The sequence below is a fragment of the Salvia hispanica genome, chromosome 3 (assembly GCF_023119035.1).
Source record: "Salvia hispanica cultivar TCC Black 2014 chromosome 3, UniMelb_Shisp_WGS_1.0, whole genome shotgun sequence".
In the NCBI taxonomy this organism is placed as follows: domain Eukaryota; kingdom Viridiplantae; phylum Streptophyta; class Magnoliopsida; order Lamiales; family Lamiaceae; genus Salvia; species Salvia hispanica.
The window spans coordinates 42,843,137-42,915,225 of record NC_062967.1 but is presented as its reverse complement, the minus strand read 5'-3'; the positions used below and the strand labels follow the sequence as shown (position 1 = coordinate 42,915,225).

Below are 72,089 nucleotides of genomic sequence, written 5' to 3'. Positions count from 1 at the left end.
AAATGGGCTTTAGGTAAAAAAAAATACTTAAATATTAAGGTTAAAAATAAACATTTTAACTTTTGATTATACAGCAATTAAAAATGAAACGCGTTTAAATGGAAGCAATGCATATCTCTCTTTTTATCTATAACATTTTACTTTCTCTTGTTCTAACTACAGCAATGCCTAGTCTGTGGGTTAAGTATTCTCTTTGGGATGTCCCAACTAAATTGAGTCATTTTTTTAATAAAAAACAAAACATTCAATCACTTTTACTTTACTCCGCGTCACTATAACATGCTGGAAATGCTTTATTAAATACCTCTCTTTTGACACAATTCTTGTCACAAATGCTTGAAAAGATTTATACGGCTTAGTTGGGATGGAGGGAGTATTTATATAAGCAGTACCCGATTACCAGAATGTTCATATTTAATGGGACGGATGGAGTAGGTGGCATTTAGAACTCGTCCTCAGTGGCCAGCTGACTTTAAGGGTGCGACCTAGCTAGCGATCCGCTGGGACTTCTAGTCAGGGTTGTCTTCGAGAATTGGCCCTTCTCAATATTTTTCATATATACTAAGTTGTTAATCAATTTTAAAAGAAAAATTAATTTTCTTTATAAATGCCCCACCTCCAAACTTCTAATTTCTTCATATAAATATTTTTGCCCCTGCTGAATTGAATTTCTAACTCCCTGAATGGATTAAGCTCTACTCATTGGTCTACCGACGCAAAGTGTTAACTCGCTTGGCCTGAGAATTTATTTTTCTCTAGGCGATTAATTCCATTTTTCTTTTTGAATCCACGTTTTATCTTTTTGCTCATTTTCTTTGAATTTAGTTTTTGATTTGGAAATAATATTTAAAATTAGTCTAAATTTATAAATTTTTTGGAAGATTAGGATAACAATCACTTAGGAGAGGACACCAAGAGCTACAACACTCTTGTGTCGTACACATAAAAAAAATGTTGAAATCCGCTAATGGTTACAAGTTTAAATATAGTTTAACATCAATTTTTTTTTTAATGATACTAGCGTTAATATAGTTTATACAAGGCACATCAGCCCTCTGCATCTTAATCCTTAATTTAAAAATGTTCTTTTGTGTAATTATAGAATTTTCAGCTTTAAAGCTTCATATAAAATTGCTTCTTAAGGGCACTAGCAATGGGCCTATCTACGGAGTTATTTTGGGCATCTTTTTTCTCCCCCATGTTAGCAAACTCTTTCAAACATCTCCCTAAAATGAAGCCCATTCCCCAAACCCTATTTTATTTCCCAATCAACACTATTTTTTTTTATTTTTAATGTCAATTTTAAAATAATTTAAATTAAAATCATAATAAATTAATTCTCTACTAAATTTTTCTCCACAAATTAAAGATAAAGTATTTATGGGGAAAAGAAATTTAATAAATTAAATTTTTTAAAAAAAAAATATTGAAAATCAGCCCCCCCCCGAAGGGGGTATCTCGGGCCCCTGGGGCCGATGGGGGTTTTTTGGGGGAAACACTCGGCCTTGGGGTGGAGCCTTTGGTGGTGGAGATAGGCCCCCTCCACAATGGGGGCCTTAAATTTGGGGGGTGAGCCCCCCTTGTGATCGGCCCCATTGCTAATCTTTAACTAAATCCAAAAGTGGGAAAATGATGCTTAATTTTGACAAAGTTAAAGTACTCATTTTAAAGTAGATGTCATTTTTTTAATTTTCTTTTTAAAAAGAAAATTTTTAAAAAAAATACCCTTTTCCCATGGCAAAAAAATAAAATTTTTTCCCTCAACTTAAAACAAACATATCAAAATAATAGTATTTTCTAAAAAAATTGATTTAGGACCAACCAAAAATATCCAGTTCAATTTTTTTTTAGTAGGTTATTACTAATAGTATTTTTATTTTATTTTTCTATGTTCCCTAGCTCCGATCAACAATTTAATAGGAGAATAATTTCTTTTTCCGCCTTTAGAGACTTGGTCTTATCTAATATTGACATAATGGTGCCGTTATAACATGGTTTACATAGTTAAGGTGGTTTTCGGGTTTAAGATAAAATAATATAAAATCAACAGGATTGAGTTGTGAGATTATTTTATAAGGGAAGCTATGACTAATTATCCATGATTATCCATCTAAGATTGAATTGTGAGTTTTAATTTATGAACCAAACACACTACAAATTTAACGGGTACAATCTTTAAACCAACACCCCTTTTTCGCCAAGTTTGAAATGCATCATTATATTAAATTATTAGTAAAATATATCATCTATATGGATTATGGACCATTGATTTATATGATCCGCAATATTCTGAAAAAATTTGTAATATATAAAAATCATTACAAATAAGCATAATTATATATCGTGATAAAATTTTGATTGATCTTTTAAATAACAAAAAAAATTATTATATACCTCTTTAGTCTTTAGTACCATGTAACTTCAAGTTTGAATTTGAGTCTTCTAATTCAGAGATTTGAAATTAAATTTGAATTTAAAATCTCTTAATTTTAGATTTTGAATTGATCTAAAGAAGAAGTATACTTTAAATTTTAAATAATTATAAAAAGAAGAAGTATACTTTAAATTTTAAAGGTTATAAATTGAGTAGTTCCCAACCCACTTTGCATAGGCAACTACACACAATGCAACACCCACAATACAAATCCTCACACATACAATTAAAAAAACATACTCTTTCTGGCTATAATTTTTTTTTTTTTAACATTTAGGTTTGTGAATTAGTCAATTTCTATTTTTACAAGTTTTTCCCCGTTTGAGATGAGTATCATTCTTAACTAACGATACTCAATCACTTTTTCTTTATTTTTCTCATTTTTTATAAATTTCCCGTATTGTGATTTTCTTAAATCCCTATTTTTATAAGACGAAGATAGTAAAAACACTCCCTCCGTCCCCATTAAAGATGACCCACTTTCATTTTTTTTTTTCCCACTAAGTTTTAACATTACTAAAAAGAAAACACATTTCTCTACTTTATTCCATCTCTGCTTTACTCTCTTCATTTCGCAACAAAATAAAATTAATAAATTCTGCTACTCAAAAAAGGTCATCTTCCTGGACGGGGGAAATCTATAGAATTATAGTACTCTCCTGTCCCTGAAAAGTATGAGCATTTAGTTTGACATGGATTTTAAATGTAAATTTGGAAAGAGAGTAGTATATTTCTTCTCCTTTATTTATCCTTTTGCATTTTGAAAAAAAGATAAAAAAAAGTTTAAAAGGAAAAATGGTAAAGCAGACAATAATTTAGATAAGACTTTCTCTATATTATTATCTCTTTTAATTTACCATTTCTCCTCTTATATTTTTTTTCATTTTTACAAAAAAATGATTTTAAAAAATGATCCAAATGACAGAGAGAAAAGGGAAGGTAAACAAAAGGTTATTGGGTGGTGAGCTCCACCCTTAGTGGTATAGTATAATGGTATAAGAGCATCTTCAAATATCACACTAAATTTTGATTTTACTCAAACATTTATACAAAACTCAAACTTAAAGGAATATTCTTCACTCACTTCTTTTAACCCTTTTTTTTTAATCAAACCTATATTTTATCTAAATTACACTAACCCCATAAATACGTCAATAACTTAAATTAAATAAAATAATAAGATTTATTAATTAATATAAATAAATATGAAATCTTTTACTAAATAAAAAATTACATAATTTAGAAAATTAAATTAATCAATATTATATATTTGTTATTTAAAAATGTGTAGTAGTATTAATCAATATTATATAAGTTAGACATAATATTAATTTAACTAATCAATAAAAAATTATGTGTTAATGTGGACCATTTTACCAATTAATAACTAACCAAGTATAATTAAAATTAAATTGGATTATTATTTCATGTCTTCTTGTTCTCCGGTAAGTTTTTTTTTTTATTTGTATTTTGATTTTTATCCTTCCCTTTTTCCTATTTTGATAAATATAAAATGATTTGGTCTTGAATACAATAAATCAAAATTTGAAAAGGAGTTTTAGTTTTAACCTAAAGATAAGTATATTTCTTCAAAAAAATATTGTGATTGTTTTCAAGACACTAGAGATGGTCATTTATAAATAAAATTAGTGAGGGGAATGTGTTGTTTAACTATTCTAAAATTATAAAATTCATACTTTTTTGGGACAGACTAACAAGGATTAGTTCATACTTTTCAAAGACGAGGGAGTACTAGTAGATAAAGATTAAAGAAAAAATCAATCAATACCAAATTCTGATTAATATTTTCTTATCAAATAAGAATTTCAAATCATTTAATTTTAAATTCTATTCATACAAGAATATCCGAGGCCGAGTCGGGAAACCAGGCCCAAATTATAAAAACATCACTCATTCAAAAAAATGAAATTACCCCGAAAACATAAATCACAAATCTCCCACCTTTGCATCGAGAAAAAAGGGAGACCTGTTACAGAACTCCATATTTTTCAGATCAACACATTTGCTACGCCGATATCCTTCCTCCTTCTGAGGTGCTTTGCTTTTAATTTCTGTATTCATTCAATTTATATTGTGATTCTTCATTTTATTTTTCGCATTGTTTGGTACAAATTCAGGTTCGACCCCAGGATCGAAGTTGCAATCCTTAGTTTCCTAAAAATCTCAGTTCCTCAACTCCATCAGTATCAGATCTACCTCTGGTTCGTAATTTGTTTCTCAATTCCGCTAAATTCAATGTTTTTTGGAGTTATAATGTTAGTAGGTTTTGGGGGAGAAAATAGAACACAGTGAAATCAATTAAGTACGCAGTTAACAATTCTAGTTGTAAATCTGCAAGCAGATTAGCAGGAGGATGAGCAATAGCAGAGTTAGTCGAGGATTACTGACCGAAAACACGAGGATTTTTCTTTCTGATTCGTTTCTTACAAAGTCGTTGATGAATGAGAACAGTGCTAATTCATTGATCAGAGGTATCGTAAAATTGCTCAGTCGTATTCAACAATAGTTAGTCTTGTTGTTTGATTCTAATATTTTTGGCTGGAAGTGTGGAAGGTGATGGAAATGTGTTATCAGATTCTGGGTCAAGAAGAAAGTAACTCAGAGGAGTTGTTTTACAAATTGCTAAGCGATTCGCGCAATATTTCACCTCTCAGTTACAGGCTAACCGTAGCATCCAAGGTCAGCATTAGTAATATTTCAATTGTTTGCTAATCATGGTTGAACGAATCATATTGGAGTAAAATCGTGCGAAATTAGTAGCTGGATCAATATTCTAGTACACTAAGTTTCAGTTTGCTCAGTTCTATTGTTCACTGCTGCAAAGATTAATGAAATTTCGATCTCATTTTCATGCGATAAAAAGATTTGGTGGCATTGCTGAGATGCAGCCGTTATAGCCTCAGGCATCATGGCTACGAGCAGAGGAGTAGTTGCTGGGCGCCTTATGCTGCAGGCATGTAGTAACATTTTATTGAGTACACACAAATAATATGCACCACCTTGATGCTGCTGCTACTTTCCACAAAATCTAAATATTGTTTTATTTAATCGCGAAGGAGCCAAATCGAGATGTTATTGACTGTTCTGTTTGTGGATCATCTGGCTATGCCATCTCCGGAGACCTCAATTTCCTAGAAAATTTGGTTATGAAGAGTGATGCTAGATATATCATTGTGGTGGAGAAGGTGTGTAAATTCCATTTTTCTGGACTTTGTGATCCTTCTCTTGCAACAAGTTATTGAAATATGGATACGGACAGCATGCTGTATTTCAGAGGTTAGCCGAGGATCGCTTCTTCAACCAAATTCCGTGCATTCTCATCACGGCCAAAGGATATCCAGACATCGGGACCAGGTACATTGGCATTGTGATAAGTGTCATGCTATTCAGATATTAGCCCAATGTCATGAAGTTTTGCATTGCCAAATAGATTTCTTCTGCACCGGATGAGCGAGGTTCCTCAACTACCGATTCTAGCCCTGGTTGACTGGTACAAGTGCCCATCTAAAGATATGGAGTATCAAAGTTGTTGCAGGTGTTCACCATTCTGTATTTGGTTATTCAGGAATCCAGCTGGATTGGCAATATTGTGCACATTCAAGTATGGGAGTGTAACAATGGGGCTGGAAGCATACCGATATGGTATTAATTACTCCATGATGCGGTAATACCATTTTGGAAAATCCTTGTAGCTGAAAACCCCACTCATTTCCTGCTTTAGCTTGCAATGTCAAATGGCTTGGGCTGCGGAAAGATGACATCGACCAACTCATACCAGAAGAATCTTTGATTCCATTGAAGCCCCGAGATCATCAAATCGCCAAAAGCTTAGAGTCCTCGGAGATCTTGCAGGATATGTACAAGGAAGAGCTTGCCGCAATGATTCATAGTGGTTGTAGAGCAGAAATAGAAGCACTTTACTTCAATGGATATGATTTTTGGGCAAGTATATAGGAAAGAAAATTGTACAAGCCAGTTACATATAATTCAGACCTAGTTCAGAAAACTGGCTTGTGTTTACAACGCTAATTGTTGTTTTTTCAGTTATAAGAATAGAGATGTAAAAAATATATGATGCAAGAAAACACATGTTACTACGACATTATTCTATTAATCAGAAATGGGAACTTGTCCTACACAAAATTGTTTCAAACAAAATTATAACAGAGACAAATTCCTCTGCTATAGTAATAAATTTATGATGCAATACACCTTCACTGTTACTCAATTACTCAAATAAACAACTCTTTGACTTTCTTTAACACGGCCTATCCTCTCATTGACTCTTCTCCAGTGGTGGACGTATAGTAAAACCCACAGGATTATGCGACCCCGATACTTCATTGACAAATATTGTTATCTGATATCTGTAAATACTATATTTCTATCATTTACGCTCAGCAGCAATGTACACATCGTTGCAGGTAGGTAAACTTCCATACATACAGATTATATCAAGTTCTTTTCACCAGCAAGACTTTCTTCCCCTTCACTGAAAACCTGTCACTGCATTCAAGCTGCAACACAAACCAGTAAGTGATCCTTGCTCGACAGGGACTGGGAGATTTCTCCATCAAAAACAGAGTATGGCCAAGAGAATCACAATTCTAAAGAAACAATGTTATACCTTCTCCTTTAAAGAGGTAAGAGCCTCTTCTTTTGATAAGTTGGAAAACGTCAAAGGTGAATGTTCATCAACAAGTACTTTTAGCTGCTTCAGCTTCAACGACTCGCCAGGTGCCTGCAGCAAGAAGCGATTCAGCAGAGAATATGCAGATTAGGTCAAAAGCAGCTTCACAATATAACGGATGATACCTGTCCAAGAAGTCGTCTACACAGTTTCTTGAGTTTTGGCCTTGGTGCAGGATCCAAATCCACCTCCAAATTTTCGTGTTTCCTTTTTACTCCACTATGTGAATCAGAAGAATCCTCCCGTCGCTATCACCAAAAGTAGTCTTTTTCCCTTCAAAGAAGCAGCCTGCAATTTTCTTTTACGATCCTTGATACCAAGCCCTTGTTTACCAGATGTCTTTGTGCCCTGTAAATGCAGGTCCAGAGAATTTATTCCTTGCACTCATAAGCAGAATCCACTTCTGAAGTCCTCATGAAAACAGTATGATGTAATAGAGGTGACTACAAGTGATTATATATTCTGACTTTCAGATTGCTGAAAAGACTACTTCCTAGCGACAAATTCCAATTCAAGGTTTATACTGAAATCAAGAATTGGACCAATTACCCAATCATTCATGGTCCTAAATGGAGAACTGGCTTTACAGGGTTGCCAAGCAGTTCAAGCACTAGAGCCTTGAAGTTCAGATATCTACAGAATAATCAGCTACAAACATAAGAGCATACCTGAGCAAGGTTGTAAAGATTTTCTTGATCATCCTCATTGAACATGGTCCTCTCAAGGGACTTCTTTCTCCAGATTCAGCACCAAGCATACCTCCAACGACAAACCCAAGTTTGAAGCCCCACCAATCTAACGGAACATCTTGATTTTTTCCTGAAATTTTGTAATAAGAGATCATAACATGAGGTTTGGGAGTGTTGAGATATGCACCAAATATAATTCTTGACCAAACAACAGTGCAAGTTTAAGACACGGTTAGAAAGGAAAATCCAATTTCTAAAACAACAAGCAATATAAGTTTTGACTGTTAACTAGAATTAGGTTGAAGTCAACAAAATAACAAGTAGCATAATCAGCAAGTTTAAATGATTCTCACAGTTAAACTATACGCAGCTTAAGCTTGACAAGGCTGAAAAACTGAACATTAGAAGAGAATGAGGCTACTTAGCCAATATACTTCATCAATATGCAATGCAAGTTTGATTTAATCTACTTTCTTTACAAACAAGAAAGAAAGTGGGCATTGCCAAAGCCAGTTCAGATAATTAATGCGAAATACCAGAATATAAAGGATATATTACAACTAATCACAGCTCAACAGTTCAGCACCCAGGCGGGGCCCAAGAAAAATAGAAAAACATGCATCTCGACAGTACTCCCATGAGATACCAATATGAGAGCATCAACAAAAGCAGGCAATTCAACTTTCGCAGAGGCACACAGCATTATGGGAGGCGAGCCTCCATGATTGGCTGCAACTTGGGCCAAATGCCCGCGGAAATCATGCCGAGGTTTTCAATTTATTATACTCCATAAATTAGTATTGAATTAATACACAAGTGAGCTTGGCCTAGTGGGAGACGATGTCTCTTTTCCCACCCATGTTCGAAACTCAGCAGTCCAATGTTCATTGTTGTATTATTTTTATTTTCTTCGAATTTTCATTTTTTTTTTTTAAAAATGGTATGTTAAAAACTTATTTCTGTCAATTTTCAATATTTTTGGGATTAATGTGATTGATTTACTTTTCACTTTTCAAATTTGCCTAGACTCCAAAATGAGCAAATATTGTGTGAATTTTTTACTTTATAATAAAATTGTATTTTATATCATTCATATATCAATGTAATTGGAATATATAAAAGAGTATTCACATCCAAGGCATTTTATCACAGTAGAAAGGAAGCTACGCATAGAATGTTTCATTCAATAAACCCCATCCAAGGCATTACTTTTAACAAAATGAATCAAAGCTTACCTTCTTCATCTGGAACACTGGTTTCAATTGACTTTTCTCCTCTGATACTTCTGGAGCATTACGGGTCTCTGTAGCCTTAGACTTGTTCACCTAAGGCAATAATTTCATTTAATATGTTAGTGAGAAAGGTTAAAGATATTTTTGACATTCGTGATTCACCAATCATAGGTATAGGTCATTAAGTTTATGACATTCAAAAGGCTTTATAAAGTCAAAATCAGATCTATTCCAACTTAATCAAAAGAGAGTTCAACTACAGCGCCAAGCTGAGACTGGTAACCATTAACCAACGATTATTACCAAAACCCCAGAGCTAGTCAACTATGGAATTGCAGAAGTCGGGTCACTCGAAAAGGTTTTACAATTGATCATATCTTCTTCTAGTACATCAGTTTCCTTTAAAACCCCATGGTATACAAGTAACTTGTATCTTGTTTCTAACCATCCCAAACCACAAAATTTATTAAGACATGACATCACCCGATAACTCACTCACCAAGCTTAGTAGTTAAAAGCTCTTTGATTTAGCTCAACTAAAAATTGTGCTTTTAAGCCTATATTTCAGCACATAGCACTAAATCTCCAGCAATATGAACAGGAAGAATTCCAGGAACTTAGAAATAAAATCAAAATGAAAAATTAGATGAAATGCACATCCCAGTTCCGAATATAAAATGGATGCAGTAATGCCACTAATAAGTTATCTAAACATATTTTTTTGCATAATAACAGAAACTGGAAAGCTGCATTCAAACTATACTTACAAGAATTCCTTCAAGATCTTGAGAGGAATATGCACGAACAGTCTTTCCCTTCTCTCTTTTCTTATACCTGGATATTTGATATCCGAAATCACATTATCATGCACATCTGAATCAATATAATATATATAGGTATAGAAAAAAGAAAAATCAGCATTTTTCAAGAGAGCCTGACCTCCCTTGAGGTCGAGTAACCTTAGCAACTGCCTCCTTTTTTTCTTTAGAAGGGCTGGGTTTTTCAGCATCTTCATTTCTATCTATCTCATCATCTATTAAACACATTGGAATCACATGTCATGTACCTAGCATTACTATACAGACCCAATAACCAGGTCAAATTTCATTTTCATGTACCTTCATCCTTTGTTTTTTCAATCACTTGCTGCCAAAGTATACAATGAAGAGTTAATCAATTATGAGTCGTGATATGGGACAAAGTACATCGAATAAATACAATAAACGAAATAAGATGCAGAACTTACCACTTTCAGTTTCTTGAGGATACTGTCAAACTGAGTGGTATCAAAAGCCCACGATTTGGTATATCTGTTCCTATACCTGTATAAACCAAATCAAAATCATCCATTAGTTTATAAATCAAAAGAATTTCAGAGCTTAAGTGGTGCAAAAAATGGCAGACCTAAAGTATCCTGCTTGTTCTTCCCCCTTACATATCCTTTGATTCCTTGTTTTTTTTTTCCAAGCCCTTCGCCTTTTCCCATCCCTAAACAACCATTACATTGCAACAAAATTTGTGAACTTTTTAACAATCTTGTCAAATGTCGCCAAAAAGTTCTCATCATTCCAAAAAAAAACTTCTTTTCAATCAGTTTAATTAGATATATAGTTCAAAAAAAAACAGAGGCATCCAAAAACAATGTCGGTGAAATTTCAAAAACCCTCAATTTGATAATTTTAAAAATTTTGAACAATCTGTATTCGAAAAATCCAAAATAATCACAAAAAAAAAAATTGTAATAAAAAGGGGCAAATTAATTTTTTTCATAAAAACCAGAGCCATCCTAAAAATTCCCGGGTTGAAACTCCACCCCCCCCCCAATTTGAAGGGAAAAAAACCCAAAAAGCAGAGGCGGTGGTTGAAACAGCGGCAGACACCCTTTAAAAACCCAAATTGAAGGGGACGCGATTTACGGTTAGGACCACGTTCCAGTGGATCACGGCAGATAATAAAGTTCTTTAAATTTGTCCAAGGGGATTGTAGTAAATACCACAAATTTTTATAAATAGTCCCATAAAATTTGGAACATGTACAATAATATTAAATTATGAAATATTACGGCCTTATTTGGTTGCTAGAAAGTAAAGCTAACAAATAAAATGATACTCCCTTCATCCCAATAATTGACACTTTGACCGTCAATGGTTTTAATTGTAATGAAAAGTGGGTTGAAAAAATTAGTGGAATGTGGTCCTACCTTTATATATTAGTTTATAATAAAATGTGAGTAGGAATGAGTTAGTAGAATATGAGATCTCACTACCAAAAATGGTAAAAGTGAAAGGACAAATTATGTGGGACGAACCGTAAATGAAAAATTGGGACGAATTATCCGGACGGGGGGAGTACCAAGAACTTACAATATAATTCCTAACTACTTTACTATATCGTGTTAAAAAAAATATAAGATTTTAACTTTTATATTTGATTTAATAAAAATATTAATAATGTTAATATTATATTACAAAATTTATATAAATTATTAATTAAAAATAATTACAATAATATACTATTATTGTAATTATTATAATGATAATTTAAATAATTGGATTAAGATTTTCTTAAGTTATTAGTTTATATTATTGTAATCATAAGTAAATATATTTATAATTATAATTATTTATTGATATTACAATTGAATAAAATTTATAATTTCAAAATTCTATTAGGCTTTGTTGATTAATTATTAATTTATAATAGTAATAATACTATTATAATATATGATACATAAATAAATAATTATATTATAATTAATTAATAAGATAATAATTATAATAACAATTATGAACATAATAATAATAATAATAATAATAATAGTGTAATTATAGTTATTTATTATAATGAAATTGGTAGAGTATGATTCATAATTTGAATTTTTTTAAATATTTATTTAATAATAATAATAATAGTTGTATATGATGTACTACTCTATTTCTTAAATATGTAAGAATACTAAAATTGGAAAAGAATACCTAAGAAAAGCTATATCTGAATCAGAAATGTACTCATCCGCTCCATAAAAGATTTCATAAGACTCTTTCAGATTGGTTTTCCGTGATATAACATGCTTTTTGCTTATGAGAGCTTAACGCCACTGCTTTCTCTAGCTTGGTTTAGATAGTTAACTGCTTTCTTAGCTTAGTTCAATGGTTTCGATGAAATTGACTCGATATCGATCATTGCTTTCTTATCGCTTTTGAGCGTTTAGTAGATCTCAGTTTCATCGAGGAATTATCGACCTTTTAAATCTCGACTTATTTCCGTTTATGAAGCTTTGTGTTTATTTTCGTGTTGATGATGCTATTTAGTCATGTTTCTCGATGCTTTTCGAATTGGTGGCTTAGATGTTTAGATCCATGTTGTTTACGGGATTTCCAATAGTTTGTAAGTTGAGATCTAATTATTCACGTGCTCGATTTTCGAGATCTCGTTAATTTTGGTGATGCATGCAAGGTTAATGTATATGTTTATTCCGTCGCTTGACCCAAGAGAGTAGATCTGTAGTTCTAGCTTGAATTTTGTCTTTACACCTTGTTTTGAAGCATGCTCTGTTTTATTTCAAGTTGAAGTTCATGTCCATGCTCTGTTTCACTTGTTGTTTGGAGTAAGATGAAGTAGAAGTTAGTTACAAAATCGACCGTTTTTTTGCTGCTTTTCGACTTTTTGTGCTACCAAATGTTTAGGAAAAAGGGTTCCCACTTTTTTTTGCATCTTTGTTTGCCTTTTTTTGGGAAAGTTTACATTTTCCCTTATTCGGTGTTAAGTTATTTTAACCCCGGTTTAAATTGCCTAGTTTAGTTATCATGTAAGTGTAGATTTTTCCCCTTTCAACCTCCTTTTTTCCTTGGGGGATTCAATTCTTACCATTTTTTAAAACCCTTTTTAAAAAGGGCATGGGATCCCCCGTGACCAAATTTCTATCGTTTAAAACCTACAATGTTCTCCTTTTTTTATACATAAATTTTTTAACCTCATATTTCACACATAATTCCTCTATTATCCATCTTCCCCAGAGGATCTTTAAAGGGAATCGACAAACCCGGTGAAGACTTCAAGATTCAAAAGACCGGTTTTTTTGTGTTTTTTCTTCTTCAGTTATTTAATTTTGTTTTACTACTTGTCGATATGTAGCTAAACAGGAAAAATTTTGGGGGTTTGAAAGTAAACGCCCTTTTGTTTATTTAACTTTTGTTTTTTCAATCCCAAAAACTTTATTTATTTAAAATTCACATTTATATGATAATGTTTAAAATTTAGTGACACAACCTTTTGTCTATTTTTAAAATTTGAAATGAAAAAATTTGATTTTAAACAAATTTTTTTGTAGTGTTGTTAACCCTTTTGAAAAGTTTCATTTTTAATGGGATAATTTTTAAAAAGGGAAAAAGTTTCCCTTTTTTTTAAGGGGTATAGAGATAGGGTTTAATGGCATATAGGGAATCGAGAGATGATCCATATGTTAGACTAGAATTGACGACACTATAGTTAATATTCCCAAAAGGTTAAACCAAAAAAGTTATGCATTTACAAGGGGCTAATCAATCTATTGGGAGTTGCAATAAGATTCCCAAAATTTTTGTTTGTAATCGATGTTGTCCATCAAAGGATAATTGGGGGACTCGCCCCAGTAACCCATGGGCGTGAGATTGTATGATAAGTGGTTAATTAGTAAGGGTTGGAAATCAATATTCCTTGAATTCCTTTTTTTTGCCCGATTTTTTTTAATCCTCCTCCCAAATTTAGGTGGCCAAAATTTTTTTTTTCGATTTTGGGGAAATGATAATAAATAGAAAAGTGAAGAAAAATTAAAGTAAAAAAGAGAATAAGAAAAGTGCCAAAAAGTAATCCATTCTATTCAAAAAAAAGGGTGAGTGTAGGGACTGACTTAAAGGGAAAAAGGGGATAAAAAATGAAAGCAGAAATGATCACTTCAGTTGTAGAGAATGTGATCACACTCTACCCGAGCCAGTTTGGGGTGCTTGTGGACTGCACATCTCGAATTGTAAAATGAAAGCCCCGAGCAGATGGGACATATGTATACAAAAAGATAAGAAGCGCTTCGTGATGAGTTATGCTTTCAAATTTTCATACGCCCATGCGAACTATGTTACATAGTTGTGTTTTATTGTCAAACATGTCGCACTTGTTTCTAGAAGTCCACAATTTTCAAAAATTTAGATTTTGTGTTCCCCTAAAAAAAACCATATACGATGTTTACGGTAAATTTCCATTCGTAACATTGTTAGTTGACCAAATAAAACTTTTGCACGTGCAAACAACTATCGAACACCCTCGAAACTAAAATCCCAATCATTTTTTAAAATTAAATAAAATTCTGAAATTTTTTTAAATTTCTTTTACGTATTTTGAGTCTTAGACCGAACAATTTTAAAGTTATTATTTTTCACACAATTCACAAATATCAAATGTAGGCGGTGAGGTCAACGGCATGCTAGTTACTCATTACAAAAAAACGATCAAACATTTATCAGACACATTTGCCATGTCCCATAAGGACAAAAAACCCGATACTATTGCAGGAGTCGTTAAAATCCCTAATCCCCCCAAAAACACTCCCAAAAAATAAAAATAAACCCCAAAAAACACACACATAAGGAAGATCAAACCCTAATTAATCCTCTTCCTTTTATTCCCCCCAAAACAACAAATTCTTGTTTTTCGACCAGTCCAACCCACAAAATCCATCTAAGTCCTCGCCGGGCAGAGGCGATGTCATGGAAGTGAGGGGACATCATAATCTCGTCCCGCCTCCCGAAAGACAAGCTGATCTCTGCTTTCCCCCCTTCTGCAGCTTCCTGCTCTCAGAGTTCTTGTTACTTTGCATAACAAGTTTTGAGATCCTACCGAGAGCCACGCGCATGGTCTCATCGTCCATGTTCGCGAAGCAGCCCTAAAACCCCCCAGGCCCCGGGGCAGTGGAACGACGCGCCAGGAGAGACGTTGATCCTGACATCGTTAACAATGACGCCCCAAAGCCCCAATCTGGGCCCCGAACGTGGCCCCCTTTTGGCGCCGCCGCAGGTCCATCCAGCAGTAGACCCGGCGCTGCCCTTCAGGTCCGACCCCCATCTGCGCCAGGCCCTGGCACAGAGCTGCGCCTGGCGCAGGCGGGGCCGGGCTCTCGGGGGAGGAATTTCTCCGGGTTCCTCGCCCGGGCCAACATGGACCCCGGGAGCAGCTGCGTCTGAGTCGAGACGAGGCCGAAGCTCGACATCTTGCGCCCGCAGGAGAAAAGGGGGCGTCGTTGAAAGGTACAGGACCCCAACGGGGAAACCCCGGGGAAGCCGAGGCCCCGGAAGGCTGTAGATGATGTGGATGATTTCCCGGGTTGGTTTGTGGGGATTCCTGCAAGATTTCGGCGTGCTGATGAAGCCGGGCCCTGGTCAAAGACAGGGGCCCAGAAAGATCTCGTCGCAGATTAGGTGGATGTTCTTGTCGTTGAGGGAAGTTTACCCCAAATAAAGTTTCCCGAGCACTTTTCCCAAAAGGGGTTTGAGGGGGTTGTTGGGGAAGGGGCCTTTCACTTTGGTGTTTGATTTTTGAGCCTTGTTGAATGCGGTTTCGGGGGGCGTCCCCGGGTAAACTTAAGTCGTTGGAGCTGCCGGGGGCAGGGGGGATGAGCTCAAAATCCCCGTGCGCCCCCGTCAGATCGCGGTCGTTTCTGCATCCCAGAAATATATTAGCCCGGGAGGTGCCATATATAATGATCCTTATGTTCGTGAAAAAAAAGACACATTTGGATTGACACGTGTTTTAATAAATAGTTTGACCTTACAAAAAAAAATTCGGAAAAAAAATTTGTGAAACGAGTGTTATTAACAAATGGTTCCAGGGTAATATGGGTGGGCACCAAGAGTGCTTCCCTTTGGGGCGGCCAGACAGAAGGCCAGTGTTTCTTGGGGGCCCGGTGGCGCCACCAAAACTTTTTGCGGTCTTGGGTCGAACCGGACCCGTTCCCCCACTTTTCTCCATGGGAAACTTGCAACAGCCTGCATATGAATTTTGTTTTTTCAATTTCATGGATCTTTAATGATATTATTTATTGATGATAAAAATAAGTAGACATTAATAAAAACATTTCTGAATTTTCAAGGGGCCCGATAATCTTGATAAATTGCTATATCCTTGAATTGGCTCGCCCCTTTTGGGGGTGCAAATGGGGCCGTGGGTTTTTTCCTCACCCCTCCTCCCCTTTAAAACCATGGAAAGCCGAGAAAAAAAAAAATTATATTAGGGAAAATACTCCTATATTACTAAAAGAGAAACGAAAATGAGTATAATTAATGTTCCTTTTTCTGCTAATCCCATTTTTAATAACTCCATTAGGGTTCTTTGGGGGGGATGAAAGGGGGGAGTCAGGCCCTTTAACCGGCCGAAAAAAAAAGTTTTCGCCCCTGGCCGTCGTTGCTAGCAACCGGATAGAAGCTGCTCCTGGTTTGTCAACATTGTTTTTCAGTCCAATGTCCCAAAAAGGGAAAGATAGAAAAAAAATAATGAACTGGAGTAAGTTTGGAACTATGAGATATGTTTGTGGAGAATGTGTCGTACTAAGATACGTAATAGGGTCTATAAATAGTTGTAGGAATTGTGAAGAATATGTAGTGATAATATTAAATTGAAGCTTCCTATGAAGGATACGCGAAGGGACTTGCAGATAGAAAACAAAGAAAATTGGAGTATATATTTACTACTACCAATAGATCCAATATTATATCAATGTCATCCATATAAAATAAAAAGTACTCATAAGGGGTGTTCGGTTTGCATTTTGACAGATTGTATCACTATAATTAAATTTGTAGGGTGTTTGGTTAAGAGATTATCCCATAACTCAATCCTAGATAGATAATCGTGGGTTAATTAGTCATAGCTAACCTCCTATGATTAAAATAATCTCACAACTCAATCCTAGATTATATCCTAATATTATTTTATCTTTGAAATCGAACACTAACATAAGAGATTAATTAATCCTAATGTTGCGTTCAACTAAAGGTTTCTGCATGCACATTATCATTTTTTCTTTCACTAAAAAATACGTAATTATTTTTATATATTGGTAACGTCTTTGAACTTGAATCTAAAATGCCTTTGATACACACATTATTTTGGCTATACTTTGAAGGCAACACATGAGATAAATTCTAACGAGTCTACGTTAGCGAATAGGAGTTTTATTTATAATTACTAATAAATAGTAAAGCGATCTCATATTATACTAACACATTTTTTCTATATCATTAAAACTAATGTATATAATGAGATTATATTCAATTAACTTTTTTCAGATTTTAACATATCTTAAAATCTGCTGTAGAAAAAATGAGAACATTGAGGACGAAGGAATAACTCTTATATTGTCAAACCGCCAGCTCACTGTCATTAAGTTTATTTTAAAATAATTTCGGATACTAAATGACAAGACAACGTGTGCAAGGTAGGTTCCAAAATGAGAACGAACCGAGTTGTCCCGCAGAGGTTCACCTAATGCTTATAACGTCACATGACCTAGCATCTTTAGCAAATTCAATTATTTTAATTTATTTAAGGTCTTAATATTTATCTCATTATTATTTAATTTTATAGTCCGAAGACTATCTTGATCGGTTTATAATTTATAAAGGTTAAGCTAATTGGTTGGTAAATTATACTTCCTCCGTCTCCTAATATATATCCCATTTGACTTGATCAGTTTCTGATGTTATATACAAAATTTATACAATATAATATTCCATCCGTCTAGAAAAATAGGGCACTTTGTAAATGAACACGGGTTTTAATTTAGAATTGGCAAAGTAAGAGAAAAAAAGTATAATAAGAGAAAAATGTAAGAGAAAGTAGTGTTAGTGAGATGTGGGATCAAATATTATTAGTAAGAGAGAAGTTGTTGAAAACTTTCCTTTTTAAATGTCATATTTTTTAGTGAGCGGAGGAGAAGTTATAAAATGGAGTTTTGGCTTAAAATTTGGGACGAGTGGACGATAGCAATAAGGAGTAAAGTAGAATTTCTGTGTTTTTTTGAATTTTCGGGTACATAATTTGGTAGTATAAGATTAACACTACATATTTCAATTAAATATAAAACCGTTACACCGTCGGATAGTTCCAGAAATCCATGCTGACTTGTAATTTTATTTTGAAATAAAAACGTAGAGATAATTAATTTTATGTAATATCAAACCAACCGGAAATTAAATAAAAGGGCACGCTTAGATTAATACTCATTATAATCGAAAACGTGTGGATCCCCTTGTCCCCGTTTGAGCAATTGCATACGTGTGTTTCGATCGATCTTATAATGACGTTTCAACCCCGAATCTTGATTGTGGACAAGTGTGTTATTCTATAGCTTGATTTTGAACTACTAAGTATCACATTATTATTTATTTATTTTAAGAAAAATCTTCGGTTTCAATTAATCTGGAACCACTCGCTTGATGATTACTCATATTCTGCAAATATATTTTCTAAAAAGTATAGGACCGACTGTCCAAATACAAAAGGAGATAAACTTATGAGTTAGCATAATGGTAATACTCTCTTACTTTTTTCAATATATTAAAAAAAGCTCAAATAAAAAATTGAGTAAACATGTTGATACGAGTATTTTTAAGTTTAGATATTTTAAGAATTAACATCTTTTCATAGTGTCTAAGCGGTAGTGATATGGGGCAAATGCCCCTTAAGTATATAACTAAGAACAAATTTACCACAAGAAAAAAAAATAAAGGACTAAGATTACTTTTAGCATTCTAGATTATATTCGGTTTTGAATTACTATATGAATAATTTAGTTCACTCGGTTATATTGGTCATTTTTGAATTAAAATGAGAGGTTTTCTTTTCCCTTTTGAACATTTCATTTCCCTCTCTCTTCTCTATTCTCCCCCCGTCGTTTCCTCGCGTCATCAAAATTAGCAAAGAAAGAAGGGATTCCACCCCTCATCCCCATGCAATCATCTTCGGTCAATCACGCCGGCTTTTCTTCCATTACGGGGGGGGGTGGACCCCACCAAGGTACGGGACGTGAATGAGGGGGCCCCTGTTAGGTTTCCCCGGAGGGTTGGTGGGGTTTGGGAAAGTATGGGGAGGAGATTATTTCGGCGTGTTTGTCTTTTCGACAACTCCTCATTTTCCTCCAGCTTCATGTCACGTTGAAAGGTGATTGAAAACTATTTTAATCTTTTTTTTATATTTGTTGTTTCTAATTTTGCTTTTATTTGATTTTCTTAGGGTTAAGCATTTGGGTTTCTTAATCAAATCATTTGAAAATTCAAATTTTGAGATAGTATCGGATCGAACCAAAATTTTTTAAAAAAATGAATGTGAAAATTGAACTTTTATAACCATGGTTAGAGGAAGTGTTTGTGATCCATGCTTAATGTACCCTTTTTTTTTCATTTGTGAAAAGGGCTTGTGAAGTATTAATCTTAGGGGAAAGTGTTTGTGACCCTTTTGTTTATAGTCTTTTTTTTTTTCATTTTGAAGAAAAGGTTAAAGTAAGTTTTTTGGGAAGTGAATTTTGTAATTCATGTTATAGGCATTGTTTTTTCATTTTAGTGAAGTAAAAGCGTTTAGGGAAGATTCCAGGGTTTGGGGAAATTTTTGTAGCTAAAATTTGCAAAAAGTAAAGTTTTCATGGTTAGAGTGAAGTGTTTGTGATGCAGCTTTTTGTGATCTGGTTTTTCATCTGGTGAATTAAACGTCAGAGTGATTTTAATGGTTAGGTAAATGTTTGTGATGTTAGAGTGGTGTTTGGATTGTGTTATTTTATCTTTTTTTTTCATCTGTTAAGAAAATATGCATAAAGTGAAGTATTTCATTCTTAGGGGAAAGGATGTGATCCATTCTTAAAGTGCATTTTTTTTTAAATTTCCCTGAAGTAAAACATGCGTAGAATAAAGTATTTCATGGTTAGAGTGAAAAGTTTGGATGCATGTTATAGGAATTTTTTTTCATCTCTGGGAAATGTGCTTAATGTGAAGTATTCCTGGTTAGAGTGGTGTTTGTGATCCATGCTTATGGGCACTTTTTTTTCATTTTAGTGAAGTAAAATGTGCTTAAAGTAAGTATTCTATGATTAAAGTAAAGTGTGTGATCCATGTTATTATGTGTGTTAAAAATTGCTTAGAGAAAGTATTTCATGGTTAAAGTAAAGTTTTGTGATCCATGCTTATAGTGCATTGTTTTTTCATCTCGTGAAGTAAAGTGTGTTTAAAAGTGAAGTATTTCAGGTTAAGGAATTTTGTGATGCATGTTATTAGTGATGTTTTCATCTCGGTTAAAAAATTTGTTAGAGTGATATATTTTATGATTAGAGTGAAGTGTTTGTGATCCATGTTATTAGTGATCTTTTTTTTCAACTCGGGAAGTAAATGTGTTTAAAAGGGAAGATTTCAGGTTAGAGGGGTTTTGTGATCTATACTTATATCCCTTTTTTCATCTTAGAGAAGTAAAATGTGTTTAAAGTGAACATTCATTGGTTAGATTAAAGTGTTTGTGATGCATGTTATTAGTGATCTTTTTTTTCATCTGGGGAAAAAAAAATTGGCTTAAATTGAAGTATTTCATGATTGAGTAAAGTGTTTCGATCTGTTATTAGTGATCTTTTTGTTTTTGAATGTTGTTATTCCCAAGTATATTGTGTTTGAATTTTTTATTAATCATTTTTTACTTTCTTTATATGATAGGATAACCCAAAGAATCTTTGGGGGGTATACGTAAAAAAAGGCGAAAAATGAAGAAAAAATAAAAGTAGGGGAAATTATGCATGATGGAGAATGAAACAATTGTAGAAACTTATAGTTATAACATGATTCCATTGTAATACCATTGGTTCATTTACATTCAAAGGTTTTATAACTTACATTAATATTTTGTTCAAAAATTTTTTTTTATTAGTTTAGATATAGATTAATTGATTTTTTAAAAGCTCTTTTGTTCACAAAAGATATTTAACAAAATATAGTTCACAAAAAATAATTAATTGTTGATACGAAGAAACAACAAAAAATGAATCAATTTAAAACACGGGGAAATAAAATAAGAAAAGGGGCAAAAACATGTGAGGGAAAAATTCACACTTCTCAACAAAAAATAGGAGCAAAAAATAAGTATTTAACCAAAAATTTTTCAAAAGAAACAAAAAACCCCTTTCGTGGTAAAATTTTTATAGTGAACTAAAAATGTGTTTGATATTTATGAAGAGTATTATTTATAGTGTACTAATTTTCATTTCCGTTTTAAAATAATGAGCATAAAGGGTGTATATTGTGCGTATAGTGAAGTATATTCGCATTCTTTATAGCATCGTTTTTTCATTTTGGTGAAGTATATTGAGCATAGAGGATGCTATGCGTTTATAGTGAAGTAAATGTTGTTTTCATTTCGGTGAAGTATAAGAACGTAAGGACGTATATAATCATTAGGAAGAAAAACAATTTAGAAAAAATTTTGGTTAAAGGAACTGTTTTTGGGGCTCTTTTATTGGTATATTCTTTATAGTGAACTATATTGGCTTTATAGTGAAGTATATTTTGTGTACAGGTGAATTGTATTGCCTTTGTAGTGAAGTGCACAAATGAACACATATTTGACAAAATATAGCTCACTACATTAAAAATGAGTTCAAAGTGATCTAATTATGTTTTAAAGTGCTCAATCTTCGATCAACAACACCACAATACATAGATCTGCATCTCCGTTACAACAATTCATCCCACGGAAAATCCTAAAAATCCAAATGATTTCAAATTCAAACGAAACTACAAAATATAAATCTTCATAGATCTGCATCACACGATAGAACTACAAAGATAGAGATAGATTATTCAGTGTGAGGACATTATTGAGTGAGAGAGATTATTGAGCGAGAGAGATTGAAGAAGTTTTTCGAGCAAAAAGCTTCTCCATAGAAGCGTGATTCGAGCCTAGATTCCATGGCGTGATCGACAGCCTCCGCCTCCAGCTCGTCAAGCTCGTTGCAGATCCGCTCCTCCACCAACCGTACATGCTGCCACGTCACCGCAACTCCTCCTCCACTCTCTTCTCTCCCTCCAGGCTGCTCTGGAGCTCCCTCTCTAGCTCCACGTTCCTCCGCCGAAGCGCCTCCGACGCATCACGGTGGCGGCCAAAGATTGGCACACAGAGAAAGAGAGAGATAATGATAATAGAAATAGAGAGAGATAATGCGTGAATGGAATGCGTATGTTAGAATATAGAACAAAGTTGATTTCCCAAACTACCCCCTTCAATTTTTATTAATAGAAATTGAATACTTCATTTAGTCATTAGATTAAGATAATGAGTGGCTGAGATTTATTCTCTAGTTATACACTTAAAATTAGTTAGACCTTGATCACTCCTCTTGTCTAAGATATGATTTGATATTTCCACATATTATAAATTAGGATCATATTTGATTGACAACTATTTTAAATTAATAACTGACAATTATGTCAACAATTTATGTTACTGATGTCAACACAAGATGTACATTTAGTTAGACATGCATATAAACAGAAGATATATGTATGTCAACTACGTTTAGTTGACATATGAATGTCTTCATGTTGATATCCATAACATAGGTTGTTGACATAATTGGCAGTTATAAATTTAACGTAGTTATCAACCTATCATATCCCTATTATAAATATATGTGGATCATTTCATATTATTCATTCAAGAAATAACAAATTATATTTTTCCTTCACTTTATTTCAACGTTTAGTTGACATAAAAATGTCTTCATGTTGACATCCATAACATAGGTTGTTGACATAATTGTTAGTTATCAATTTAAGATAGTTAGCAACCTATCATATCCCTATTATAAATATATGTGGATCATTTCATATTATTCATTCAAGAAATAACAAATTATATTTTTCTTCACTTTATTTCAATTGCAATTTTCGGTTGGTCGACGGACTTTACTTCCGCGACTTCCTTTCTTCATTCTAGATTCTTTTTATCCCCTGACTGTACTGATTGTGGTCGAACCTGTCTAATGGGCGTATGTAATGGTTGCGCGGGTTGAGGGAGGTCGTATTGGTGATACGCTTGGATTTTGCATTGTTTTAAGGCTAATATTTGATCTGTTTTGAGTGCCAAAGTTGCATTACATGTCATTTATTTGCATGTTTTATCTATTTTAGTATTTTGACGTGTTTTGTGATAAATGCGCAAAATAGACCTGAAAAGATAGCAAAAAGTCGAAGATGGAATCTAGAGTATTTGAGCCAGCCAACGGTCTGCTGCACCTAAGCCAGCGACTGCTGGCCGCCATTGACCGCTGCCCCTGTAGTGGCCCGCTTCGAAAAATAGAGCTGTAAAGATGAACACATCAGTTAGATCCAGTAGCTACGGAGTGATTGCCAGCACCTCTGAAACAAGTGCAATAACCGCTGATCGAGATACAGGAGCTACGAGATAATTTGCAGCGACCGCTGGACCAAGTGCAGTGGCCTGCTGGAAAAATGCGGCGCACAAATTAACCCTATTTTCTCTCCAAAACTTACCATACTGTGCTGAAGATTTCCCATATCACGAGGCACGATTTTTAGAGCTATAAATACCCCATCAAGCTTCATCAAAGGAACTTTTTGCTGCATAATTTTCAGAGTATAATATTTGAGAGTTTCGTCCACTGTGATCATTGCTTAAGGAGTGTGAAGAGTGGATTCAAGATTACAAGATTCAACCTTTGGGTTCTATTGCTTTAGTTTTTTTATGTTTTCCCTTCAATCTATGTGTTTTAGATTATTTCATTATGTGTAACTAAACTCATAGAATTATAGGGATGTATTAATAACGACTTTGGTTTGTACAGTTCCTATTTATTTAATATCAATTTTGTTCATTACTTTGCTTCTCTTCTAAGTGTTGGGCAATGTTTCATGTTTGAGTGACACATCCTATGATGATTTATTGATGTACAATATAATCGTGAGAGGAGGTTTGCATGTTAGAAGAGCTTAGTTGACGTTACAATTAGCTCCGCTTAAAGCAGTTATGTTAATTGAGAGCGAGTGCATTAGGTATATTAGAAGCCTTTAGGATTTACAAATCTAGGATTGATTGTAACAGCCCGCTTTCCTAGGGTACAATAAATGCGGCGACTGCTACCAAAACGGACTTAAAAGAGTTTTGACCAAAAATTTAATGGAACTAACAGAGCATTTAAAACAACAATTTAACCTAGAAGCTTAAATAAGAAAAAGGAAGGTATCATAAATTACGATCAAAAATCTCAAGAGTATGACATAGTTTCCAAGATAAAAACCACAAGATAGTCTAAGACCTCTAAACCGAAAGGAGAGTGCAAAATATTCAAAGTGTTTCAAAATAATTTCAGCGGAAATGACCAAGAGAAAGAGCAGCTATGTATGAAGACACAACTACGCTTGAAGTTCAAAACGTCCATCTTAATTAGTTACCATGCTCAACACCCGCCACCGCTCGTCATCGTTCAACCTGCATATAAGGAAAATACATGCAGGGCTGAGTATTTTGAAATACTCGGTGAGCTCATTGCCAAAACTTTTTATAAGTTATGCCACCCTTACCAAGTGAACTCGAGTTTTAAGCAGTTATAAGAGTATATCACGAGTATCACAAAATATATTTTCCAATAGACTGGCCAGTCAAATAACTCCCCACTTTTCTCATCAAATTCCACAATCACAATCTTTCCATGGTGCGACGAAAGTGTGGCCACACTTTTCGCCCACGAGACCGGCCGACTAGCAAGGATGGCTCCCGATCCCCTCGTGTACACAGCGTAGGTTATGGCCCATACTCGGACCCAGAATTCGTTTAACATATCTATAGCCACTATAGCCCAATGGAGCGAACTCTCAAACTAGGGCATCAGGCGCACAATATCGCAACAAAATAGACATAGGCATGGCATAACAGTTAAACCACCCTTATTTCTCCACATTCATATATTTGCACATAAAAGAGTTTAAGAGTAAAGCCCACCTCGACTGCTTAGATTTCAAGTAAGTTCTTTCCCTTGTTATCCGGCTTCGCAACTGAGGTTTCACCTTTTTATTCACATAGGCACATATCACAAATCAGATTCAATACAAACTCTTAACTCATGCATGTCTCAACGTTTTTCCCTTTTCCCACCGATCTATTCTAGCATCATTAATCAATCAAGGTCACGTTCATCGCATAAGTTCCATTCGCATCTCAAATCTAGATCTAACATAAACATATGTCATACAAGAGTATTTAGCCATCAAACACACACCACACAAACACAACACACACACACGACACGCACACACACATGCCACACACACACACGCCACACACATGTATACATATTTCCATATCCCCTTTATCCCACTTTCACTCAAACAAGATGCATGATGGTTCAAGAATACCGATTAATCGATTAGAAAGAAGAGGAATCGAGTAGGAACGAAGAAGATGAATAGAAAAGTAGAAGAAAATTGAGAGAGTGTGGAGAAGAGAGAGGGGGCGTGTAGTATGGGTGGGGGGCAAAAATTATGGGGCTAGGTTTAGGGGTTTCTCTTATTTATAGAGTTCAATAAGATCTTTAGAATATTTGGTAAGATTCCATTCTCCACAATTAAATAAAACAATATTATGGAGTAGGGAAGAAGAAATACCAAAAATAAGCTCTAGGGCAAAATCCCATTAAGTTTTCGAAAATTAGGCTCTTAATTAGCCAAGATTTTGTTTTGAATATTTTACGAAGTAGAATAAAATATCACGGAGCAAAATAAAAATAAGAATTCTCCCAACTTGGGATTGAAATAGGCGTGTAGTAGCCTTTTTAAATAAGACATGGATTTTGAATATTAACTAAAATAAGATATGGCAAGATCTCTCGAGGTATGGAAAGATTTGGTAGAATATTTTAATTCTAGGTATGGAAGGAAATCAAATAAGGGATCAACTAAAAATAAAATAATTCTTTCCTTCCCAAAATAGGTGATTTTCGAAAATCACCAAGAAATAAGGGGGCTCGATTTTTCCTCTTTAAAATAAGGAAAATAATTGGGTCTTGGATTTAATTTGGATAAATATCCCAAGAATTAAATTAAATTCGGAAAAATAGAATTTCTTCTTCAAAAATCAAGGGGTCTCGAAAATGGCTAGTATTTATGGAAATTTTCTCTAATATTCTCACTCACCCTTAAACAATTAATTCACCTCATAATTTAATAAATCACATGCCACATCACATAGTCAACAATTTTGACTTTTCAAACTTCCCGGTCAAAGAAACTCATGCAATAAATTCACTTATCAAATAATTCACATCTCCCACGTCATCAATTATAAATTCTAGGGCTCTAAAATTAGGGTTCGGAAATTCGGGATGTTACATTGATGCCCTAGTGTTCGTGATCTACTTTGTGCCGCATGGACAATATTTACGTGACTTATTCTAGTAAAGTATGAACATGTATAAACCATAATTGTGAAAGCACATCCCTGGATTTATCTCATCTCTTTGATTTTATCTACAATTGTGTTTTTGTTTTCTTTATTTTACAAATTTTACTTTTCAAAACCAAAAATCTTTGTTTTTCCAAATAGTAGAAGAAGCTTTGTAGAAGGTAGACAATATGTGATTGTTTTCCCTGTGTTCGATATCCAATACTGATCTTTAGTTATATTATATATACTTTGTACACTTGCAGATTTATTTAGTGCTAATAAAAAGTGCATTAATTGGTGATGTTGGCAACCGGCGTAGTCGTAGGACATGATGAGATGGTAATTCAGAGGAAAAGATCATAATGAAAGCACCAATTGATAAGGGGGGTGTTTACCCTTATCAAGGATCAGCGGCGAGGATCTCGCTCGACGATCGAAAGATGGCAGTCACAGGAAACAAGCCCATTGATCAAACCGCAAAAACAATACATAATTGAAAGAAACCGTGAAAATAAAATAGAAGGATAATTGATATTTCTTGACTGAATGAAAATAATAACAATGTCTCCTATTTATAATACTAGTATCCTAACTTAATCAATAAGAAAATAAATATATGAGAAAGATATGGTAAATCAATAATAGCCTAAGTAGAAGATATGGAAGATATGGTTTCGTATCACATGTCCACAGCATAAAATTAATAAACCAAAAAAAAGTCAAACAACAACAACCATTATTAAACAATCTACCAACAAAATACGTTAGCACCTAAAAAAAAACAAAAACTAACCCAGACACAACAACGCCTCACAAACAAAGTCAAAAGGGGAAATATCAAAGCAAGAAGAAGGAAGATACAACAAAAACACTCGCATAACTAGATATCTGGTCTATCAAGTTCAGAGTTTCTAACCTTTTGTGTTTTCATATCTCTCGCCCAATTCGTAATGCAGCTCAACATACCATGCGCTTGGCCAAGAGAGAAAGGAAAGATTAGGGGACCAACTTGTGATCCAAGCTCTTAAGTGCCAAAAGATAAGTTTTTTCTCGATATTAAAATTGGCTACAAAGCCTTGAAATACGGTTTAGTTTCTAATGTCTCAAATCAACCACGCAGTCACATAGAAGAGGGCGATCCACATCCTCTTTCCAAAATTTTAGAACGGGCCACCGATATGGGAAAGGAGGCAAGATGTCTGATCTTTGGGAAGGCAAGTGAAGAGCTTCCATCTATGATGACTGTAGGGATCAGATCACTCGGGATTCACTAATTACCGGGACCTCTTTTATTGATTGTGGTCTGAGATGGCTAATCTCAGAAATACAAGCCAGTTACAAATGCTACTTCCACGATTACAAGTTAACAAAGTACAAGATTTACAATCGGAAACCCTAGACTACTCTGAAGGACTCCACTGGTCTTTAGATTCCATCTCTTCCAGTAACACCTGCATACTTAGCAAACTGTTGGGACTACCGCAGCAGAAGACACGGAAACCAAACAGGTCCTAGAACGGATCTATTTAGGTGATTATGCATTCGACTCCAATTTCATGCAATTTACATAGATCTATAGATATAACATCAAATAAACACATAATCATGCATATTCGATGTAGATTCGATTGTTACCTCATAATCCATCATTGGATTGACGTTGCTAGCTGCACCACCCGGAGATCCTTGGTTTATCGACCGTGAATCTTCCAACCTATTCCCTAGTCCTTGATTCTCCATCCGTGTGGGCGGATCTTAGATAATCAATAATAGTATTGAAGAGATCTAGGGAAACCCAATCACAAACTCAATATTGTCTTGATCTAATCCTATGAATTAGGATAGAACAAGAACAAAATAAAACCCTAATTCTCCCACGTGCCAAGGCACGAAAACCGAGGCAATGAGAGAGAGAGAGAGCCGGCGACGGCTACTAGGGTTTAGGAGAGGAGTGTTGTGAATAATGGTGTGCTAGGGTTTCCTCATCTCATCACTATTTATAATAGACTTGTTGGGCTAGGTTGGGGATCCATGGAATGACTTAAGTGTTGGGCTCACCCATTAGATAAATTGCTAATTAAATCAAATGACCCATGATTTAATATATTATCAATGGAATATTATTTTATTCCACTAAAGAATAATATTGCACTCCCACTTAAATCACCAAATTACAAATAACTTGGGTCCATTTTATTTTATAATATTTCCCGCGTTTAAGATTATCTTGATCCATCAATTTAATTCTTTTGTCTGCTATGTGACTAGAATTAAATTAATTCTCCAAAGAGTTTTTCTAGTTTGAAACTTTATTTATTATTCGTGGAATAAATTCCAACTGCGCAGTTTTCTGAATAATAAATTCCTCTTTCAAACACCTCTTGGGGATCACCCCTTAGGGATTTAATCATACCACACTGGGCACGCGAATTCTATGAAATAATATTCCAATACCTTCATGTTATTCAATTACTACCACCCAAGATATCATGAACTTGAGTTACGTACAAACTCTCACATATTGATAAGTCAAAGTGGCGTTTGATTGAATAAACAATATTGATATTAATATCATAGACTAGAAAATACTAAACTTTCTTGAAATATATTCTTTCAGTAGATAGCAATAAAGAATACATTTCGGATTAGATCCTTTCAGTGCTTTACCACACCGGTGTTACTAATCTCATCTTAGGTAAGAGAGAATTATCACAAACACCGCAACCGTTCCAATAGGTAGCCAAAGCCTATCTAGGTTGTGAATACGTTTTTCTTCTTACTAGATCTGGCCAAGTCCCCTACTGGAAAACTCATGAGGAGATTCATCGAATTTCCCTACTTGACCTTCTTAGTAAAAAGCCTTAGACTTGTTTATCATATTTCAATAATAAACCATTATATTATATTATTTATTCTCATTATTAGGTAAACAAGTGGACGTGGCGTTTCTTGTATACATGCACAAGCTGACTGTACAAAGGCATGTACGCTCGAATCATCTTTTAGTATACAAACTCCAACACAAACATATCAGTAATGGAGGTAAGATCCTAACGATCAGGAACAAAAAGGAACACACAAACACAGATGTGCCTTCCTTCACAGTCTTCGTCATGATACTCCGAAAGGCTTGAGACTTAGCCGTTCGATTCTGAGTACCAAAAAGATTTGCAAGATTTTGCATAATCTCGGCGGCAGTCGCCATGGCAGAATGCTGATGCTTGAGTACTGAAGACATAGATGCCAACATGTAGCACTTAGCCATCTCATTCGCCTTATGCCACCGTTTATGCGCATTCTGAACTCCCACCGTTGCATTAGCCGCGGGAACTGGAGGCTGTGGAGTAGTGAGCACAAACTTGTACTCTTCTGCTGTGAGAACGATATCCAAATTTTATTTCCATTCTATGTAATTTTGGCCCTCAAGTTTGTTTTCTTTTAGTATTGCAGAAAGAGGATTAAAAGACATTTTGACGGATTTTATTGCACTACAAACAGAAAAATTTACTATTTATCATAAACTTATGTAAGGAAATTGAGTAGATTAACCATAAAACTTTTCAAAATCTTACAACAACAAAATTAAAATTTGTACCCTCCAGATGAGGTTAATACGCATTAAAATTTTGACAATTTTACTGGTCACAACACCGACGAATAGTCCAGAGACCACAAAATGGCACGGCGGTCTAATGTTGCCTAAGCACGACCATCATATTTAGCATTACAGAATTTTATTTCTATAACACACTCCCATGACAATGTTCATGTGCTGATAACAAAATCAAGCTATCTCATAAATTCTGATTGAACCCTGAAACTCGTAGTTCCTTAGAATTATTGTCCCCACAGAGCAGGTGGCGATAATATTAGGAACCACTTTCTAAATCATTCTATTTATTATGTGAGAAATCCGCCAACTCACTGTTTCATAGGATTATTGTCCCCACAGAGTGGGTAGCGATAATATTAGAAACTAGCTTCACAAAATTTGCAGTCCAACCAATGGAGACCATATATAAACTTTAAGTTCATAATTATCGCTTAGATATTTGGGTTATGGTTTTTCATTAATTATCCTTTAGCCTTAAGGCAGATTAAGACTAATTAAATTCTGTTGGTATTTAATTGACTGGATAATTAAATCTTTTATTATCTTTAAGTATCTTAGTTTAGGAATTAATTAATTCTAGAATTTAATTCTTATTCATGTCTTACTATAAAGATATATCTAAACTAAAGTACATTATTTAAATCTTAATTAGACATGAAAATTAAATTCAAATTAAATCCAAATTCAAGATTAGGAAGAAAAATAATTATATTATTTAATGTAATCTTATATATCTATCCTTATTAGGATTCTAGATATATAATATTTAGGAAATTATAAAATTATTCTTATCTATATCATCTAGGATATAAAATATTCCATAGATATAGAAAATAATCAAAATATTCCTAAAATCTTGGGAAATCTTCCCAAAATATTTTATTTCATTAAATAATATTATTTTTAATGATATCTTTTAATTAAGGAATTAGATAATCATTAAAATAATCTTTCAGTTTCCCGACGATGAACCAAAATTTCCTTTTCCCAGCGACCCCAACCCCGTCAATGCGCCAAAAAGGGGAAAAAAGCTACCCCCTCCTTTCCCGAAAACCCCCGGATCGCCTCGGCAAATTCGCCGGGAACGAGGGGCCCCCGGGTTTCGGCGGTTCTTCCCGATCGAGCTCGCGTGACGGCCCCTTTTGCCCCGGGTTTGCCCCGTTGGGTCGCATGGCTGGGATTAATTAGGGTTGGGTTATTCGGGGTGGGGTTTTGGATTCGGGGAATCGCCCCCTTTTCGGCCGCGCAGGTGTTTGGTGAAGAAGACGATGCCACGGCTTCCCGGGGCGTGGACGACCCTCCGTTTCACGCGCCGCAAGATCCCCGACCCTCCCCGAATAGCGCAATTTTTGGGCGCCCCGGGACCGACGGCCATCGGCCGTCCCGGCCCTGCCGGCCTCGCGTTGATCGCCTCCCAAGCTCCCACTCAATTCGACGACCCTTTCTCGATCACGCGTAGCGCGATCCGTCTCGGCGCGAGCGCCGACGGATCGCACATCTCGTATAGATCGTATAATTCAAGTTCTATTGATTCGAATGTTCTTGAGTTCATCATGCATAAAATTAAACAATAAAATACAAGAACATGCTTCGTAATCAAATAACACATGCATACATGAATTTCACGAAATTTAAATCCAAATAATCAGAGCCAAAGACTGGCTCTGATACCAATTGAAGGAACTGGCAGCGGAAGCATTGCGGTACAACTTCGAATTTCAATAATTTAATAATTATTAATCGAACAAATAAATCACATAATAGTCATATCTATTTAGCAGATTATTTAGACAAAAGCTATTCGCGTAATTCTCACATGTATCATGCTCATAACTTGAATTAATCATGCTTTAAGTATAATTGAAACCTAAAACATGCTTTTCTACGGAGCAGAAATAATACCTAATTAATTCTCCAAAGAATTGACGATGGCTAGCGACTTCTCCACGTGACGCTTTGAATACTAGACCACAGATCTTCTCTCTGGTTCCCGAACTGTACTCCAATATTAGTGTGGGCTGATCTCACCGGAATACTAGGACTTAAATAAAGAAGACAGAAGAAATTCTTCTCCAATTAGGAGAGAATTTCGAACACCTCAAGGTAGAGGGGGACGAAAATTAGAGCTGTAATAATTATGATTTTTGTCTCCTTTATTCTCCTATTTATATTAAGTTCCTTTTGGGCCCAGACATGGATCTATGGAAGGTTTTGGATATGAGCTCATCCAATTTACTTTTTACTAATTAAATTGAACTCACAATTTAGTATAAGCTTTAATTGGAATATTACGAGCAGCCACTACAGAAGTAATATTGAACTCTCCCCATCCAAATCCGAAATTATAAGTAATCCGGGTTTCCATTTTAACTTTAATTTACCGCGCTTAAGATAAAAATGTCAATTAATTAATTAATGTCTACTATGGACTTAATTAATTAATTTCTTATTAATTCCAAGAGTGGACTTAGCATGAAACGCTTATATATTATTCAAAGAGTGATCAAACTCCAACTAGCTAGGTTCCGAATAATAAAACCTTGTTTCGCGCTCCTCTTGAGGACATTATCAAATGAGACTCACCTCGCGTACGATTCAATATAATAGCAATCCTAGCACCGCTAGATATTAATCACCACTACCCAATATATCAGGATTATTGGGTTACGAAAAACCCGCACCATTTGATAAGTCAAAGTAATGCATAATCAATACCGTATGTTCAATGCTAACCTACATTGATTAAGAAACAAATATTTATCAAGACCTCGCCTTTCAGTAGATAGCACAAAGAAAAGTCTTGTTGTTAGATCCGTTCAGTGCTTTACCACACCAATGTCATCTTATTTCAGAAAGGCTTAGAAATATGCGGACTGACATTGCAACCTTTAACGATGGATAGTCTAATTCCATCTAGGTCGTGAAATTCTTTCTTTTTCTTTGTTTAGAACTGACCGTGTTACCTTAAAGTGAACGCCGCCCACAACCGATCTACTAAAACAAAGACTTAGACTTTGTTAAGTTAACTTATACATTTAAACATGCAATTAACATCCACTAAATGTAAAACATAACAACATTATGACAAAAATAATCTGTTTTATTCCTTGGAAAATAAAATAAGAGTTTTACAGTATTCAATCACTCAAAACGTGATTTCTAGTATACAAACTCTAACATAGCCTGCACCCGATTAACCGCCACCCGTTAGGGCCAGACCCGAAAACCCGATAAAGTTTCTATTATTCTATTTTTTTACTTCTAATTCGACACTTCATTGATTAATTTTAGATTAAAAATACGTTAGAAATACTTTTCAATTTTATATTAAATATAAAAATTATATATTTAAATTTTATTAATATAATAATTAATAGATAATTTAAAACTTCAAATTCACTTTAAAAAATATTTAAATTCCTAAAACATGCATTAAAATTTCATGAAATATCTGGTCGGCCCGATTTACATCCCTATCTCTTGCGCATATATATACATTAACTAAAAAAAATTTGAAATTCATTTATGACTTTGAACCATGATTCAAGTTTATCTTTAATTAATAACATGCATTTAGGTATAGGTATTTAATTTGATTTAATTTTCCTAAACTAGATATATAGCCATTTAATATGACATTAGGATAAATTAGTCATAATATGAAATAAAATTATGGCAAAAAAACATAAGGGTGTTATGGCATAGAGACGTTATGTCTATAAATCACTATCCTATTTCAAATCAGCTTTAATTATCCAAACGTTTGACGCAAGGGGATACAGATAAATACGGAATAAGGAATATGTCAAACAAAAATATTATATATTCGAATTACTTCCTCTGTCCGTGAATGTTATCCACTTTTACAATTTCGGCCATTTGTGAAATATTGTTCCTTTTATTTAAAATTTTTTATAAATGAGCTCACTTTTCACTTACTAATCACACTTACATTATATTAAAAAAAAAACAAGCAAACAAACTAATACACCCTCCATCCATAAAAAATAGATAAGTTTTACCATTTTTGGTCGTCCACCAAAATTAGACTAATTCTAAAAATGGAAAGTTTTAAACCAATACTAACCATACACATCATTCAAAATGTAGACCTCACAATCCACTAACACTACTTCCACCACATTTTTCCTCTCTCTCTCTCTTACTTTACCAATTATGTATTAAAATATGTGTCATTTATAACTTTGTCTATTTTTTTAGGACGACCGAGTATATAATGTGGAACCCACATTCCACTAACTTTTTCCACTCACTTTCCATCACATTTCTTAGAATCCTCGTCAAATGGACAATATTTCATGAACGGAGGAAGTACTTCATTTAGCCGGTCCATGGGTAGTTAGGTTTGAGAAACTGAGAATTGTATTACCCTTAATCCTATATAAATAGATCATATTTCCTTTTTCATTCACCCCATAGAATCTATACACAATCTATATAAATAGTCTATACACAATCTTTTTCTCCTTCTTATTTATTTTATTATAAATGGGTCTCACCATCCATTATATAATTTTAATTATTTTTTCTCATTCTCTTTTACTTTATCGGTTACACATTAAAATCAGTGTCAATCCTAAATAATTTATTTCTATGAGACAGATGAAGTATTAGATATTGAATAATCATAATCATCTATCATAATCATAATAATAATAATAATAATAATAATAATAATAATAATAATAATAAAAAAAAAAAAAAAAAAGACATATTTCTTCTTTTAAGACACTAGTTAGCCCTATTAGCTTATTTAGGTTAGTGGGCTTATGGCTTGATCTTCTATCAACAAGAGAATTTGATTCTGGATTATTTGTCTACTAACATTGTTTTAATTGATTTCTAACACTTCCTTTAAGCAGTTACCAACACTTGTCAAAAACTTTCAAAATTCATGGGATACATTAATTTAGTCAAAATGTATGTTATTTGGCCCTTGGCTCAAACGTAAGGAAACTCCATTTTCCCCTTCAATCTCTCCTTTAATATGTAAACTATATATCCACTTCAACGCGTTTGGTAGGATTGTGCTAAATTGGATTCGCAGATTTATCATTGCACTTTTAATATTGCAATATATTTGATTACACAGTTTTTCCATAAAATCAGATCATACCATGATTGTATTTCTCAATTATTGAGTCTTTAATGATATCTCCATGAGATCTCATTTGGTTAACAAGCGTATGGGAATTGATAATAGTTTATAATTAGAGAGAATATGGATATTGATACATTTCGTGAATATAATATTTTTTTATTGGATGATTTAAATGGTGGAGATTACAATGGTATTTATAGATACATACATGACTATTCATAAGGGACATGACTCTTTACTAAGGGGATATGACTCTTTACTAAGGGACATAACTCTTTACTAAGGTACATAACTATTCAATAAGGTACATGACTCTTCATCAAAGTATATGATACGATTATATCTTCAGAATATCTCTCATGTCTCTATTATTATATTATCATATCTTTTCCATATCTTTATTATCTTGTTCACCAAGTTAGTTATTCGTATGAGTATTATAAATATGACTTATTGTTATTCCCATTATTCAATCAATGAAATCATAATTATTTATCTTTTATTTAGTTTTTCGTCTAGAATCCTATCGATTGTCGACAGAGCAAAGTTTTTCTGCGGCTTTCTTTAGCTTCTTCACTTGATAAGGTTTTTCCCTAATCAGCTGGTGCTTTCATTGAGAGCTCATCCTTCCATCTTCGTTCATAGCCGAAGTCTATTTCGGAGTAGGGAGAACGGAGTGCCTGATCATGCCGCGCACCATGATCCAACGCACGCCACGGAGAATTCAACAGCATCAGTGCTGGAGAATATTCTCGCTAGGTTCGCCCGAATCGAAACCCGATTGATTGAGCATGAGCGTAGGGCAGCAGCCACGCTCCCTCCGTTGCGCCCAGAACCTGAGCCACCTGATGGACCCCCGCTGTACGCCGCCACACAACCGCAAATCCAGTCCACCTGCTACCTGCAGCCTCCTCTAACATCATACACCTACGCCACCAGCCTACTCAACCAAACCCACCAGCCGCCGCCACCTCCAAACACCTGCCCGCTGCCTCCAAATACCAACCAGCCGCTGCATCCTCACCAAACCTACCAGCAGCAGCCCCTCAAATGTAGGGTGACACAAACGCAGCAGTTCCCGCAGCCTAATTCTTGATGGTATCCTTCAACACATCAACTGCACACACCTCCACAGTACCCGTCCTACACCGGTGGACCGATGATGTATTCAGGGTACGAACTCTACAAGCAGCACATACCCCAGTCGCCTAATCCGGAACCGCTATATGGGGTGCCGACTTACGGGCTCCCTGGAGCACGACCGCAGAAGCATGACCCGATACAGCACCCTACACCGGCCAGCCCACTACCGGCTAGTATCCATTGACGAGTCACCACCGCATAGAAGTGCCACTGCTGGCTGCTGCTGTCCCGCCGTGCAGAGGATGCCCAATGGAGGCTGTCGCCGTTGTAGTGGAGGAAGATAAGAGTTGCAGTGAAGTCATGCTCTTCAACGGCAAGTCCTATGACGGAGATGGGATGCCAATGGTCGTCCCACACCCTCTAGCCGCGATCTCTCTGCCGTGCAGCCCCGACGTCAGTGAAGAGGAGGAGGAATTGTTTGAAGAGTAACTGCCCCTCCCAGCCGGGATACATCTGCCGTGCGGCTCAAATCAAGTGTGTGTTGATGAAGATGAAGAAATTCCTCACCATTTGGAATTTGGAATTTTTTCAGGATTATAGTGATCACACTTCGGTCACAATTGAATTGGTTGAGGCAATGGAGTATGGGCATCATGGCGAGAGGAATGATAGGATTAGAGTTATTGGGGATCGAGACCGAGTTTATGAGAAAAGAGTCATCGGTTTTGGGATAAGATGAAAAAAGGACCGATGCATTTGTTGATGTTGAAATCATTGATGAACCTATCTATACAATGCTTAAGGTCGTGAAAATGGTAGAAGATGAAAACTATCTTGCGTTTCAAGCTAACGGTCCGTTTGGTACACGGAATTGGAATTGAATTGGAATTGGAATTCTATGGAATTGAATTGGAAGGAATTGAATTCTAATTCAATTCCAAATCCTTTGTTTGGTATAATTAAAGAATTGGTATGGAATTGAATTATAATTCCAAATCCTATGTTTGGTAACTCAAAAGGAAAGATTTGGAATTGAAATAGAATTCAAATAAATTTTTTTAATATTTAAAATAATTTTTTTTAAATTACTATTTTAATAAGTATTAACATTTTTACATTTTTTCCCATTCTCTAAATTTTTTTAAAAAATCATTAACTATAAATATACTATCATAAAAACAAACCCGATGTATAACATAATAAAATATTTAAGTTGATACCTAATTTCTATTTACGACATATAAAACAATTTTTTATATATAAATATATATGGTGTGTATTATATAATTTAAATATACATGAATATAGTTATGTACAATACAAATTATGATCATATCAATTATATACACCCCCAATCTATATCAAATGAATACAATTATTTTCCAAACCATAAAGACAATAGTATTATACAAATCATAAAGACAATATCTCTAGCCGGCCGACGGGACTACCGACACTGTCTGGACTACGGTGCATGCCGCCTTTGAGCGCTAAGTCCCTTGTTCGCCATCCCTCTTCGGTAATTGCACTAGAAATTCATCTATATTCAGCTTAGAGTTGGGCCAAATGAGGAAATTGTTAGGACTTCAATATCTCATCAATGTGCAATTCATTAAATCTGAATCTAATTGGTTAGTAAACAAGACTTTCAATTCAACTTGCATCAATCCATAACATAATGTAACATCAAGAGGTCATTCCTGCAGCAAATCAAGAAAATAACAGCTACACCAACAAATTAAACCAAAGCCAAACATTGATGACATCAAATTCAAGCTTTGCAACAAACTTAATTAGAAGAAATCCACTGTTTCCATTGTCTTAAATTTGATCATTCAGGTTAAGAAGATAAGCTATACAAGTACATAGAGCATCAGAAACATTATAGCTTTAGTTCAATTTCACACCTATCTAAGAAAACGAGACACCATGCAATTTCACAGCTACAAATTCATTTTTAACAAGACTAATAAAACTAATTTATTCTTTGAACAAAAAGTCACAACCACATAAATCCTTAGCTTGAGCCCGCAAAATCAAAACCTTGTGGACTGCGTCAAATAACTGCAAACTAAAGAATTTCAGCATCCAACTCGGTAGATAAATGTCAACTCCGCCTAATAGAGAAACTTCTACAACTTCTCCCACTTCTGTATTCACCCACCCACTAACTAGCACTCTTACTATCCCAAAACAAACATATAATCATATCTTCATCATAATCTCACCCAAAAAAATCACTTCCATCTTCCACGAAAACTAACCCCAAGCACGTGAAATTAAAGGTTCAATCTTTATATATGTGTTCGAAATTGAAGTGTGGGATTGGTCAAAACAACCATGCATACTTCAATTATTTGTCAACATATCATACTTAATCAATGCATAAAAACCATAGGATTGTGACACTGATCCCCTTTTCCACTTAGCTAATATCTATGTCCATGAAGTCTGTTGTTGCAAAGTTGTAATTAAGTTCAACATAATCCACAGTTTCATCATCACCAAGACTTCTAAACTACTCCCTCCGTCCCGCTTAAAATGACACGTTTTCCTTTTTAGTTTGTCCCAACTAAGATGATATATTTCCTTTTTTGGTAACTTTCTCTCTCCAATTAATACACTCAACCAACGTTTTCTCACTCCTATTAAAATATCCATCTTTCTTTATCTCTACTTTAATACTTACACCCATCTTCTTTCTCTCCAATTAAACACTTTAACCAATAACTCCTAAAATCCCGTGCCGGCTAAGCAATGTGTCATCTTAGCCGGGACGGAGGGAGTAATAAATGAATGAAGTCTAACTTCACTCGCTCAATCATGAGCTAAATGGAGCAGCTTCTACTATATTACGCATTTTAGCACCTTCATGTAGGTTATTACAACAAACAACATCACACTTTGAGACGAAAAAAATACAAGGATTACCAAATTTCTCTACAGAAACAACTTCAAAGGAGCAACAGCTTATCATCTGCAAATTTGTTTATTCTAATGGCTACAATAAATGCAAATTGAAGTTGAGTCAGTGGCCTCTAGCAGAGCAATTTCAATTTAAGAAGACACAAGCAGCATATGAAAGCATAAAACATCCAACATCCCCCTTTCCCATCGAATATATGAAATAAAGTAAACCGGAAGCATAAAAGAGAAGGAAAGGTGAATTCGAAACGCAGAAGTGGGGAAGAGTTTGAATCATTACCTAATTATCCATCAATTGTAGAGATGAATCGCTCGGCACAGTAGCAAAGAGAGAAGCTAGGGCATAGAGCGGAGAGAGAACGACGTGGGAAAATTCATAGAGAGAGAAAGAGGGGGAGAGAAAGGAAACGCGCACAGTGATTTTTTTTCAATTTATATGTGACCCATTTACATTTTGACCCGGAATTAAGATCCGCGCTTTTTTCAATTTTGACCCGATTTTCGGTGGAATTGATTTACAATTCTTTTGTTAACGCGTGGAATTAGAATTGTGGAATTGGAATTGGTGGAATTGGAATTCAATTCAATTCTACATATTTTTGTATTGCCAAACAGTGGAATTGAAATTAAAGGCTCCAATTCCAATTCCGCAGCCCCAATTCCGTGTTACCAAACGCAGCCTAATAGTTCTCATTTTGAGACAATGTTGCCACTGTCACGGAGGCTTTCTACGGTGCCAAATGGAGTGTATATAATTGGACTGAGCAGTCTTGTATATTTGATCCAGGGGGAGATATCTCGTCAAAGCTGTTGTTTTCGACTCTTTTCATTGTGTCGTGGTTTCCACCTTGAGGACAAAGGTGGATTTCAACCGTGGGGTAGTTGATACGATTATATTTTCGGAATATTTCCCATATCTCTATTATTATATAGTCAGGTTATTCGTAGGAGTATTATAAATAGGACCTATTGTTATTCTCATTATTCAATCAATGAAATCATAATTATTTATCATTTATCTTTATTTAGTTTTCCGTCTAGAATCCTATCGATTGTCGATAGAGCAAAGTTTCTCTGCGACTCTTCAAGAAGGTGCATGTCTCTTCATTGAGATCCATGACCGCAAATTACTTTTTCAACAAGATCACCGTCATTCTGGTGTTACTTTGCATAGCATTATCAAAAAAATTCGTTTTGAAATTTTATTCATTTAATCAAGCTACGAAGCTTAATGGTTTGATCTTGTTAAAGATTGAAGAACGCCATAGCTATCGTGTTGTTTTTCCTTTTTCTTCATAGCAGCAGAGTTGCTTTCTTCAGGAAACACATAACATTAACATTAATAAATAGACCATTTATTCAAGAATCTAGGAAGCACAATAGCTTTCAATAACCACTAAAAGTAGGACAGAGGATCCAAAATACAAGAAATGTGGAATCAGAACTTTAACAAGAAAAGAAACACAGTATTATTAATTGAATATAATGTAAAAACGCACCCTTATTATAAAAAAAGTGAATAAAAAAATCATCAACGGGTGGCAAAAATCACACACACACACATACGCATATTCAGATGAAAATATATAGTGAGGTCCTAACTAATTAATTAATTAAGCAGGTCTTTTACTAATAAGTAGGTACTGCTGCCTCATCCTCCCCAAAATCGACATCTTCTTCTCCGATTCATCTTTCTTACTCTTCCCCTTCACCAACGCCCTGCGGTTACTAATAATCACGCCGAGCCGGCGCAGCAGCCACTCGTCGTCGTTGTAGTACGCCATCACGAAATAGTATGCCAGCTTCAGCAGGAAGGCGACGCCGAGGGTGCATCCGCATACGATGTCCAGGATTTTCGAGAAGCTGTTGTAGTAGGATATGAAATTCAGCGCGAGGAGGTAGCTGACGCACATGAAGATCAAGCAGGCCTGCAGGATCATGATGAAGGCGCGGTCGGGCAGCACGAAGATGATGATCAGCGTCGACGAGATGAAGGCCAGCGTGTTTGTCGGCATGAAGTAGCTGTATTTGATGGTCCCCATCACCATCCGCCCTGGTGGGTGGTGCTTGTCGCCCAGCACCCGCCGCGCACGCGCCAGGCGCTCTGGGGCCCCTGTCCCCTCTGCGGAGTAGACCCCGCCAGGGGGCTGCAGAACGCCCTGGTAGGTGGCGGTGGCGATGAGGACGGCGACGACGAGGATGGTGTTGCGCATGTCCATGGTGAGCTCCTTGGTGACGAAGTAGTAGGCGCGGGTTAGCATCTCGGGCCATTCGTCCGCGTATGCTTCGCGGAGATATCGAACCATCAATGATGGTTTGCTGCTCCGGGGAGTTTGGGCTTTCGTAGTCGTGATGGGGACTCCTGCTTGCGTTAGAGCGTACTTGGCGTCGCCGTTGTTGTAATGGATGGCCACGTCCAGAGGCGTCTCCCCGTAGTCGTTCTCTTTATTCACTATAACTAATTTGGTCAGTGATTTCAGTACACCCTGCACCAGCAAACCGTATCCCACATCAGAGAATAAATAAAAGGGACATTGTACCGTAAAACCATGAACTTTGATTAAATTTTGGTATTCCCACGAGCTTTAAAATTGATTTAAAATGTCACTAACTTTACATTTTGTTTGTTATTTCCCATGGCAATCCAAATAAGATATCTTCGGCCTAAATATTACTCCCTCCGTCCCTCATTAAGAGTCACACTTTGACCGGGCACGGATTTAAAGAAATGTAATGAAAAGTTTGTTGAAAAAGTTAGTGGAATGTGGGACCCATTTTTTTAGATTGGTTTTATAATAAAATGTGAGTGAATTGAGTTAGTGGAATGTGAGACCTACTTACTATTTATGGTAAAAATGAAGTGTGACTCTTAATTGGGGACGGATCAAAATGGAAAAGGGAGGGAGTATTATACATGGACTACCATGAAACGTTTATGATATTTTGATTACTTTTTAAAGTTCGTGACAAATAGGATAAAAGGTTACGTAGAAAATCACGTTGATTTAGTAGTCCCGAGTAAGATAAAAAATGCATGGAAGTTGGTTGGATTTGATGATTAATAACCTGTTATGGGAAATAACAAACAAAATGTAAAGTTTGTGATATTAAAGACCAATTTTAAACTTCGTAGGAAATACCAAAATTTAACCAAAGTTTATAGTTTTAGAGACCAATATCTATAAATAAAAGTTGCAAACAATATATAAGGATTAGTTCAACCTCAACCCCATCAGTAATCCTAAAATAGAATGCGAATAATATCATACTGATGTGGAGTTCGGTTATACAGACAACAAACCTTGTTGGTACAATAACGAGCTGCAACGTGAAGTGTGGTGTTTCCGTGATCATCCCCATTAGAAAGAAGACTTTCTTTGGCCACGATGATGAGCCAATTCACGAGATAGAGAGCAGCTTCATCGTTTCCATTCTCAAGCGCCACGTGCACTGCAGACTGCTTCCTGTTATTCAAGGCGGATATGGCGTCCGGGCAATCGGCCAGAAGGCCGAGTAACAGCTCCAGCGCATTAGCATCTAAAGGTTTGGCCAATGCCGCGGCGTAATGCAGGGGAGTGAGGCCGCCCTTGCCCTTCACAGACACGAGCTGTTTGTCGAGTCCCGCCAGCGCCAGGGCCGTGTCCGCCTTCCCTTCCTTCACGGCCAAGTGGAGGGGGCTGAACCCTTCCGTGTTGAGTTTCCTTCCCAGGGCCGGCATCAGATTCATGATCTCCACGACCAAAGTGGTCCTCCCCGCCTTCGCTGCCTCGTGAAGCGGAGTCTGGACGAATTGTTTTTCGCCCAGATCCTTCAGCCAGTTCGGCTCCTTTGCAATGTCGGAGTACAACTGGTCGATGCAGCATCCGCAGTCGCAGTCACAGTCGCAATCGCATATCTTTATGGTCGCCTCTGTTTCTCTTCTTGGTTCCGCCGCAGTCTCGCAGTGACAGAGAGACATATTTTGGCATGTGCATGGACGTGATGAAGCAAAGCAAGGCATATATAGGGATTTTTGTGGAATCAACAGCCAATAAAGGAGCCGGGGCCAATTCCAGCCATTAATATTGTGGCATAAGCTTTTCACTTTTGATGCTGTGTGTCAATGTCACTCCTCCTTAATATGGTGGCATAATCTTCTACTACTAACTGGTTTTGTAAGTAAAAAACTTTTCGATTTTATTTAAGATTTTAAAACTGATGATGCAAAAGGTTGGTAGCGATGCAGGCGAAGACAATGCTCATCCGACAGCATCATCGATGAAACAATGGTGCAAGTTTGTCCGAGTAGCATAGGGAAGGGACGGGATCGCTAATATAGAGAGATGGTTTTGATTTTTGTTGGAGATTTTCGAAAATTGTGCGACAATGCTCATGGCAATGGTGGCATCAATTTGAAAAGGTCGTTAATTCAAGCAACTCGGTTGGTCTAAGGCTCTCTAAGAACATCAAGCGTGAGGAATCTCATCAAAGAATCGCTCAGATTGGATTGGATTCAATTGGAGTTACTGACATATAAGTTCATTGATGGGGAGGTATTGATTTTTTTTCTGTGAAACTAATAGTACATTTTTTTTTTTGGTAAAGACATTTTTATTTTTGTGACCACTAGCTATTATTACTAGTCATTATTTGAGAAAATTGCTATTTTATTAGTTATATTTTGTCTTTTTAGTATTAAAAGGAGGGTCCTATTCTAATGCTTATAGCACCCTAATTCAAAATCAAGACTAAATCTCCACCCTTGGATTTTAAAATGAGTGGATGAGATTAAAACTCACAAATCTCAATAAATAGTAGATAAAATATCAATAAAAGGGTAATATCGTCATTATATTATCATATGATAATTTTCGTGGGTGTTTTTTTATATCAACATTGTGTATTACAAATATCAACAATATGATATAAGAATATCAACATTAGTACAAGAAAATATCAACACATATTTATTGAGATTTTTACATGGTTGTATTGAGATTTTTTGATGTATTTATTGATAAAAATCTGGATATCAACATTTACGAAAACTAAAATTAAAAATATCAAATTTCATCATCCGAACGTCGTCGGAACATATGCAATTGAGATCTCGTTGGAATCCTTATTAAATTATCTTTAATTTGATATATTTTTTGCGAAAAAATAATTTAAATTGATAGAGTTACGTAAATTTAAAGATTTGAGATGATTTTGAGGAGAGAGAAAGTAGTTAGTTATAATTACTACATATAGGATTTGACATTAATACCCTTTTAATTTAATTAATAATTATTTAAATTTAAAATATATTACACTTGGCATTATATTAACCACAAGATCTTCTAATCTAATGGTTGAAAATTGGTCTCAATTTGGGATTGGTAATTAGTTAGCAATTGATTACATCCCTTGAAAAGGATATTGTGTTAGCTAGTTTATTGATGAATCTTAATTAAATTAAACTAGGAAAGTTGCACTGTGTACATGTTATTAACTTATTATCACTACCGTTTAAACTTTTTGTTAATGGTTGCTTAAAGCACGACCAAATAAAATAAAAGTGCTCGTGAATCGTGAGTAGAAGTCATTGTCCTATGTATACATATACAAGTATATACTTTTCTTAACTGTGACAATATTTTAAAGAGTTTTGTGCTTCCTTCGAGTTTAATCCATGGAATATTACCAACTTTATTCACCAACGTGTAACATGATAGAACGTGACTTCTAATTTAATTATTGGGATCTTTATATTACTATTAAATTGTGTGTTTCTTGCTGTCCCAGTAGCTAGAACCATGGTAAATATTTTATGTAGTCAATTTCTACATCTGGGATTGATTTAGTCATTCACTACACTACAATGAGTAAGCAGAATCCATAGATACTATCACATGCCCTCAAAATAATACTCCAGATGAGATTTCCTACTTTTAATACCCATGTTTTGTCTAGCTTTTCTTGGAAAATCACCAATGTAGTTACCGTCATGTTTAGTCCAAAAGAAACCTATGTCCTCCTTTCATCCCATAAAAATATGAACATATGATATGACACGGAAATTAAGATAAAATTGATAAAATAAGAGAGATGAAAAGAAGAGTAGTTAAAGTAGCGTTAGTGAATAGTGAGACCTGCATTATTATATGTGTTTTTTATGATGGTATAAGTTGTAAATAACTTGATATATAAGGTTAATAAATTGGGATAATTTTTCTTAGTTATAAATGCTCATATTTTTATGGGACATACAAAAATGAAAAGTGCATATATTTTTATGGGACGGAGGGAGTATTTTACCTATAGTCCTATTACTGAGCCTATCATGTACTCCATAAGCTACGGATCAACCATGAGAATGTGTATACCCATGAGTCTCCCCTGCATTTTAACGAGCTCTGAAGCCTGACAAAAACATCAAATTTTCTCGTCTAACAACTACCATCGACTTAGCAGCCTAAAAGTCTAAGACCTTAATTAGTGTGTTATCCTTATCGACAAATATACATGATTAAATATTTATTTTACTTGGCCATTCACATGTTTACACTCTTTTCAATTTAATACTCTCTCCGTCTCAATTTAAGAGTCTTCTTTTGCTATTTCCATCCGTCTCAACTTAAGAGTTCTATTTCACTTTTACCATAAATGGTAAGTAGGCCATACTGATAAAAGTAAAGGCCGGAGACAGATGATTTCATCGTTATGGAGACTAGATACTTATAGGCTTACAGGTGAGAAAATATAGAACCAAATCCTAATTTAAATGGTGACCTAATTCTAAATTAAATAATAATAAATCCTAACAAACTTAATCTATATAATAAAAAAAATCCTAACTAAACCTAACTATGTATGGATATCACGCGGTGGGGTCTATTCTAATGCTTATAGCACCCTAATCCAAAATCAAGATTAAATCTCCATCCTTGGATTTTAAAATGAGTGGATGAGATTAAAGCTCACAAATCTCAATAAATAGTAGACAAAATATCAACAAAAGGGTAATATCATCATTATGTTATCATATGATAATTTTCGTGGGTGTTTTTTTATATCAACATTGTGTATTACAAATATCAATAATATGACATTAGAATATCAATACAAGAACAAGAAAAAAATCAACACATTTTTATTGAGATTGGACATGCATAATATTGAGATTTTGCCTATAATATATTGAGATTTTTTGTTGCATTTGTTGATAAAAGCTGCTTATCAACATGTACGAAAATTGAAATATAATTTATCAAATTTCATCACCCAAACATCGTCGGAACATATGCAATTGAGATATCGTTGGAATCCTTATTAAATTATCTTTAATTTGATATATTTTTTGCGAAAAAAATAATTTAAATTGAAAGAGTTACGTAAATTTAAAGATTTGAGATGATTTTGAGGAGAGAGTAAGTAGTTAGTTATAATTACTTATTACTACATATAGGATTTGACATTAATACCCTTTTAATTTAATTAATAATTATTTAAATTTAAAATATATTATACTTTGCATTGTATCAACCACAAGATCTTCTAATCTAATGGTTAAAAGTTGGTCTCAATTTTGGATTGTTAATTAGTTAGCAATTGATCACCTCCCTCCTGCGGTATGCATATTTGTATTATCCACATTCCATCAACTTATTTCACTCACATTTTATTATAAAAGTAATAGGGTAGTGATAAAATGCAAACTTATATATTGTACAAACTCAAAATTTCTCAACACAACTTCAATATTGTTTCAATACAATATCAACACAGTGTAAAATTTCAAGATTTTAATGTCAACACAGTATCAACACAATATCAACACAACATCAATCATTGACTACCGTTGAAATTCTGTTGACATTTTCCTGTTGATGTTTTTTTAATGGTCCAGATTATAGTTTTGAGTTTATACAATATTTAGAGTTTTCAATTGATCACATTCCAAAAGTAATATATATAAGTGAAACTCATATTCCACTAACTTATTCAACTCATTTTCTTTACCGTTTTTAAAACTCGTGCCCTAACTAATTAGGACTCTTAAGTTGGGACGGAGGAAGTATGAACCAAGCAAATTAAGAAGTTAGCACTGCGAACAGAACCGAAGTTATCAAATAGGTTAAGCCAGGCTTGGCCCAGCCCGGGCCTATGTCCAAAGCAAGTTGGAATGGCCCAGGTTTTTAATATTGTAATATTTTTTAGCCCAGCCCACGCCCACTTGATAAGTGGGTTGGGCATTGTTTGTTTATATATTATTGCATCTGTCCCACATTAAGTGTCACATTTAGTATGGATATGGATTTTAAGAAATGTAAAGAAAAGTGGGTTGAATAAGTTAGTAGATTATGAATCTCACTTATATATATTAGTTTTATAATAAAATGTGAGTAGAATTGGTTTGAAATGTAGGGTCTACTTACCATTTATGGTAAAAATAAATATGTGACTCTTATTATAGGACGGACCAAAATGACAAAATGTGACACTTATTGTGGGACGGAGATAGTAATGTTTCATAGCTCATTAAATTATTTGTTGACTTTGTACATTTTTCCTCTTCTTTATTTTATACTCTCTCCGTCCCGACTAAGATGACACATTGCTTAGCCGGCACGGGGTTTTAGGAGTTATTGGTTAAAGTGTTTAATTGGAGAGAGAGAAGGTGGATGTAAGTATTAAAGTAGAGAGATAAAGAAAGATGGATATTTAATAGGAGTGAGAAAAAGTGGTTGAGTGTATTAATTAGAGAGAGAAAGTTACCAAAAAAGGAAATGTTTCATCTTAGTTGGGACAAACTAAAAAGGAAAACGTGTCATCTTAAGCGGGACGGAGGGAGTATTAGGAGTGCATAATGACATAATAGGTGATATTATATTTTGAAAACTAAAATTACTCTCCCCCGTCTATGAATAGGAGTCTCATTTATTTTCAGCATAGATTTTAAGAAATATTATGAAAAGTTGGTGGAAAAAAGTTAGTGGAATATGAATCTCACTTATATAGGAATGAGTTGATGAATGTGAGACTTTTTTACTATTTATGGTATTATGAACCGGGACTCCTATTCACGGAAGAATAAAAATAGAAAAATGAGACTCTTATTCGCAGACAGAGAAAGTATGAACTAACTAACAAATTTAAAAAACCTTAATTGCTCATTAGATTTTGACTTTCGGATACCAAGACATGAGTAATATTCCCTTCATCCCCTATTAATTGGCATCGTTTGACTTGACACGAGTTTTGAGAAATGTAATGAAAAGTAGGTGGAAAAAGTGAGTGGAACATTTATCCTACTTTATATATTAATTTTATAATAAAATATGAGTCGAATGAGTTAGCGGAATATAGCGCATATTACCAAAAATAGTAAAAAATACGGGTGCCTATTGATATGAGAAGGGGGAGTACTTTTAAAATAAACTGCACCATCATCTTTTTCACATCTTGAATAAAAATATAACAAAAATCAAATGCAGTCAAAATTAATATTAGTGTGGATTTTAATTGAAACTTATGTAGCTGTTAGAACATTGGTGGTTAATTATTTAATTATATTAAAATTTTTAATTATATAAGATGAGTTGAGCCTGTATAAAATAGCCCAATTGCATCCGCTTCTCTCAATGACCCCAGTCCAGACCAAAATAGCCCAATTATATTTGTGTTTAAGACTTTTGTAAATAATTAATCTTGACCAAGAACTTAAAGAAATTAACGATATGTAAACATTGAATTTACCGTTCTAGTAATAAATGATACTCCTATGTAGCTAAATCGAGCTCATATTATCTTGGAATTGGATTATTAAATGAATTAAATGTCCAGTCCACCAATGTAACTGGAAATAATTAATCCAAACAGGTGGGGTTTGGTTTCCTTAATAAAATAGTAACAAGGTATAATTTTGGATTAAGTTGTGAAATTATTTTTGTCGGAGAGTGCTATGACTAATTATTTTGTAATTATTCATCTAGAATTAAGTTGTGAGATTAAATCTCATGAATCAAACAAACTATATATTTAATCTCGAGATACAATCTTACAAACTAAACACAGTTTAGTATTCCCTCCATCCTCGATTAAGAGTCACACTTTTCCATTTCGATTCGTCCTCAATTAAGAGCCACACTTCATATTTACCATAAATAGTAAGTAGGTCCACATTCCACTAACTCAATTCACTCACATTTTATTATAAAACCAATATAAAAACATGGGTCTCACATTCCACTAACTTTTTCAACCAACTTTTATTTATATTTCTTAAAACTTGTGCACGGTCAAAATGTGATTCTTAATTGAGGATAGAGGGAGTAAATATTCTATGTACTCGACGGAGGGAGAAACAACAGTACGATCACTATCCTTTTAAGTGTCATTGATAAGTAAGGTATATAATCGTACGACAAAAATAATAAAATCATTGCATTTGATTAAATAGAGTAACCTTCATGATTCTTTGCTCTTGCTAATAAATTTCAATAATATATTAACTCACATACGCAAATGGCGCCCCTCAATTTATCAAAAGTAGAGACCTGCAATTGGTGCAATTCACACACCTCAATAAAGTAAAAGAAGAAGAAAAAAAAGGCGTAGCTTATGACACACTCCGTGTATAAATTCTAAGCTTCCGGTTGCTCATGAACGCGAACCGCGAAAATGCACGAGTGCGAGTGCGAGAAGAGGACCGAGTACACGGCCCCGATAAAGATCTGCGACTGCGACTGCGAATGCGACTGTGGGTGCTGCATCGACCTCCTCTACTCGGCCTTCGAGGACGACCCCACGCGGCTGCAGAAAATGGACAAGGTCCAATTCGCCCACACGCCGCTGCACGACGCAGCAGCGAGTGGGAACACCGCGCTGGCCCTGGAGGTAATGAACCTGATGCCGTCCCTCGGAAAGAAGCTCAACCCGAAGGGGCTGAGCCCGCTCCACCTGGCCGTGGTGGAGGGGAACGTCTCGACCGCCCTCGCCCTCGTGAAGCTGGACAGCAAGCTGGTCTGCATCAAGGGCAAGGGCGGCCTTACTCCGCTGCACCATGCGGCCGCGGGGAAGGCGTGCCAGATGGAGCTTCTGGCTGGGCTTCTGGTGGAGTGCCCGGAGTCTATGGCGGTGCTGAATAACCGGCGGCAATCGGCGGTCCACGTGGCGCTGGAGAATCAGAACGTGCAGGCGGCTCGGTTGCTCGTGAATTGGCTGGTGATTGTGGCTAAGGAATCGGATCTGTCGATCAAGGATGCGAATGGGAACACAACCCTTCACGTTGCAGCTCGTTATTGCCGATGCAGGGTTTGCTCTTTTATCCTTAATTTCTTTTTTACTTGGCCTTATCGTCGCGTGGTGTCGTTATTGTGTTGATCTGGCATGAATTTCGGAGTCGAATTAAAATGTCAAAATAGGGAAAAAAGAACTGAACAATAAAATACTCCTTCCGTCCTAAATAAATATAAACTCTTTTCTTCATTTTGGGTCGTCCTATAACATTAGCTCCTTTATTTTTTATAACTTCTTTCTCTTCTCTAATAGAGTGGGTCTCGTTCACCACTAACAATACTATAATTACTTTTTTCATCTATCTTTCTTACTTTATCAATTGTGCATTAATTTTCATGCCGTCCCAAATGTCCATATTTTTATGCGATAGGTGGATTATAGTTTTGGCTGGATACAACATGAGTTTAATACTCCCTTCATTCCATAGTAATAGAGTTATTTTGTCATTTTGGTACGTTCCATAGTAATAGAGTCATTTTCCTTTTTAGTAAAAGTCAACACATTTTTCCATATCTACTTTACTCTCTCTTACTTTTTTCTTTCTTCATCTCTCTACCTTTTTCATTTTCCACTTTACTCTCCATTTACTTAACTCACCTAACACAATTTTTTTTAATCTTCGTGTGCCTCCGTTACTATGGAATGGAGGGAGTATAAAATTGGCAAAGTAAGATGGTGTAAGAGAGAAATATGATAAAATATTGTTAGTGGAAACGAGTCTTATTTCTTCCATCCGCTATTTATAGTCTCATTTTGACTTGTCATAGATTTCAAGAAATTGTTTTAAATTTATAAAGAGAAATAGAGAAATGAGTTAGTTGAATGTGTACCTCATTTTTATATATTGATTTTATAATTGAATGTGAGTGTAATGAAATTAGATGATCAATGGTGGGGTCTATTTACTTCAAATAGAAAAAAGTAAATGAAATTGTAAATCGCGGACATCCCAAATGGGGATTATTTCACAGGGGAAAGGGAGGGAGTATTTTATTAGATAGAAAATTTATTATAAATAAAAGGTAACTAATTTTAAATGATACTTCATCCGTCACTCAATAATTGTCCATTTTGGTTCCAACACAAGTTTTAAGAAAGTAAGTTGAAAAGGTTAGTGAAATACGAGTCTCACTTTTATATATTAGTTTTATAATAAAATGTTAGAGGAAGGAGTTAATAGAATATGAGCTTACTTACCATTTATAGTCAAAAGTGAAAGTGGACAATTAACGAGAGAAGGAGAGAATAATAACAACAACACTACTTTTTTGTGAAAGTATAGGTTAAATGTGTGATTATGAAGTGGTTGTTGGTGCAGGAGCTACTCCAACTACTGACAACATTAGTGAAAGTAAACAAAGCCAACAACTACGGCGAGACGCCTCTAGACATCGCCATCCACTACCGAAACGGCGACGCCGTAGAGATGCTCAAAACCGCCGGCGCAGCGCCTCTGACAACGCGCGAACGAGGAGGCGAGGAGGACCGCCTCCCCCGCCGCCCCTCTCGGATGGTGAACTACCTCCTCGGAAAGCACGCCAACAAATGCGCCGAGATGCTCACCCGCGCCTACTTCTTCATCACAAAGGAGCTCACCATGGACATGCGCAACACCATCCTCGTCGTCGCCGTCCTCATCGCCACCACCACCTACCAGGGCGTCCTCCAGCCCCCGGGCGGCGTCTACTCCGCCGAGGGCAACACCAACACCGAGCGCCGCCAGCTGGCGGACGCTGGCAACGACCACCCCCCGGGGCGGATGGTGATGGGGACCACCAAGTACAGCTACTTCATGCCGACGAACACGCTGGCCTTCATCTCGGCGACGCTGATCATCATCTTCGTGCTGCCCGACCGGGCCTTCGTGGTGCTGCTGCAGGCGTGCTTGGTGTTCATGTGCGTGGGCTATCTGCTGGCCTTGAATTTTATATCGTATTATAATGATATTTCGAGGATTTTGGACATCGTGTGCTGCTGCACGGTGGGGGTGGCGTTCTGCTTGAAGCTCGGGTATTACTGCGTGAAGGCGTATTACAATGAGGATGAGTGGCTGCTGCGGCGGCTGGGGGTGATGATCAGCAACCACAAGGCGCGGCTGGGCGGGCGTGGTGATTTGGATATGTCGGTTATAAGGAGGATGAGGCAGCAGTATAAACTCATTTCTAAAAGAGTTGTCTGATTTTTAATTCTTCTCTTTATTTTATGTATTTCAATTACAATGAATTATTTCTGATTCAATAAAAATATATTGATGTTTTTTGTTTAATTTTTTCAGAATATGATTAGAAGCATCTCTAATAAAATTAGTGAAATAAGATCCCTTATTCATATGCCCGTCTAAATATGGAACTATTTTTTATGGACGGTAGAAGTATATGCCAAATTTGTGTGGGATAATAGAATTTGTTCACCAATGTAATAGCTTAAAAAACACTTCTTCTGTCTATGATTAAGAATTTATCTGACTTTATCTAGTAAAGTGGGTAGAAAAGTTAGTGGAATGTGAAGCCTATTTTTATATATTGATTTTATTTTATAATAAAATATGAATAAAGTGAGTTAATAGAATGTAGGGTCCACTGACCAAATATATTAACGGACGGACAAAAAAGGAAAAATTAGACATTTAATGAAGGTTGGAGAGAGTACTTTCCATTGTCTAATTTTTTATGGATAATAGCCTTTTAATTCATGAGTTTTGGTCTAACCCCCAAGACTGTCAGGACCTGTTGCAGATGCACGGGGAGAAGCATGGATTCCCGGGAATGTTAGGCAACATAGATTGTATGCATTGGGAGTGGAAGAACTGCCCCGTTGCCTGGAAGGGGTTCTACACCACCGGCTACAAGAGAAAGAATCCCACGATGATCCTCGAGGCCGTAGCTGATTATCGGCTGTGGATTTAGCACGCTTATTTTGGGGTAGCCGGGTCGAACAACGACCTCAACGTCCTCAACTCGTCGCTCCTTTTCAACGAGCAGGGCCAGGGCGTCGGTCCGGCCATCAGTTTTGTCGCCAACGGCAACCAGCATGATATGGGCTACTACTTGGCGGATGAGATATACCCTAGGTGGCTCGTCTTTGTGAAGACGATCAGATGCGCAAATGAGGACAGGAAGGCCTACTTTGCGGAAAGGCAGGAATCGGCGCGCAAGGACGTGGAGCGCGCATTTGGTGTGCTTCAGGCTCAATGGGCGGCAATTAGGGGTCAAACGCGTTTGTGGCATGTCGACTGCATTGCTTCTATAATGTACGCTTGTATCATCATGCACAAGCATGATAGTCGAAGATGAAGGTGTACAACTAACTAATTGGGCCAATGACGATGAAGCCGGTCCAAGCCACGGCGTGGCCACCCCCAACGTACGAAGGGGGTACCTCACAATGAAGCCGGCCGCCTCCAGGCATATGTGGACATGCGCCAAGTGGATGCGCATATACAACTCCAAAAGGATTTAATTGAAGAGTTGTGGGTGCGGAGGACTGCACGACGATCGTTTTTTTTGGTTTTATGTATTTTTTTTGTATGATATTTTTTTTAATTAATGTAAATTTTTTTATTTTATGAAATGAATGAATTTTCCTGTATATGTGTTGTATGTTTAATTTCACATTTTATGTTTAATTCCGTAAATTTATTAGTTGTTTATTAATAGTGTTGATGATGTGGCTAGCCTATTGCTTGTCCAGTTGCTTGGGATGATGTGGCAAGAGGAGAATCATTGTGGATGCTCTAAGAAGTGATCTAAGTGACTATTATTAGGGCTCGTTTGGTATCTATGTCATGTTTCGACTAGACATGATACCATTATGATAGTAATCATAGTTTCGATTAGTTAATTTACATATATTGGGTGTTTGGTAGATTAAGATAATTGTGAGTTATCTTATTGTAGTGTTTGGTACAATAAGTCACAAGTAAGGATTAAAATTATGATTGTCAAAATTATCCTCATTAGTTTAAGTTAATTACTAAATTATCATCATTTTACCTTAATTATTCCTATAAAATCGTTTTGTTTAAAATTAACATCTTTTCAAGCTAAACTCCTTACAAAAATTAGCATCTTTATATCAAAAAACTTATATTTATTTTGGTATTCTATTTTTGTGAGCATTAATAATTTTGGACAAATTTTATGAATAATCAATTATTATTTTGGACAAATTCTATATGAAAATATTTTATCAAGTACCAAATTTTATATGTTCAATTTTTTTGAAGTTTAAAGCGTTTGTGGATTGAACAACATCGTATATTTATGTTCAAAACAAAAGCAATTGTCTTCAAGTATTACGTAATTATAAGTATAATATAATATAATGTAAATAAAGTAATATAATGAGAATATAATACGATTTCATGTAAAGTAATATAATGAGAACATAAAGTAATATAATGAGAATATTATAATATAATATAATGTAAATAAAATAACAAAGTAATATAATTAGAACAACAAATTGACATCAACAAAATTCTTAATATTATTTAATAGGAAAATGACGTCCTTCAATACAACAACTAAGTAAAATTGATGAGTTAGAAATTTTGATGGGTAAAATTGTATTTTGCTAATTTAACTAGGCTTCCATGATAAATAACATAGGATTTTGGGTAGTTACAAATATGACTAAAACATAAGATTTTCAGTGGGCTTTGTGCGGGCCGGAAATAAAACACGGGCTACTATGTTTGGTAACATAACTACCAAACACACAAATAAACCCAGATTAATCTCTTATCTAGGCGAAACATAGCTACCAAACGGCCCCTTATAGTACAATCTCCGTCCCACAAAAGATGTCACACTTGTGGTACTGCACATGATTTTAGGAGATTTTGTTTTGTGTGTTAAATGGAGAGCGAAAATATGATATTTATATTCACGTGAAAGAGGACTTTTTCCATAAAAGGAAATGTGACGTCTTTTGTGGGACGGAGGGAGGAGTACTAATAAACAAAATAATTGAGAACTTTCTGTGATGAATCTTGCAAAATTGAATAAGGCGTAGGGCGACTTCCAGCCTCCATTTTACGTTTTGCAATATCTAAAAAATAACTGTCCCTAAACCCTAAAGAGTGAGGCGAAGATGACGGAGGTGGCAAGTGCGGTGTTACATGAGGTTTTGGGGCCGCGCGTTGAGGATGTCGATCAGCCAATTGTCGATTACATCGTCAATGTCCTCGCCGATGAGGATTTTGATTTCGGCGTCGACGGTGAAGGCGCCTTGGAAGCCCTCGGCGAACTCCTCATCGATTGCGGATGCGTCTCCGACTTCTCTGAGTGCCGCGCGGTATGCATCGATGCCACATCTTAATACCAATTCACGATTTGTTTCTTTGCTGCTATTGTTAGTATTGGTGAAAAGTTTATTCTCAAATGTCATTGCAATTGATTCGAATTTTTGTTCCTCTTATTAGATTTTACATTTATGCAAGTGTATTCAGTAGATTTCTGCCTGTTTAGTGATTATTAACTAATTATATTCCCCACTATCCTGAATTTTCTTATGAAAATGTCGAATTTTTGGTATGTTTTGAATGCCCCAATGTAATCAATGTAGGTTCTCATTTATCACTATTGAAAGTAATAGTCGAATTTTTAAACTAGCTTACCTATTAGGTTCTTTCCCCCTCTTTATTTGTGAACTGCAATTCTGATTTTCTGCCTCCGAAAATTTAGGCTTTGTTGTGAAATTTACTGTAGGTTTGTAGTACAATATCTGAGAAGTTTGGGAAGCATGGATTGGTTAAAGCAAAACCCACCGTTAGAAGCCTTTTGGCACCATTGAGAATGGATGATGGAATGGATGAAAAAGTCGCTCCAAAGAAGAAACCGGAACCTGTGGATGGTCCTCTTCTGACCGAGCGTGATAAGATGAAGCTTGAAAGGAGGAAAAGAAAAGATGATAGACAGAGAGAGGTATAAGTATAGTGGAGAAACATTGATCTCATACTGTTATATCGGAATGTTATATTTTTATGTTTGATTAATTCATTCAGGAAGCCTCAAATAGTCAAATGTGAACATTGAGAGTGGCATGTATTTTCATATGCATTTCTAGTTAACTTAATTTCTAGTTAAATTAATCAGTTTCATTGGGAGGTAAAGATAATTACTAGGAGAAGTAGGGTTAAAGGGGATGGTATCGGTGTGATGGTTGTCTGCACATGTATTCAGCTTACTAATAATTGTTTCTTCTTAACAGGCACAATACCAAACTCACTTGAAGGAAATGGAAGCAGCCCAAGCTGGGATGCCGGCTGTAGTTGTAAACCATGATAACAGTGCTGGGCCTGCTGTCAGAGATATACACATGGAAAACTTCAACATATCTGTTGGAGGGCGTGACCTTATTGTGGATGGTTGTATAACACTCTCTTATGGGAGGCACTATGGTTAGTTGTACTTGCAATTTAACAATGAGCTTACTTTATTTGAAGGAGAAGTCTTGGTTGTTAATTTTTAATTTTCTTGTGCTCAATCTAGATCTTCAAACCTATGTGGGTTTACTTCATGCATGTTTCACTTATAAGTCTCCAAAATATAATTTTTGCTGATCGTGTTTATGCTATTGGTTTATGTTACTTTTGGATGCAGGACTCGTTGGTAGAAATGGTACTGGAAAAACAACCTTTCTTCGGTACATGGCCATGCATGCTATTGACGGTATTCCCAAGAATTGCCAGATATTACATGTTGAGCAAGAAGTAGTTGGTGATACTACATCGGCCTTGCAGTGTGTGTTGAATGCTGATGTGGAGAGAATTCAGCTTTTGGAGGAAGAATCACGTTTACTTGGGTTACAGGTTGAAATATTGCATTTAAAGTGGCACTAGTGCAAAAGTGATTACTTCAGCCAATGTTTTGAACTCTATGTTTATTTACCAATTACCACTGATTTCCTTCATTTTTGAAATCTTCTGAAAATTATTCAGAAAGAATTTGATCAAGATGTGGACTCTGGAAAGAGCAAAGGGGTGGTAATTGAAGGATACGATAAAGATTCAGTTTCTGAGAGGCTTGAAGAAATATATAAAAGGCTTGACTTCATTGACGCTTATTCTGCTGAGGCTCGAGCAGCATCCATTCTTGCGGTTAGATTACTTATTGGATTTTATAGTTCTTTCCCAAGTTTGTTAGATGTTGGAACTATCTTAGGAGCTCTGTGTCCTGGAAATATGGCGCATAGAAAGATGCTACAGGACTTATGTTTGTTTATGGGTTCTATCATGTAAATGATTCCACTTTTTGTGCATGCTTTTGCTTCATTTGACTCTGTCATGTTATATTAAGAGGGTTTTTCCTTTATTGGTACCTTGGTATTGTAGTTTCCCTGGATAGTTAATTGTACCTTCTTCATTGGCATTTTGTTTGCATTGTATTTTCTTGGCACTTAGATGTATGGTATGAATCAATATAAGGGGTGAATATTCCTCAATCATATAAGTTCATGACTTTGACGAAATGATGCACGCCTTCCGTGAACTCGACGTGCTTTCTTCTGTATCTTTCTCTCAAGTAACAAGCTAAGTTTTCGTGGCCTGATTGTAACCACCAGTTATTATTTTGATTCTCTCTATGATCATATATTGATTGTTGATGTCCACACTTCTATTTACTCCGGCGAAATTACTTGGCTGATTCAACTCTTTCTTGTTGCTGATAGAAGCATACAATTGATTTCTTTGTATGTGTGAAATTCTATAGGGTCTCAGTTTCTCTCCGGAGATGCAGAAGAAGCCAACTAAAGCTTTTTCAGGAGGATGGCGGATGAGAATAGCGCTTGCTCGTGCCTTGTTTATTGAGCCTGATCTATTACTTCTTGATGAGCCAACGGTACTTTATGCTTATTTTTTTATCAAGCAGTGGTAAATATGTCACTAACATATGTTTTACTTATGTGGCAGAATCATCTTGATCTCCATGCAGTCCTATGGCTAGAAACTTACCTGGTGAAATGGCCAAAGACATTTATTGTTGTTTCTCATGCTAGAGAGTTCTTGAACACCGTAGGACTTCATGTCCTTAGAAATCCATACCATCTGTAATTGCTCTTTTTGTGCTTTACTCTTGAACAATTTTTATTAACTGCCTTCTTTTTCCAGGTGGTTACAGATATCCTCCATCTCCAAGGACAACAGTTGACTGCGTACAGAGGTAACTATGATACATTTGAGAGGACACGAGAAGAACAACTCAAGAACCAGACAAAAGCATTCGAGTCACATGAACGTGCTAGAGCACATATGCAGGTTCTTGTTCATAAATGAATTGTACTAATTTTATGAGTATATTTTTATTTGTCTATGTGCTTGTTAGAAATTTCTTACTGTTTGTGTTTCTTGAGAACTTGATAAATGCCTTTTCTTTTTAAACTTTGAATTTCAGTCATTCATTGACAAGTTCCGGTATAATGCAAAGCGTGCGTCTCTCGTTCAATCAAGAATTAAGGTAATTATGCTTTTAGCTGTCCTGTTATGATATTTACAATTTCCAGGAGATTCGTTTGTTAAATCCTTCCAGATGCTTTCAGGCCTAATATTATGAAGATGAAATAATTAAAAGACGTAGCATGTTTCATTTTATTTTTGAATCTTAAAAGTTACTCTATTTTTTATTGATAATTCTCTCTATTGTACCTTCAGGCACTAGATCGGTTGGGTCATGTGGATCAAATTATAAATGACCCTGAGTATGGATTCTCTAACTCAAATTGTACTTTGTTTTTCAGTTTTAGTGCTAATTTTAGGTTTTATATTTGTTGATTCTGCATACTTGTGTGGATCAAAGATGAGATTTTGCACCAATGCTCATGAGTTTCGTTGACTTTAATTTTCCTTTTTTCAGCTACAAGTTTGAATTTCCATCTCCTGATGATAGACCAGGCCCACCGATCATAAGCTTCAGGTTCAACATCTGATTCATTCTAACAATTTAGTGCATATGTATTTAGTTCAGATAGTTTAATGATTAATCCAAGTATCTTTGTTATGATTGCAGTGATGCATCTTTTGGATATCCTGGGGGCCCTATATTATTTAAGAACTTGAATTTTGGAATCGATCTGGATAGCCGAGTAGCCAGTAAGTCATTTATGAAGTTACTGCAACTTGATTAATGCAATTTAGATTTATATGACCTATCTCTAAATTGTTTTTAAGTTTTCACTATCAGATTGTAGTCATGATAAGTGAGCACATTGAAAACCTACTTGTCCTCTAGTTTTAGTTCCATTAGAGTTAGAATTTTAATATCATACTTGAGGAATTTGTTTGTGACTGTATACACATTACAGTGGTTGGTCCTAATGGAATTGGAAAGTCAACAATACTCAAACTTATATCGGGAGAGCTTCAACCAACCTCTGGGACAGTTTTCCGTTCAGCAAAGGTACTCCTAGTAGTTGTAATTATTGTTTTCTGATTCATTTAGACAATTTACAGTTATTTTTACTAGCTGGTTATTCCACCCTGTCCAAACTTCAAATGACATATATATCTATGTTTCATTGTTATCCATGCTTTATTACACCATCTGCCCATTTTCTTTTCTTTGCTTTTTTCAAATTGTAATGCATTGTTCTATCTGCACCAGACTGTGCCTAGTAGAACTTTATAAATATATGTTTATTATTCAATGACGAAAGAATTGCAAAAGCTTACTTTTGCTTAACAAATGGATTGATGCTTGTTATTCTTGATCACTGATCTACACTCCTGAGAATGATGTTTCTTTTATGTTTTCTTTCAGGTCCGCATTGCTGTGTTTAACCAGCATCACGTTGATGGTTTAGACCTCTCTTCAAATCCACTTCTGTATATGATGCGCTGCTTTCCGGTAAATCTCACCCGTCATTAGAATGATAAGCATTTTCCCATTTTTATCATTGCAAACATATGATCAGTGCCTCAGGTTAATAATAATTCAGTAATCACTGTGGTTAATGTAATGTGGTCAAAGTCAAGTCTTGATTTTTTATTTGGCTTGATTATGATCTGTCGCTCGAGATACTTTATGTGGGGCTACATCCCTAAACATGTCACTTATGGGGTTCAAGTGTTAGCTACAGACCTAATCCAAAGAATAATATGATTAAATAGTAAATACACTTAATGTTTCTTTTGCTTAAATATTAAATGTTTTAATGGTTAAAATGCACTTAAAGTCTATCCTTAAATACATAATGCCCGCTAGTAAATTTAAGCCTAATCATATTGGTCTTGTATGATTTTGTTTGCTAGATAACCTTGTATATGTTGGTGTGCAGGGAGTGCCAGAACAGAAGTTAAGAGGGCATCTGGGCTCTTTGGGTGTAACAGGGAATCTTGCCCTTCAGCCAATGTACACACTATCAGGTTCACTCTCTTTAATGACTATGGTTTTAGAAGGTTTTTGAACAATTGATAGAGTACTCAAACATTTATATAAATTGTTTTAAATGATATGCCAGGTGGTCAAAAAAGCAGGGTTGCATTTGCTAAGATTACTTTCAAAAAGCCACATATTTTGCTGCTTGACGAGCCATCAAACCATCTTGTAAGATGACTAACTAAATTTTTTATATTTTCTCCCTTATGATTCTTGTGGGAGATTGTGTGCATATTATGTCCTTATCTTTTGCATTATTTCTTTTTTCTTTTTATTTGGGGGAGGCTGATTTGTTTAGTTATTGATTTAATATTGATTAGAAGATCTGATCAGTTAATTTTGTAGTTTGTATATTTCATTAGAAATCCTGATCAAAAGCAACAACTGTGAATTTTTGGTGGTTTCTATTGTGTCCCATTTAATTTTTAAGGGTTAAACGATTGAACAAACTAGATCTCTTCTGTTGTTTCCTTCACATGCTTATTTCTTTCTCTTCTTTCCCTTAGCAATTTCAATACTTCTGTCCAAGCGCAATACCCCAGTAAATACCGATTTTGTGAATTCACTTGTCATCAAGCTATGACAGTCTCCAAGTATCCCACTGATTGGTGATAAATTGCTCTTCTGATAAACTATTTGACATCATTTCCTTCTCAGATATTTATGATACTTCATGAAAAGGCATCTGTAATCTTCTAGTCTCGAAGATATCATAAAAATATGAAACAAGCACTTGGAAGATTTGAAGGAATTCTAAAAGTCATGTATTATAGTTATGAAGTGTTTACTATGGGCACTGAAAATAGATGTTTCACTGAAACTACTATTTAGTAGATGGGAAAAAGAAAATTCTTGTTTGCTGGTACTGATGTTTAATGTTCAAATTATAGGATTTGGATGCCGTTGAAGCATTGATCCAAGGACTTGTCTTGTTCCAAGGAGGCGTGTTAATGGTATTATTACATATCATACAAGCCTTATTTGAGGACCGACAATCATCAGCGTGTGGATTTTAGTTTAACTGGTATGTCTTGTGCAGGTGAGTCACGACGAGCATCTGATCTCTGGTAGTGTGGATCAATTATGGGCTGTAACCGATGGTCGGGTGACTCCTTTCAGTGGAAATTTCCAGGACTACAAGAAGATGTTACAGTCAGCATAGTGAAATTGTGACCAGCATGAACAGGATTGTTTGTAATCTCAAGATATTATAGTAAGAGCAGATTGGTCTCTCTCATACTTGTATACGCTGTGATTTCTGCAAATTTACGGAAGCCTGTGTGAGCGTCCTTCTGTTATATTTTTGGGTTAAATCAGATTTTATTGGGAGCCTTTGTTTTCTTTTGATAGTCTAGACATGTGACATACTATAAATTACTTTTTTCCTTTAAAAATAGAAATTATTTTTATTTTAATCCGTTTCTTAGAAGGAATGTTTTCTAAACTTTATATTGTAGAAATCCACAATCTATTAACATTATTTTTACAATTTTTTCTTCATTTTTTTACTTTAACTATTTTGCTCTTTATTAATACTCCCTCCGTCCCGGAGTATTAGACTCACTTCTTTTGGGCACATGATTTAAGGAATTGATATTTAAATAGTTAAAGTGAAGAGAGAGAAAGTATGAGAGAGGAAAAAGTAGGGGAGAGAAGAGAGAAAAAAGTAGGTGGAGAATAAAATAAGATAGATGTTTTTTGCTAAAAAAGGAAATGAGTCTAATATGTTGGGACATCTCAAAAAGAAAAGTTAGTCTAATACCTTGGGACGGAAGGAGTACTTTACTAGTTATTTTTTTTCATTTTATTAATTATATTATATTATAATCTATTTTAATTCAAAAGTTTTTATTTTTTCAAGAAGGATGAAGGTAGTACTTATAGTTGTTACTCCTTCTATCCCTAAAAATTTGTCACATATTTTCTTTTTTGTCCGTCCCTAAAAATTTGTCATATTTCACTTTTACCATTTTTGGTAATGGACCACATATTCCACTAACTCATTCTCACTCACATTTTATTATAAAACTAATATATGAAAGTAGGACTCACATGCTATTAACTTTTTCAACTCATTGTTTATTACAATTTTTTAAAACTTGTGTCAGGTTAAATGATGACAAATTATGGGGATAGAGGGAGTAATACATAGAAAAGAGTGAAAAAAAACTACAGGGAATCATTAATCATATTTGGTCACAAAGTTTTCTTGTAGGCCTCATTTAAAAGGGGCCTAATGATCTTTGTTAAAGGATTAAACTTTCTTATACAGTAGTACATAATTACAAATCTATTGTTGAGCTGGATTATAAATCCAAAAAATCAGAAAAGGCAAAAATAAAATGAATATTCGAAGAAAAAGTCTGGGTATCCATCATCATCCACTGTTAGATATTTGATAATGTATAGGTTTCATCATCCCAAAATATTTGGCCTTTAACTTTTATATCATTAAAAAACAAAATATTCCTAATATGTGCTTTTTTGGAATAATATAACTGCGGATTGGTAAAAGTATGAAGTGAAAGATAGCACACGCTAAAGAAAAGGAGAAGTATATTTCATTCAAGACGAACTATTAATTTTTTTTTTTAATCGAACATCTTCACAGTGGAGGGTTGAGTAGGTCCCTTATCCCATATATATCATGTAAACAAGGTTTATACAAATACCATTCCCAAAAGTGGAGGGCCCAAAGAGGAATAAGACGAACTATTATTTAAAATAGATTCATATTTATTTATACTTTATTTCATCTCTCTTACTTGACTCTCTACACTTAATACATAAAATAAACTTGCATAAAATAATATGTCGCTAAGGAAGAGGTCATCTTCCTTGAGACGTAGGGATTATAATGCATCGATGCTTGATTCCTTAAAAAGAAAAGTAACGGTCAGTCGTCCAAAATAATAATCTCTATATTCCTAAGATTATACACTTTCCTTTTTAGTTTGTCACAAATAAGATGAGACATTTTTATATTTAAAAATAATAAAGTAACTTTCTCTCTCCAATTAATACACTCACTCATTTTTTTTCTCCAATTAGAATATTTAACTCTCTTTCTCTCCACTTAACACTCTTTCTCTAATAAAGTCTGTAAACTTCATTGTCTGACATTTTATTCTAATTCAGAATTCATTGCCTCTTTACATAAATGATGACCTAGCTTAGCAAAACATACCCGTAGTTACAAGAATCCGGTCTATTCTGGCCAGAGACTAAATCAATATATCCTTTCAAACCATAAATCATCAACGTTCAATGCTACCACTATGATATGACTCTAATATAAAATAAAGTGCAAAAGGGTCTTTATGGTATAACTAATTGTTTTGCTGGAAAACCAGTGATACTTCTCTTGATGTACAACATACAGTACAAATTAAGAGCTATCACACCTCTAGGGCTATCGTTCTTCGTAATCTTCTTATGAGAGTCTTGTATTTGTGTACACAAGTATCTTATTATCATGCAGACTAACATCCGTCAAATTGTAACTCACATAACCGCCTATCCGGATGGAATGTGACATGTCGCGAGAATGCTCTAACAATGTGTCTTTTCATCTTCTAACTAGCCCTACGTATATAAAGGATGACTTGAAGATTTTGTACCAGACATGTTTTAAATCAATTTTGTTGCAGAATCCACTGACCGTGATTGCATGAAAATATTTTGCAGTGGCGTTCTCGAAACCTTTAGTGCTCAAAATCTTCGAACACTCAACATCAACGATTGTCAACAATTGCTTCGTCTTCACGAGTAGTACAAGACTTCCCCGAGATGCTCCAACATTGACTTCATGCATTGGCAATGGAAGAATTGCCATAACATGGAAAGAGGCGTACACTAGCGGCCACAAAGGCACCCATCCGACGATTGTACTAGAGGCATTCGCCGACTACTGCCTATGCTTTTGGTTTGCAATTTTTGGGATCGCCGAATCAAACAATGATATAAATGTCTTCAACCAATCCCCTGTATCTAATCAAGTTTTAGAAGGTAAATCCCTGACGATAGCCTTCACAAAAAACAATAGGTAATAAAACATGGGGTACTATCTCGCCGATGGTATCGAGGTGGCCGACTTTCGTGAAGACCCTGAACACGCCGCAAGACCCCAAACGGGCTCTTTTTGCGCAAAGGCAAGATGCAGCTCGAAAAGATGTTGAATGAACGTTCAGGGTTCTACAAGCACGACTCGTGATTATCAAAGCATCTGGTCGTTCTTGGTTTGTGTAAAACCTCATCGACATCATATATGCGTGTGTTATCATGCACAACATGATAGTTGAAGACGAAGGTCCGACTGTGGAAGATTGGTCGCATTCGGCTTTAAAGATGGCCGTGTTGAGCTTTAAAATATCTCTCGAAGGTAACCGCCAACCAACTAAGATAGGCGATCGAGAAATACCTAGAGCTCTATCGTAGACTATCCGAGCCTCCACCACCCATTTGGCCATATTAACGATCTGCATCATAACAACATCTGGTCCTCTCCTAATTCCTTTGAAAATGAAGTCACATCTCTTTTTCCAAATGTGCCAACATCATATTTTAAAAATTAAACTCCATCTAAGATTATTCCCAATCAATCTCTTAGAGCTAATATTTTGAATCAACCAATATGTCAACTCAATGAATGCTCAAAGAATCTTTCTTCCCCACCATATCTCATAATGCCCTTCCATGTTCTTAGAGCATAAGTACACTATCGTAACATGTGTAAACTACTCTCAGTTCCACAGCCACACACATTACAAGAATCCATCTCTGATAGATGCCTCCTATTTCTCTCACGTTGGTCAAGACCCCACTATATAGAAGCATTTTAATACGTTGTGGCTCATACCAACTCCAAATTTTACCCCATGGCACAACTCGTTGCAAGCTTTGACTTGTTCCCATACCTTCAAGCTGATTTAATGGAAAAAGGTGCCTGATGGCGAAGGCCCCTGAAAACTACATCATCCCCTTGTGCCTCACCCGGGGGCGTAATAGCAATGTGGAACTTAGACCATTTCTTCTAGCAAAGTACTCCCTCCGTCCCAGATAATTCGTCCCAATTTTTCATTTCGGTCCGTCCCAAATAATTTGTCCCATTTCACTTTTACTACTCCCTCCGTCCCAAGGTATTAGACCAACTTTCAAAAACTTTTTGGGATGTCCCAACATATTAGACTCATTTCCTTTTTTAGCAAAAAGCATCTATCTTATTTTATTCTCCACCTACTTTTTTCTCTCTTCTCTCCCCTACTTTTTCCCTCTCTCATACTTTACTCTCTCCACTTTAACTATTTAAATATCACTTTCTTAAATCATGTGCCCAAAAGAAGTGAGTCTAATACTCCGGGACGGAGGGAGTACCATTTTTGGTAGTGGACCCCATATTCCACTAACTCATTCCTACTCACATTTTATTATAAAACTAATATATAAAGGTAGGACCCACATTCCACTAACTTTTTCAACCCACTTTTCATTACAATTCTTAAAACCCGTGTCCGGTCAAAGTGACCCGAATTATCCGGGACGGAGGGAGTATGTTGGAACTTAGACCACTCCCAACTTGCATTCTCAGCAAAATAATTTACCGTTTTAAGAAGATGATGATTAGGGATACGTTGTATGGCTACTTCATAAGAGACTATCTAAAATAGGAATCCATCGATGATTCCAGAATTTCACTTCCGTACCTGTTCCCAACGCCCAAACAATCTTCTCTCGCATCATTGCCCAAGAGTTGCACACTAATCTCCAGAGAAGAGTGTAAGATATGGAGGTACATGAATCAAATCCCAGTGAAGGCTCAAACTTATATCAAACTTATACTTTGAACATAGAAGTCTACTCCAAAAAGATTTTGGTTGCTTAAAAATAGTCCTACGTGCTTTTATACCAAAAGCAAGGTTAACCATACGTAGGTCACAAAATCCAAAACCATCATTGTTTTTAGGATTGTTAATTTTGCTCCATGCCACCTTTCTCGAGTGTTTTTCTTCCAAAGTATTTCCCAACATAAACCCACTTAGTACTTTTTTCATCTCAACACACGTACTAAGACATTCTGGAAATCTGTATCGCATAAAATGGTATAGTATTTAAAACTGACCGAGCCAGCGTCTCGACCAACAAAATAAACTTGCCCACACTCTAATTTGCTATTTGCATTTAAAGAATGGTTTGTATTTCATATTTTTTTGGGAAATATATTTTCGTTTTAAATGTAAATTACTGCTTTTTTAACAAAGTTGTTTTTTTACTTGAGTTGGACAAGAATTTTATGATTTAAGTAGAGTAAAAAGAGAAGGATATTTTTATTTAAAAAATGTGTCACAGAATATTCCAAAAAAAAAAATACTCCCTTCGTCCCATAGAAATGGGCCGTATTTCTTTTTTCGTATGTTCCATAGAAATAGTCCATATCCATTTATGACAATTTTTTCCCCTTATTCTGTTACTTTAGTGTTTATGGATCCCACCATCCACTGCACAATTTTAATTACGTTTTTCTTCTTCCATCTTACTTTATCAATTATGCATTAAAATTTGTGTCATTTCTAAATAGTCTATTTCTATAAAACGGAGGGAGTACATCGCTTAAGACTTTGAATCGGAAGAGAGACTAACAAATCATGAACTTATTTCTATGCCATCTTTGTTCACTCTTTAAGTTTGAGGTAAAATTTGTGATTTGAGTGTAAAATATACTCCCTCCATCCCGGTAATTTGGGTCACTTTGACCGGGCACGGATTTTAAGAATTGTAATGAAAAGTAGGTTGAAAAAGTTAGTGGAATGTGAGTCCTATCTTTATATATTAGTTTTATAATAAATTGTGAGTAGAAATGAGTTAGTGGAATATGGGGTCCACTACCAAAAATGGTAAAAGTGAAATGGGACAAATTATATGGGACAGACCGAAATGGAAAACTGTGATGAATTATCCGGGACGGAGGGAGTATTTTGAATGTAATCAAGTGAAGTCTCTTGTGATTTTTTTAATATCTAAATTATCATCTCAGCCAATCAATTATACAAGTGAGACTAAAGTTCAATTTTGGCCCTTATATTTGCCATAAAATTCTTTTGGTCTCATATATTAAGTTCGTGACCTTTTGGTCCCTAATATATAGTTTTGGTACTTTTTGGTCCCAAATATATTATTTTGGTTCAAAATAATCATTTTCTGTTAAAAGTGGCAATCAAAATGTTTGATCAATTTAATAACTTATTTATAATCTCGGACTAAATTCTAATTTTGGTCCCGTACATTTTCCATAAAATTCTTTTCGGATCCCATACATTTAGTTTATGACATTGTTTTGGACCAAAATGTACAAAAATAATATGTTAGGGACCAAAAGGTTATAAACTTAATGTATGGAACTAAAAAAAAAATTAGGACAAAATATAAAGGATCAAAATTGGACTTCAGTCAGTGAGATGATCATTAAAATAAAAAACTGGAATATTTAATTTGACAAATAAGATAAAAGTTTGGTGTTGTATTGCAACTTAAATTGCAATATATTTTCTTTAATTAATTATTTAAATATTTTCGTTATTGTTAAATTTTTTTTATCATGTCCAACCCTCAAGTTTTAGTTTCTTTACCTGTCGTCAGTAGCATATGATCAATGACGACTAATTATATCAAGAAACAATCAATATCATGAGTCACTAACAAAAGTGGTCACAAAAGTTCAATCTAAGGCAAGGACAGTTGAGTGTAAGATGCAAATCGCATAGTGTTCAAATTAAGAAATTTTAGATAATTTTGAGACAATTATAAATTTAATTTTTTCTATTCTTGACAAATATGAAAAGTAAATTAATATTCACTTACATTTAAAGTAATATTATATTATTACTCCTCTTTTAAACATAAACTAGTACTCTCTTCGTTCTAAGAAAGATGATCCATTTCTTAGGCGGTATGAGATTTAATGCAACTTTATTTTGTGTATTAAGCGGACAGAGTAAAGTAAGAGAGAGAATAAAGTAGAAATAAAAGTATTTCCATTTTATGTAATGAGTCATCTTGATTAGAATAAATCAAAAAAGAAAGTGGGTGATTTTCAATGGGACGGAGTGTATAGTATTCACTTCTTGTGAATAAAGAAATGAGAAATTTAGATTAAAAATCTATCTTGATATATACAATTAGATTTTTAAATATTATCACCAGATGACCGATAATGTTAACATAATATTTCATTTAATTCCGATTGACATTCGTATGTTTTAATCCAAATTAATATTTTTATAAAGAAAGTTAACATTCATATGTTTTAGTCTTTGTGGTTCATTCTCTAGATCCAACCATCCATATTAGGTAATCCCTTTGTACCTCAATAAGTATAACGCTTTAATACTGAATTTAGAAATGCAGAGGAAAGAAGGCTGAAAAATTTAGTAAAATGTAAGTTCTACTTTTACATATTAATATTCTAATAAAATGAGAGTAAAATAGTAAAATAAATAGAATACGGATCTATTATCAAAAGTAATAAAAATAAAGTGAAACAATCAATAAGGGATGTATCAAAATGAAAATATGAGACATATAACGAGGCCCATATTGAGTTGTTATCCACTAAGATAGATAGTGGTGGTACTTTAGTAGGACCCATACTTCATTCCAGCAAAATAATCTTAGCGGTGGACGATGAGTTTTTATGTAAGAATGGTAAAAAAATTAAAAGAAGGATTGAAATAAAAATTGATTGAATGTTACTATTAAAAGAATAAGATTTATCTTATTAAAGATAAACTTAATATAAATAAATTAAAGATTAATGTTAATACAATAAAAATTAAAAAAAAAAACAAAATTATTTTTGCCTACACAGTTACATTAATAGTATTACTATCAGTAATGTGGTCAAACTCTCTGTTGACGTAGTAAATTCCTAGCTTGATTACATAGAGAGTATTACACAGTCGCATTAATTATCTTTAATTGGCTGTTCCTTCCTTCATCGACGTGCTATACAGCCTATACTTAACTCAATCTTCACCTTACTAATTTATTACTCCACATTTATACTATACAGAATACCTATTACTATTACTATTACTAATTACTATTACTAATTCAGTTGACTGTTGAGATCATATTTTCAGAGGTATCTGAAATTACATACACTTCTTTACGTTACAATGTTACGTATGTCAAAAGTACTCATACTTATACCTTTTTCAATGCAAAACTACCATCCCTCAAATTTTAACTCACGATAATATTAGTTTACGATGAGGTCGTGGAAGTTCACAACTAAATACTACAATTAATTATTAATTACAATTTGGAGTTTGATTTTCAGTTTTTCAATCAAGTTTTCGTATATCATGAATTTGAGAAATCTTTCAATTCTCACCATCTACTCATCTAAAAATCTCCCACCGACAGTACGACTTGATAAGTAAAATATACTATTACTTTTTCTTTTCTTTTTTCTCTCTGAAAATTGATATTGTTTACAATCCACATCATCACATAAAAAAATAATTATAATTAATAAATGGAACTTTCACAAATTTTTGTTGCAGTCTCAAGTTAGGAGCAAAATCGTCGAGTGGTTTACCGTTGTTCTCAAGTTTGGCATGTTTGGTATCAAGACATGTCTCAAGCCTAAACAATTTTTAAAAAATGATTTTATCTAAAATAATACTGCCTCCTTCCCATAATAAAAGTCTCATTTGGTGTGAGTATAGATTTCAAGAAAGGTAAAGAAAAGTGAGTTGAATAAGTTGGTGGATTATGGGTTACACTTGTAATAGTATTAGTGTTATAATAAAATATAAATGAAATAAGTTGGTGGAATGTGGTGTCTATTTACTGTTTACAGTAAAAGTAAAATGTGACTCTTATTGTAAAACATACAAAAATAGCAAAATGTGACTTTTTTTGTATAACGGAGATAGTATATTCATTTGTTAATTACGATAATAGTAGATAAATATTTAATAAAATCATTTAATAGAAAGAAATATAATTGTATCCACTTAATAGTTTTATATTTCAAGATAAATAACTTTAGGTCATTCACAACGCTATCTCTTATCCATCCCTTAACCATCCTATCCCTTAACTATTCATGGACTCAACTATACTTTTCAGTTCATCTCTTAACTAAAAGACAGCACCTGCATCCCTCCATCTCTTAACCATCTCATCTCTTAACTATTCATTCAATTTCATTTTTTATTTTTAATTCCAACAAATTCAATTAATAAAAACACACTTCATTACATAAAATAAAAATTACAATTTAAAGGCCTAAAAAATAAAAAAAATACATAAGTTAAAATCCTAAAAATAAAAAAATACATAATTAAAATCCTAAAAAAATTAAAAATACATAATTAAAATACTCTAAATTAAAGTATAAAAACTACTCCACCGGCGAATCATCCCCTGAAGTCGGTGGCGGTGCACCCAAGTTAGATCGAGACCGAATACCAAGTTGAGCTTTCATATGCTCAATGCCGTCCATATGGGCTTCAAATTTGGGATGATTCATTTTTGAAGTGTCAGCCATCGTGGCAAGCAGGTACATGGACATTAGGGTGTTTGAGCTGCGGGAAAAGGTATTCTTCGGCCTTCGTACGTTGTAAAGTTCGGTGACTTTTTTCCAGAAACACAAGCTGGTTTGTTGATTCCCGACGACAAGATCGTACGAGACGGTGATCCAAGCGTCGTATAGAGCTAACGTCTCCATTTGGCTGTATGGATGACGGCCGCCGTCCACCACCTCTTCCTCCTTGGCCACCTCGGCATTGATGTCGATCCTGGCGGAGTCGTCGAGCCTTGGGTGCCCGACGACGAACCGGTATCGGTAGTACCCAAAACGTTGTACATGCCCGTCCAATCGCCAAACGAGTTCAAGTCGAACCCGCCGGAGCTGCGGCCGCCGCCGTCGGAGTTTCCATCGCCGGACATTTTTTCAAAAATTGGAGAGAAAAGAGACAAGATATTTGAGAGAAGAATAGATGAGTGTAGTGTTTGTGTGTAGAATGGAGAATGGAAGGGGAAGGGAGTATTTATAGTATAATAAAATAAAAAATAAATAAAAATAAATTTTTTTTCGACCGGTTGATTTTGTTTTTTTTTTTTGAAAAATCGAATTTAAAAAAAATTATGACGTCATAATTACGATGCCCACTCGCGGGCCGGCGAG

At 35.0% G+C, this 72,089-nt stretch overlaps 3 protein-coding genes and 2 pseudogenes across 3 annotated transcripts; 3 read left to right on the top strand and 2 right to left on the bottom strand.

Moving 5' to 3' along the window:
- The first annotated feature begins 4,357 nt into the window (after positions 1-4,357).
- On the top strand, positions 4,358-6,968 carry LOC125210238 (annotated as a pseudogene).
- Positions 6,910-14,965, bottom strand: LOC125210237 (annotated as a pseudogene).
- Positions 14,966-40,808: 25,843 nt separating this feature from the next.
- Positions 40,809-43,218, bottom strand: LOC125210235 (ankyrin repeat-containing protein BDA1-like). Its single transcript, XM_048109803.1, has 2 exons — positions 42,562-43,218; positions 40,809-41,746 (listed from the first exon to the last, which is right to left on the bottom strand). Exons 1-2 carry the CDS (start codon positions 43,216-43,218, stop codon positions 40,874-40,876), a joined length of 1,530 nt encoding a protein of 509 aa, XP_047965760.1. The 3' UTR covers positions 40,809-40,873.
- A 6,540-nt stretch (positions 43,219-49,758) lies between these two features.
- Positions 49,759-52,788, top strand: LOC125216055 (ankyrin repeat-containing protein BDA1-like). Its single transcript, XM_048117665.1, has 2 exons — positions 49,759-50,537; positions 51,841-52,788. Exons 1-2 carry the CDS (start codon positions 49,905-49,907, stop codon positions 52,699-52,701), a joined length of 1,494 nt encoding a protein of 497 aa, XP_047973622.1. The 5' UTR covers positions 49,759-49,904; the 3' UTR covers positions 52,702-52,788.
- A 2,753-nt stretch (positions 52,789-55,541) lies between these two features.
- LOC125214822 (ABC transporter F family member 3) lies at positions 55,542-62,230 on the top strand. The gene is made up of 18 exons (XM_048115987.1): positions 55,542-55,820; positions 56,234-56,449; positions 56,736-56,925; positions 57,128-57,336; positions 57,466-57,624; positions 58,238-58,366; positions 58,438-58,539; positions 58,636-58,782; positions 58,919-58,981; positions 59,176-59,222; positions 59,378-59,437; positions 59,531-59,613; positions 59,826-59,920; positions 60,281-60,367; positions 60,798-60,885; positions 60,981-61,066; positions 61,789-61,851; positions 61,938-62,230. Exons 1-18 carry the CDS (start codon positions 55,617-55,619, stop codon positions 62,058-62,060), a joined length of 2,151 nt encoding a protein of 716 aa, XP_047971944.1. The 5' UTR covers positions 55,542-55,616; the 3' UTR covers positions 62,061-62,230.
- Positions 62,231-72,089: the final 9,859 nt, after the last annotated feature.

Bases quoted from the DNA above. Each gene is read 5' to 3' on its own strand.
- LOC125214822 (XM_048115987.1), top strand. From the start codon at position 55,617: ATGACGGAGGTGGCAAGTGCGGTGTTACATGAGGTTTTGGGGCCGCGC. The intron at 58,783-58,918 runs GTTCTTGTTCAT...TTTGAATTTCAG, and splicing joins GTGCTAGAGCACATATGCAG to TCATTCATTGACAAGTTCCG. The intron at 59,921-60,280 runs GTACTCCTAGTA...GTTTTCTTTCAG, and splicing joins CAGTTTTCCGTTCAGCAAAG to GTCCGCATTGCTGTGTTTAA.
- LOC125210235 (XM_048109803.1), bottom strand. From the start codon at position 43,218: ATGTCTCTCTGTCACTGCGAGACTGCGGCGGAACCAAGAAGAGAAACA. The intron at 41,747-42,561 runs GTTTGTTGTCTG...TTGCTGGTGCAG, and splicing joins CTCGTTATTGTACCAACAAG to GGTGTACTGAAATCACTGAC.
- LOC125216055 (XM_048117665.1), top strand. From the start codon at position 49,905: ATGCACGAGTGCGAGTGCGAGAAGAGGACCGAGTACACGGCCCCGATA. The intron at 50,538-51,840 runs GTTTGCTCTTTT...TTGTTGGTGCAG, and splicing joins CTCGTTATTGCCGATGCAGG to GAGCTACTCCAACTACTGAC.